Source organism: Heptranchias perlo, chromosome 5, assembly GCF_035084215.1.
Source record: "Heptranchias perlo isolate sHepPer1 chromosome 5, sHepPer1.hap1, whole genome shotgun sequence".
NCBI lineage: Eukaryota > Metazoa > Chordata > Chondrichthyes > Hexanchiformes > Hexanchidae > Heptranchias > Heptranchias perlo.
The window spans coordinates 125,274,165-125,346,253 of record NC_090329.1 but is presented as its reverse complement, the minus strand read 5'-3'; the positions used below and the strand labels follow the sequence as shown (position 1 = coordinate 125,346,253).

Below are 72,089 nucleotides of genomic sequence, written 5' to 3'. Positions count from 1 at the left end.
GCATCTCCACATCAGGTTATTGGTGAGTAAGGGCCGCTTGACAGCACTGTTGATGACACCTTCCATCACTTTGCTGATGATTGAGAGCAGACTGATGGGGCGGTAATTGATCGGATTGGATTTGTCCTGCTTTTTGTGGACAGGACATATCTGGGCTAATTTCCAAATTGTCGGGTAGATGCCAGTGCTGTAGCTGTACTGGAACAGCTTGGCTGGAGGCGCGGCTAATTCTGGAGCACAAGTCTTCAGCACTACAGCTGGGATGTTGTCGGGGCCCATCGCCTTTGCTGTATCCAGTGCACTCAGCCGTTTCTTGATATCACGTGGAGTGAATCAAAGTGGCTGAAGACTAGCTTCTGTGATGGTGGAGATCATGGGAGGAGGCCGAGATGGATCATCCACTCGGCACTTCTGGCTGAAGATACTTCAGTTCCTCCTTTAGTATCAGTTGGTTGGAGGCCTGGGAATATATCGCCTGTCTGAGCAATCAGATGGAAATTGGTGAATTGCACAGAGAGACCTGAGGCTGAAAAGACAAAGTAAATAAGATAATGATGGACAATATTATATTTTATAAATAAAAAGAGAGACTTGTGTGCACCTGACCATAAATGATCTGATTTCAGTAAATTCCCAGCTATTTGGTGAATTGAGAAGAACTGGCCCACTGAGGTCACTTTCTGACCTCTGACACACACTGCTCTTCGTTGCTGACAACCAGTTTGGCTTCAAGCTGAAAACAAGATGTAAAGCAACTTGTAAATGTTCCAGGGAATAAAGAGTCAGAGAGATTTGCTGGTACATTTTGTGCCTCAATTATAATATCTCCCATTAGTAAAATTCAGGTATTCGGTTTGTCCAAAGGAACAGGTCCAGATGAGGTCACTTTACGACTTGTGACAATGTTTTTCTTCATCTCTCATGAGCTCAACATAAAAAGATGTAAATCACCTTGTAAATGTTACTGTGGAGAGGGGCCAAGGGATGACTTGTGACTCTTAATGCAAAGTAATAAAATCAGCTCGATACCTCGCTCAAAAACAGGGTCATTGTAAATGTGGTTGCGATCTGGACCACTCAAAGTTCACTGAAGTGAAGCCGACCTCCAAAGGAGGATCTGGAACCAAATTCCAAATGTCCATCCCGACATTGACAGGGTCTCCATTTCAGAGCAATACGTGGAGGTGATTTTTATATTTGTAAATTGTTCAAGTGCTCTTCAGTCACGGAGCTCAATCCTTTTCCCTTATGTGGGTTTGTTCAAAGAAAAGGACATTGTGGAGTGAGGAAAATAATCCGCCAAAAATGCAGCTGACCCCAACATTGAAATATTGATGAGAAGCCCTGATGGGAGTAAGCTGCTGAGGTGCATAGATATTAAAGTGCAGTGTTTAAACAGTCAGTGCTGGCTGAAGATTGCAGCAGCAGGCTGGGGTGTAGCAGGTTAGTAAGAAATAGTGAAATAAAACCAGAAAATGCTGAAAGCACTCAGCAGGTCAGGCAGCATCTGTAGAGAGAGAGAAACAGAGTTAATGACCTTTCATCAGAACTGGAAGAAGTTAGAGATTTAACAGTTTTGAGAACAACATCTCCTCCCTTGTCAGCAGGTTTAATGACAATGAGAGGGTTGGACCTGAGAGAACGGAGTGCTGCAAGTTCAGAGGCAGATAGATTCGAGTGAGTGAGGGGAGTAGAGAAATTGAGACGGCCGATGTCACGCCAGCAGTACCCAATGAAAAGATCAAGAGAGGGTAAAAGGCCAGAGGGAGGGGTCCAGGTCCAGCATCACGTCGAGCTCGAAATTCATTGAGGTGGGGGCGTAAGGAAATGAAGCTGAGGCCGTTGCTGAGGACTGATCGTTCGGGGTCACAGGGGGAAAGGTCAGAGGGGATGGTAAAAACAGGACAAGGCATGAGATTGGAAGGAGGGATGGGGTCAGAAGAAAGTGAAGGGAATGTAGGATCAGGAGATTTGTTGCACTTTATGGTTCTTGAAGTAACGGAAAGGGTTAATGACGGTCGTGCGGTTGACGTTGTTTACATGGATTTTTAAAAGGAGTTTGATAAAGTACCACACAATAAATTTGTTACCAAGTTTGAAGCTCATGGGATTAAATGGGCAATGGCAGCATGGATTTGATATTGGTGAAGAGACAGAAAGCCGAGAGTCGTGGTAATCAGTCGTTTTGTTGACTGGAGGGAAGTATACATTGATGTTCCCCAGGGGTCGGTATTAGGACCACTGCTCTATTTGATATGTATTAATGACTTGGACTTGGGTATACAGGGTATAATTTCAAAGTTTGCAGATGACATGAAAATTGGAAATGTTGTAAACATTGAGGAGGATAGTAATAGACTTCAGGAGGACATAGACGGGCAAAATGGGCAGACACATGGCAGATGCAAAAAATGATGCCTTTTGGTAGGAAGGATGAGGAGAGGCAAAAAAACTAAATGGTAGAAAAGCTCAGCAAGTGAGGCAGCATCTGTGGAGAAAGAAACAGAGTTAATGTTTCAGGTCGAAGACCTTTCGTCAGAACTGGAAGAAGTTAAAGAGTTGATTCTATTAAAAAGCATTTGGACAGTTACATGGGTAAGATGGGTATAGAAGGATATGGGCCAAGTGCAGGCAATTGGGACTAGCTTAGTGGTATAAACTGGGCGACATGGACATGTTGGGCCGAAGGGCCTGTTTCCATGTTGTAAACTTCTATGATTCTCTGAGTTAAAGTTTTTAAGCAAGTACAGAGCCAGGGAAAGGGGGGTGAGAGGTGGGTGGAAGGGGAGGGGAGTAAAGAATAAAAGGAAAGGTCTGTGATTGGGTAGCGGGCAGGAGAGATTAAATGACAAAAGGGATGATGGTGAAAGGCAAGGAGGATAGTAATGGAGCAAATAAAATGGAGTATTTGCGAGTGCTGTTGGGGAGGTTTTAAACTAATGTGGCAGGGGGATGGGAACCGATGCAGGAAGTCAGTGGGAAATAAAGTGGTGACAGAAACAAAAGGCAGTAAGGGAGAGTGTACAGAACATGACCGGACAGATGGTCTGAGAAAGCAGGGCAAAGACCAAGGGAAGTCTAGATTAAATTGCATTTATTTCAATGCAAGAAGTCTGATGGGCAAGGCAGATGAACTCAGGGCATGGATGGGTACATGGGACTGGGATGTTATAGCTATCACTGAAACATGGCTAAGGGAGGGGCAGGACTGGCAGCTCAATGTTCCAGGGTACAGATGCTATTGGAAAGATAGAGCAGGAGGTAAGAGAGGAGGGGGAGTTGCGTTCTTGATTCGGGAGAACATCACGGCAGTAGTGAGAGGGGATATATCCGAGGGTTCGCCCACGGGAAATTGAGGAGCAAATATGTAAGGGGATTACAGACAGCTGCAAGAAAAATAGGGTGGTAATAGTAGGGGACTTTAACTTTCCCAACATTGACTGGGACAGCCATCGCATTAGGGGCTTGGAAGGAGAGAAATTTGTTGAGTGTATTCAGGAGGAATTTTTCATTCAGTATGTGGATGGCCCGACTAGAGAGGGGGCAAAACTTGACCTCCTCTTGGGAAATAAGGAAGGGCAGGTGACAGAAGTGTTAGTGAGGGATCACTTTGGGACCAGTGATTATAATTCCATTAGTTTTAAGATAGCTATGGAGAAGGATAGGTCTGGCCCAAAAGTTAAAATTCTAAATTGGGGAAAGGCCAATTTTGATGGTATTAGACAGGAACTTTCAGAAGTTGATTGGGAGAGTCTGTTGGCAGGCAAAGGGACGTCTGGTAAGTGGGAGGCTTTCAAAAGTGTGTTAACCAGGGTTCAGGGTAAACACATTCCTTATAAAGTGAAGGGCAAGGCTGGTAGAAGGAGGGAACCTTGGATGACTCGGGAGATTGAGGCCCGAGTCAAAAAGAAGAAGGAGGCAAATGACATGCACAGGCAGCTGGGATCAAGTGGATCCCTTGAAGAGTATAGAGATTGCCGGAGTAGAGTTAAGAGAGAAATCAGGAGGGCAAAAAGGGGACATGAGATTGCTTTGGCAGATAAGGCAAAGGAGAATCCAAAGAGCTTCTACAAATACATAAAGGGCAAAAGAGTAACTAGGGAGAGAGTAGGGCCTCTTAAGGATCAACAAGGTCATCTATGTGCAGAACCACAAGAGATGGGTGAGATCCTGAATGAATATTTCACATCGGTATTTACGGTTGAGAAAGGCATGGATGTTAGGGAACTTGGGGAAATAAATAGTGATGTCTTGAGGAGTGTACATATTACAGAGAGGGAGGTGCTGGAAGTCTTAACGCGCATCAAGGTCGATAAATCTCCGGGACCTGATGTCATGTATCCCAGGACGTTATGGGAGGTTAGGGAGGAAATTGCGGGTCCCCTAGCAGAGATATTTGAATCATCCACCGCTACAGGCGAGGTGCCTGAAGATTGGAGGGTAGCAAATGTTGTGCCTTTGTTTAAGAAGGGCCGCAGGGAAAAGCTTGGGAACTACAGACCGGTGAGCCTGACATCTGTAGTGGGTAAGTTGTTAGAGGGTATTCTGAGAGACAGGAGCTACGGGCATTTGGAGAGGCAGGGACTAATTAGGAACAGTCAGCATGGTTTTGTGAGAGGAAAATCATGTCTCACGAATTTGATTGAGTTTTTTGAAGGGGTAACCAAGAAGATAGATGAAGGCTGTGCAGTAGACGTGGTCTACATGGACTTCAGCAAAGCCTTTGACAAGGTACCGCATGGTAGGTTGTTACATAAGGTTAAATCTCATGGGATCCAAGGTGAGGTAGCCAATTGGATACAAAATTGGCTTGACGACAGAAGACAAGGTTGTAGAGGGTTGTGTTTCAAACTGGAGGCCTGTGTCCAGCGGTGTGCCTCAGGGATCGGTGCTGGCTCCACTGTTATTTGTTATTTATATTAATGATTTGGATGAGAAATTAGGAGGCATGGTTAGTAAGTTTGCAGATGACACCAAGATTGGTGGCATTGTGGACAGTGAAGAAGGTTATCTAGGATTGCAACGGGATCTTGATAAATTGGGCCAGTGGGCCGATGAATGGCAGATGGAGTTTAATTTAGATAAATGTGAGGTGATGCATTTTGGTAGATCGAATCGGGCCAGGACCTACTCCATTAATGGTCGGGTGTTGGGGAGAGTTATAGAACAAAGAGATCAAGGAGTACAGGTTCATAGCTCCTTGAAAGTGGAGTCACAGGTGGATAGGGTGGTGAAGAAGGCATTCGGCATGCTTGGTTTCATTGGTCAGAACATTGAATGCAGGAGTTGGGATGTCTTGTTGAAGTTGTACAGGGCATTGGTGAGGCCACACTTGGAATACTGTGTACAGTTCTGGTCACCCTATTATAGAAAGGATATTATTAAACTAGAAAGAGTGCAGAAAAGATTTACTAGAATGCTATCGGGACTTGATGGTTTGACTTATAGGGAGAGGTTAGACAGACTGGGACTTTTTTCCCTGGAGAGTAGGAGGTTAAGGGGTGATCTTATAGAAGTCTATAAAATAATGAGGGGCACAGATAAGGTAGATAGTCAAAATCTTTTCCCAAAGGTAGGGGAGTCTATAACGAGGGGGCATAGATTTAAGGTGAGAGGGGAGAGATACAAAAGGGTCCAGAGGGGCAATTTTTTCACTCAAAGGGTGGTGAGTGTCTGGAACGAGCTGCCAGAGGCAGTAGGAGAGGCAGGTACAATTTTGTCTTTTAAAAAGCATTTGGACAGTTACATGGGTAAGATGGGTATAGAGGGATATGGGCCAAGTGCAGGCAATTGGGACTAGCTTAGTGGTATAAACTGGGCGACATGGACATGTTGGGCCGAAGGGCCTGTTTCTATATTGTAACTTCGATGATTCTATGATAAGATTGGATTGAGTAGCTGTGAGTGGCAACAGCAGAACCATTACCAGCACTGGCTGTATGAAAGTGAGGTGAGAGTGACTGCCCTTGACATCAAGGCAGCCTTTGACCAAGTGTGGCACCAAGGATCCCAAGTAAAATTGAAGTTAATGGGAATCAGGGGGAAAACTCTCCAGTGGCTGGAGTCATACCTAGCACAAAGGAAGATGGTAGTGATTGTTGGAGGCCAATCATCTCAGCCCCAGGACATTGATGCAGGAGTTCCTCAGGGCAGTGTCCTCGGCCCAACCATCTTCAGCTGCTTCATCAATGACCTTCCCTCAATCATAAGGTCAGAAATGGGGATGTTCGCTGATGATTGCACAGTGTTCAGTTCCATTCGCAACCCCTCAGATAATGAAGCAGTCCATGCCCGCATACAGCAAGACCTGGACAACATCCAGGCTTGGGCCAATAAGTGGCAAGTCACTTTCGCGCCAGACAAATGCCAGGCAATGACCATCTCCAACAAGAGAGAGTCCAAACAACTCCCCTTAACATTCAACGGCATTACCATCGCCGAATCCCCCACCATTAACATCCTGGGGGTCACCATTGACCAGAAACTTAACTGGACCAGCCACATAAATAATGTGGCTACGAGAGCAGGTCAGAGGCTGGTTATTCTGCGGCGAGTGACTCATCTGCTGACTCCCCAAATCCTTTCCACCATCTACAAGGCACAAGTCAGGAGTGTGATGGAATTCTCTCCACTTGCCTGGATGAGTGCAGCTCCAACAACACTCAAGAAGCTCAACACCATCCAGGACAAAGCAGCCCGCTTGATTGGCACCCCATCCACCACCCTAAACATTCACCCCCTTCACCACCAACGCACAGTGGCTGCAGTGAGTACCATCTACAGGATGCACTGCAGCAACTCGCCAAGGCTTCGTCGACTGTACCACCCAAACCCACGACCTCTACCACCTAGAAGGACAAGGACAGCAGGCACATGGGAATAACACCACCTGCACGTTCCCCTCCAAGTCACACACCATCCCGACTTGGATATATATTGCCGTTCCTTCATCATCGATGGGTCAAAATCCTGGAACTCCCGACCTAACAGCACTGTTGGGAGAACCTTCACCACACGGACTGCAGCGGTTCAAGAAGGCGGCTCACCACCACCGTCTCAAGAGCAATTAGGGATGGACAATAAATGCAGGCCTCGCCACCGACGCCCACATCCCATGAACGAATAAAAAAAATTTGGGAGCAGTGGTTCTTGAAGTTATTGAAATCAATGTTGAGTCCAGAAGGTTGTCAACATTCAAAGTATCATCCTCCTCCATTTTCATCAACTCCAACGCGATCCCACCGCCAAAAACATCTTCCCCTCCCCTCCTCATTCAGCATTCCGAAGGAACTGCTCCCTCTACGACATCCTGGTCCACTCTCCCATTACCCCGAACACCCACTCTCCTCCCCACGGCACCTTCCCGTGTGAGCGCAGGAGATGCAACACCTGCCCCTTCACCTCCTCCCACCCCACCAACCAGGGACCCAAACACTCCTTCCAGGTGAAACAGCGATTTACTTGTACTTCTTCCAATTTAGTTCATGTATTCGCTCCTCTACATTGGGGAGACCAAATGCAGATCAGGTGATTGCTTTGCTGAACACCTCCGCTCTGTCTGCATGCGTGACCCTGACCTGCCGGTCGCTTGCCATTTTAATTCCCCGTCCCACTCCTTCTCTGACCTCTCTGTCCTCTGCCTCATGCACTGTTCCAATCAAACTCAAGGTAAGCTCGAGGAACAGCATCTCATTTGTCATTTAGGTACTTTACAACCTTCTGGACTTAACACAGATTTCAATATCTTCAGATTACAATCCTCCTCACTGTTTACTGCACTCTCAAATTTGGAAATTGTGCCCTGTACACCCAAGTCCAAGTCATTAATATATATCAAAAAAAGCAGCGGTCCTGGTACCGACCTCTGGGGAACACCACTGTACACCGTCCTCTGGTCCGAAAAACAACCGTTCACCACGACCCTCTGTTTCCTGTCACTGAGCCAATTTCATATCCATGCTGTCACTGCTCCTTTTATTTCATGGGCTTCAATTTTGCTGACAAGCCTATTATGTGGGACTTTATCAAACGCCTTTTGAAAGTCCATATACACATCTACCGCATTGCCCTCATCAACCGTTTGTTACCTCATCAAAAACTCGATCAAGTTAGTTAAATCATAAGGTCAGAAATGGGGATGATCACTGATGATTGCACAGTGTTCCGTTCCATTCACAACCCCTCAAATAATGAAGCAGTCCATGCCCGCACACAGCAAGACCTGGACAACATCCAGGCTTGGGCTGATAAGTGGCAAGTAACATTCACGCCAGACAAGTGCCAGGCAATGACCATCTTTTTTTTATTTTTTTTATTCGTTCACGGGATGTGGGCGTCGCTGGCAAGGCCGGCATTTATTGCCCATCCCTAATTGCTCTTGATTCCCATGGACTTCAATTTTACTAGGGCTCCTTGGTGCCACACTCGGTCAAATACTGCCTTGATGTCAAGGGCAGTCACTCTCACCTCACCTCTGGAATTCAGCTCTTTTGTCCATGTTTGGACCAAGGCTGTAATGAGGTCTGGAGCCGAGTGGTCCTGGCGGAACCCAAACTGAGCATCGGTGAGCAGGTTATTGGTGAGTAAATGCCGCTTGATAGCACTGACGACGACACCTTCCATCACTTTGCTGATGATTGAGAGTAGACTGATGGGGCGGTAATTGGCCGGATTGGATTTGTCATGCTTTTTGTGGACAGGACATACCTGGGCAATTTTCCACATTGTCGGGTGGATGCCAGTGTTGTAGCTGTACTGGAACAGCTTGGCAAGAGGCGCAGCTAGTTCTGGAGCACAAGTCTTCAGCACTGCAGCTGGGATGTTGTCGGGGCCCATAGCCTTTGCTGTATCCAGTGCACTCAGCCGTTTCTTGATATCACGTGGAGTGAATCGAATTGGCCGAAGACTGGCTTCCGTGATGGTGGGGATGTCGGGAGGAGGCTGAGATGGATTATCCACTCGGCACTTCTGGCTGAAGATGGTTGCAAACGCTTCAGCCTTGTCTTTTGCACTCACGTGCTGGACTCCGCCATCATTGAGAATGGGGATGTTTGCAGAGCCTCCTCCTCCCGTTAGTTGTTTAATTGTCCACCACCATTCACGACTAGATGTGGCAGGACTGCAGAGCTTTGATCTGATCCGTTGGTTGTGGAATCGCTTAGCTCTGTCTATAGCATGTTGCTTCCGCTGTTTAGCATGCACGTAGTCCTGAGTTGCAGCTTCACCAGGTTGGCACCTCATTTTTAGGTACGCCTGGTGCTGCTCCTTGCATGCTCTTCTACACTCCTCATTGAACCAGGGTTGATCCCCTGGCTTGTTGGTAATGGTAGAGTGAGGAATATGCCGGGCCATGAGGTTACAGATTGTGCTGGAATACAATTCTGCTGCTGCTGATGGCCCACAGTGCCTCATGGATGCCCAGTTTTGAGCTGCTAGATCTGTTCTGAATCTATCCCATTTAGCACAGTGGTAGTGCCACACAACACGTTGGATGGTGTCCTCAGTGCGAAGACGGGACTTCATCTCCACGAGGACTGCGCGGTGGTCACTCCTACCAATACTGTCATGGACAGATGCATTTGCGACAGGTAGATTGGTGAGGACGAGGTCAAGTAAGTTTTTCCCTCGTGTTGGTTCGCTCACCACCTGCTGCAGGCCCAGTCTAGCAGCCTATGTCCTTCAGGACTCGGCCAGCTCGGTCAGTAGTGGTGCTACCGAGCCACTCTTGGTGATGGACATTGAAGTCCCCCACCCAGAGTACATTTTGTGCCCTTGCTACCCTCAGTGCTTCCTCCAAGTGGTGTTCAACATGGAGGAGGACTGATTCATCAGCTGAGGGAGGACGGTAGGTGGTAATCAGCAGGAGGTTTCCTTGCCCATGTTTGACCTGATGCCATGAGATTTCATGGGGTCCAGAGTCAATGTTGAGGACTCCCAGGGCCACTCCCTCCTGACTGTATACCACTGTACCGCCACCTCTGGTGGGTCTGTCCTGCCGGTGGGACAGGACATACCCAGGGATGGTGATGGAAGAGTCTGGGACATTGGCTGAAAGATATGATTCTGTGAGTATGGCTATGTCAGGCTGTTGCTTGACTAGTCTGTGGGACAGCTCTCCCAATTTTGGCACAAGTCCCCAGATGTTAGTCAGGAGGACCTTGCAGGGTCGACTGGGCTTGGTGTTTTGCCGTTGTCGTGTCCAGTGCCGAGTGGTCCGATGCCGGGTGGTCCGTCCGGTTTTTTTCTTATTATGACTTTTCGTAGCGAGATTTTACAACTGAGTGGCTTGCTAGGCCATTTCAGAGGGCAATTACGAATCAACCACATTGCTGTGGTTGTGGAGTCACATATCGGCCAGACCGGGTAAGGGCGGCAGGCTTCCTTCCCTAAAGGACATTAGTGAACCAGATGGGTTTTTATGACAATCCGGTAGTTTCATGGCCATCATTACTGATACTAGTATTTTAATTCCAGATTTTTTTTTAATTTAATGAATTGAATTTAATTAATTAATTGAATTCAACAAGAATTCTTCAACAAGAGAGTGTCCAACCACCTCCCCTTGACATTCAACGGCATTACCATCGCCAAATCCCCCACCATCAACATCCTGAGAGTCACCATTGACCAGAAACTTAACTGGACCAGCCATATAAATACTGTGGCTACGACAGCAGGTCAGAGGCTGGGTATTCTGCGGCGAGTGACTCATCTCCTGACTCCCCAAATCCTTTCCACCATCTACAAGGTACAAGTCAGGAGTGTGATGGAATACTTTCCACTTGCCTGGATGAGTGCAGCTCCAACAACACTCCAGAAGCTCAACACCATCCAGAACAAAGCAGCCCACTTGATTGGCACCCCATCCACCATCCTAAACATTCACCCCCTTTAAAACCGGCGCACCATGGCTGCAGTGTGTACCATCCACAGGATGCATTGCAGCAACTCGCCAAGGCTTCTTCGACAGCACCTCCCAAACCCGCGACCTCTACCACCTAGAAAGACAAGGACAGTCGGCACATGGGATCAATCCCATCTGCATGTTCCCCTCCATGTCACACAACATCCTGACTTGGAAATAAATCTTCGTTTCTTCATCCTCGCTGGGTCAAAATCCTGGAACTCCCTTCCTAACTGCACTGAGGGAGAACCTACACCACATGGACTGCAGCGGTTCAAGAAGGCGGCTCTACACCACCTTCTCAAGGGCAATTAGGGATGGGCAATAAATGCTGGCCTTGCCAGCGACGTCCACTTCCCATGAACAAATAAAAAAAAAGTTAAATTTCAGTGGGATGCAAACAGATCTGGCCTGGGTAAATTGGAATCAAAGATTGGCAGGCAAAACTGTAATTGAACAATGGGCGGTCTTTAAGGAGGAGATGTTTCGGGTTCAGTCTCGGTACATTCCCATGAGGGTGAAAGGTCGGGCAACTAAAGCCTGAGCTCCCTGGATGACAAAAGAGATAGAGAATAAGATGAAGCAGGAAAAAGTGGTGTATGACAGATGTCCGGTTGCTAACACAAGTGAGAAACTGGCTGAGTATATAAAGTTCAGAGGGGAAGCAAAAAAGGAAATAAGAGGGGCAAAGAGAGAGGATAAGAATAGACTGGCGGTCGACACAAAAGGGAATCCAAACATCTTCTACAGGCATGTAAACAGTAAACAGGTGGTAAGAGGAAGGGTGGCACCGATTAGGGACCAAAAAGGAGATCCACTCATGGAGACAGAGGGCATGGCCGAGGTACTAAATGAGTACTTTGCATCTGTCTTTACCAAGGAAGAATATGCTGCCAGAATCGTGGTAAAAGAAGATGTAGTTGAGATACTGGATGGGCTAAAAATTGATAAAGAGGAGGTACTAGAAAGGCTAGCTGTACTTAAAGTGGATAAGTCACCTGGTCCGAATGGGATGCATCCTAGTTCGCTGAGGGAAATTGCGGAAGTACCGGCCATAATCTTCCAAACATCTTTTGATCCGACGCTGGTGCCAGAGGACTGGAGAATTGCAAATGTTACACACTTGTGCAAAAATGGTGTAAGGATAAACCGAGCAACTACAGGCCAGTCAGTTTAACCTCGGTGGTGGGGAAACATTTAGAAACAATAATCCGGGACAGAATTAACAGTCACTTGGACAAGTGTGGATTGATTAGGGAAAACCAGCATAGTTTTGTTCAAGGCAAATTTTTTTTTTTATTTTTTTTTATTCGTTCACGGGATGTGGGCGTCGCTGGCAAGGCCGGCATTTATTGCCCATCCCTAATTGCCCTCGAGAAGGTGGTGGTGAGCCGCCTTCTTGAACCGCTGCAGTCCGTGTGGTGACGGTTCTCCCACAGTGCTGTTAGGAAGGGAGTTCCAGGATTTTGACCCAGCGACAATGAAGGAACGGCGATATATTTCCAAGTCGGGATGGTGTGTGACTTGGAGGGGAATGTGCAGGTGGTGTTGTTCCCATGCGCCTGCTGCCCTTGTCCTTCTAGGTGGTAGAGGTCGCGGGTTTGGGAGGTGCTGTTGAAGAAGCCTTGGCGAGTTGCTGCAGTGCATCCTGTGGATGGTGCACACTGCAGCCACAGTGCGCCGGTGGTGAAGGGAGTGAATGTTTAGGGTGGTGGATGGGGTGCCAATCAAGCGGGCTGCTTTATCTTGGATGGTGTCGAGCTTCTTGAGTGTTGTTGGAGCTGCACTCATCCAGGCAAGTGGAGAGTATTCATGTTTAACTAACTTGATCGAGTTTTTTGATGAGCTAACAGAGAGGGTCGATGAGGGCATTGCAGTTGATGTGGTGAATATGGACTTTCAAAAGGCATTTGATAAAGTGCCGCATGATAGGCTTGTCATCAAGGTTGAAGCCCGTGGAATAAAAGGGGCAGTATGCATACAGAATTGGCCATATGACAGGAAACAGAGAGTAGTGGTGAACGGTTGTTTTTCGGAATAGAAGGAGGTGTACAGTGGTGTTCCCCAGCGGTCGGTACTAGGACCACTGCTTTTCTTGATATATATTAATGACTTGGACTTGGATTAGAGGGCACAATTTCCAAATTTGCAAATGACTCAAAACTTGGAAGTGTAGTGAACAGTGAGGAGGATAGTGACAGACTTCAAGAGGATATAGACAGGTTGGTGTCATGGGCGGACACATGGCAGATGAAATTTAATGCAGTAAAATGCAAAGTGATACATTTCGGTAGGAAGAATGAGGAGAGGCAATATAAACTAGAGGGCACAATTCTAAAAGGGGTACAGGAACAGAGAGATCTGGGGGTATAAGTGTAGAAATCATTGAAGGTGGCAGGGCAGGTTGAGAAAGTGGTTAAAAAAGCAAATGGGATCCTGGGCTTTATAAATAGAGGCAAAGAGTACAAAAGCAAGGAAGTCATGATGAACCTTTATAAAACACTGGTTCGGCCACTGGAGTATTGTGTCCACTTCTGGGCACTGCACTTTGGGAAAGATGTGAAGGCCTAAGAGAGGGTGCAGCAGAGATTTACCAGAATGATTCCAGGGATGAGGGACTTTAGTTACGTGGATAGACTGGAGAAGCTGGGATTGTTCTCCTCATAATAGAGAAGGTTGAGAGGAGATTTGATAGAGGTATTCAAAATCATGAAGGGTCGAGACAGAGTAGATAGAGAGAAACTGTTCCCTTTGGCGGGAGCGTCAAGAATCAGAGGACATAGATTTAAGGTGATTGGCAAAAGAACCAAAGACGACATGAGGAAAAGCTTTTTTACACTGCGAGTGGTTAGGATCTGCCCCACCACCCCCTCAGAATGTACTGCCTGAGGGGGCGGTCGAGGCAGATTCAATCATGGCTTTCAAATGTGAATTAGATAAATACTTGAAAGGAAAAGATTTGCAGGGCTACGAGGATAGGGCAGGGGAGTGGGACTAGCTGGATTGATCTTGAATAAAGCCGGCATGGACTCGATGGACCGAATGGCCTCCTTTCACGCTGTTACCTTTCTATGATTCTATTATTCTGTGATTTTAAACGTGATTTGCCTTGAACAAATCCATGCTTGCTTTCCTTTATTAATCCACACTTGTCCAAGTGACTATTAATTTTATCCCGGATTATCCTTTCTACAAGCTTCCCCACCACCGAGGTTAAACTGATTGGCCTGTCATTGCCGGGTTTATCCTTACTCTCTTTTTTGAACAAGGATGTAACATTTGCAATTCTCCAGTCCTCTGGCATCTCCTCCAATTGCCGGGGACCCTTCCCAGCAGTCCCTGGCTGTAGCCTTCAAACACTGACTTTCCCACCTGGTAACCTGACCGGCTGAAGGCGGGAAAAGGAGTTTAAAAAGTGCTGATGAGGTCCTGGCGTTAAATTTGGGAGCACCTCCGTTTTCCCGGCATTTCCGGATTTCCCGGTCGCAAACACACTCCCCTGCTCCCTCCCCGACTCCCCGTGAATATTGGGGCCATAGTCTCTATTTATAAAGACAAGGATTCCATCTGCTTTATTAACGACTTCATCAACTTGTCCTGTCACCTTCAAAGATTTGTGTCTGTGAACCCCCAGGTCTCTCTGTTCCTGCACCCCCTTTTGAATTGCACTATTTCGTTCATACTGCCTCAGGAATTTCAGGGCCCCATTGTTTGGTCAATTGACCCAAACCTGACTTCAGTATTTCACCAGTTCATTAATTTTAAAGTGGTTTGAAAGTGTCCAGAAACTCAAATATCAGAGTGTTGGAATCTCCCTGGAGATCCAAATATCTCATTAATCTGTGACTGACATTTGCTTCCCAGCCGTGAGATTCAGAACTTTTCTCCAATCCCCAACATCTCTTCACATTCTCTACTGTCTTATTGCTCTGATTCTGACATCAAGGACAGAAATTTGACCTCGAGCTGGGAAGGGAGCGGGGAGGAAGATTTTCGGGTGTGATCCCCAGATGGTAAGTTGGCGGACTTAATGAGGTCAACAAATTCTTTGCGCCCGGCAGCCAGCCTGATTGACGGGCTAGCTGGCTGTCAGACAGGCAGGTCTGTGGTAGCAGGTCGCAGCAGGGGGTTGGAGGGAGGGATGGAGGGATCATGGGTCTGGGAGGAGATCGGATGGACCGGGGAGGAGATCGGATGGGCCGGGGAGACAATCAGATGGACTGGGGAGACAATCAGATGGACCGGGAGGAGATCGAATGTACCAGGAATGAGATCAAGTGGACCGGGAAGGAATCAGATGGACCGGGAAGATCGGATGGACCCGGGAGACAATCGGATGGACTGGGAGAGATCGGATGGACCGGGGAGGAAATCAGATGGGCCAGAAAGACAATCGGATGAACCCGGAGGAGATTTGATGGACCGGGAGGAGATCGGATGGGCCAGGGAGACAATTGGATGAACCCGGAGGAGATCGGATGGACCAGGGAGACAATTGGATGGCCCTGGGAGACAATTGGATGGACCGGGAGGAGATCGGATGGACTAGGGAGACAATCGGATTGAACGGGAGGACATCGGATGGACTGGGAGGAGATCGGATGGACTGGGGAGACAATTGGATGGACCGGGAGGAGATCGGATGGACTAGGGAGACAATCGGATTGACCGGGAGGACATCGGATGGACTGGGAGGAGATCGGATGGACTGGGGAGACAATTGGATGGACCGGGAGGAGATCGGATGGACTCGGGGGACAATCGGATGGACCGGGAGGAGATCGGATGGACTCGGGGGACAATCGGATGGACCGGGAGGAGATCGGATGGACTGGGGGGACAATCGGATGGACCGGGAGGAGATCGGATGGACTGGGGGGACAATTGGATGGACCGGGAGGAGATCGGATGGACTGGGGAGACAATTGGATGGACCGGGAGGAGATCGGATGGACTGGGGAGACAATTGGATGGACCGGGAGGAGATCGGATGGACTGGGGAGACAATTGGATGGACCGGGAGGAGATCGGATGGACTCGGGGGACAATCGGATGGACCGGGAGGAGATCGGATGGACTGGGGGGACAATCGGATGGACCGGGAGGAGATCGGATGGACTGGGGGGACAATTGGATGGACCGGGAGGAGATCGGATGGACTCGGGGGACAATCGGATGGACCGGGAGGAGATCGGATGGGCCAGGGAGACAATTGGATGGACCGGGAGGAGATCGGATGGACTGGGGGGACAATTGGATGGACCGGGAGGAGATCGGATGGACTCGCGGAGCCAATCGGATGGACCGGGAGGAGATCGGATGGACTCGGGGGACAATCGGATGGACCGGGAGGAGATCGGATGGACTCGCGGAGCCAATCGGATGGACCGGGAGGAGATCGGATGGACTGGGGGGACAATCGGATGGACCGGGAGGAGATCGGATGGACTGGGGAGACAATCGGATGGACCGGGCGGAGATCGGATGGACCAAGACTTGGAGATCGGAGGCCAGTTGACGAGTCGAGGTGGGGGCCACCATAGAGCGGTGGGGGGGTTTCCACAATAGAGGGGAGGGTCCACCATCGGCAGGGGGCGGGGACGGGGGGCGCAATTCCGGGGTTTCTGTCGGCCAGGTGAGCTCGGCCTCCTGCTCCTCCAGGCCCACAAGCAGTGCAATAAAGGCACTCACCTCATGGATCTGACCCTTCCTGCTTTCACTTGATGTGAATCGGAAGTGATGGGAAACCTGATCAGATGAGGTTAAACTTATCTAAGTTTTCCATTGCATGATGAATTAAATACCTCAAGTATTTCAATGAGATACATTGCCCCTTTAAGTAACGGCCCACTGGCTTTAAGTGGGGGTGGGACTTCCTGGTCTAAAAACAGAAAATGCTGGAAATACTCAGCAATTCAGGCAGCACCTGTGGGGATCGAGAGTTAACCTTTCAGATCGATGGCCCTTCGTCAGAACTGCCTGGTGTCTGTTGAGCTCAGGCATAAAAACCTGCAGAAGTGGGCGAGTTGAGGCCGGGATGCGATCCCATCCAAAAAACTGTTATTTTAACCTCCAACCCGCTCTCAACCCACCCGTTCTTGGGGGTTAAAATTACCCCCAAGAACATGGTAGATCCATGAATATTGGTCTCCCTCCATCCCGTGACTTCATTCGTGAAATCCCATTAACAGAGTTCTAATCACTCTTCAGAGTGAAGTTGAACAGATTCAAGTGTCAGGCTGCACGGAGATGTGACTGTCACCTGAAGAATATGGAGCCCATTCTCCAGGTGCTACGTTCCTCACTAAATTACTCTGTGGGCAAGAAATTGGACCTTGACACACCTTTTTATGGGCGTAAAATGGGAGCAATGAGCTCCAATTTCGGGGTCCAACATCCTGCGTCCCCAAGATTCCTGAAAAACATCTTTCCCAAAGGGTCGGGTCATTTTTCAGGCGTCTGGGGTGGTCGCCTGTAAAAGGTATTATTTTTTCTTATTATTCACCTGGAACCAGTACTCCTGCCAGCAATGTTCAGCCCCCCTCTCATTGTAGTTCACCCCCTCCTCTCCCGGCAATTACCTGAGGTGATGGACAAGCTGCTTCTGGAGCCACGGCAGACGCCGGCAATTGACCCAAATTATTGCAGAGTCCCGAGGCCCAATGTTGAGCTGGCTTTGGGCCTCACGGTTAGGGTGGGTGCTGTCTGCGCAGCCCCGATTCTGGGCCTGAAACCAGGACCAGACTCATTTTCACCCCTCTGTCTGTTCGTTCTTTCTCACTCTTTATTTTTACACTTCAATATTCTGATTGAATCATTGCACTGAAATCTGAAAAGTTTATCTAATATGAAACATAGAAACATAGAACATAGGAGCAGGAGTAGGCCATTCGGCCCTTCGAGCCTGCTCCACCATTCAATATGATCATGGCTGATCCCCAATCTCAATACCATATTCCCGCTCTCTCCCCATATCCCTGGATGCCTTCTGTGTCTAGAAATCTATCAATCTCCTTCTTAAATACATTCAGTGACTTGGCCTCCTCAGCCTTCTATGGTAGAGAATTCCACAGGTTCACCTCCCTCTGAGTGAAGAAATTTCACCTCATCTCAGTCCTAAATATCCTACCCAGTATAGGTATAGTCATGTGATCAGTGACCAGTTTTATTTCTGAGTAAGAATCTAACATGAGACCAAGTGTTGTGATGCATCACCCTCTTTATTTCACAGTGAGAATACATTCCCAGCAGTTTGAAAAACAAAAGACAAACAAAGGCTAGAAGACAATGGATTATTTACACCACAAGAGAAGCCTGTGAATGGGCCGCCTGTTAACAGGAGCAATATCTGAATAGATCATTTTCTCAATCACAGATTCAGTCCGTGTATATTCCAAGTGTGAGCACCCAGTATAGGTGTGAGGAGATCTGAATCTGAAATTTATACTATCATCCGTTTCTGGATTTGCGCTGATCTGACTATGGCCAAACTGGGGGTCCCCATTAGCAGGTTTCTCCAGTGAGTGTATTGCTCTTCCTACAGTTCACAGCGTCCAGTCGACACTGTCTGTTATACAGTCTATTCCCATTAATATTTCAGAGTACAGGAGACAGAACAATTTAAACACAGGAGGAAATTCTTCAAGATGATGTAATGAAAGCCTCAACATTTTACAAATATTAAACACACTGTGCTTTTACAGTTCAAATATTCTCTTAATTGTTCAGTGTTGAACTAACTCTTGCAGATAAAATGCACATCATGTTGTCTAAACCATTTAACTGAATGAATTATGTTGTTAGTTGCTGAATATTTGAGGCTGAGTGGACAATCTGCCCCAGGAAAGACATACTTTTGCTGGGCATCAAAAGGAGTGTGAGAGGGGCCTGGTGACAGCTTGCTCTGTGGAAGCACCTGGTCTCTGCCTGTGGTCAGCAACTCACAGAGTTAGAGACCCCAGGTACGATCCCACATCTGACCACTCCATGATTCCACATGGAACAACTTCAATACTCTGTGCTCTGAAACACTTTCCATTTTCTATTGGCTCTTTTCACATCACCTTTAAATGTTCTGATCAGCATGACTGGGATAAACAGAAACATAACCCATCGCTGTGTGAAGATAGAACATCCTGGAACTATATCTGCCACCAGATCCATCTCAATCTCAGTCTGTGCACGATTCATTTAAATTACGATTACAGAAAAGGGAAATTAATGCGGAGATTAATCCCTCTTACCCAAAGATAGGCCCACTATAAAAAGTGTGATAACCAGGTAGTGTCGGATAGAAGACTAGAGCCCGAAACTTGCTGGTCTTCCAGTGCAAGTCCTCGACCGAGTGTTGCTGACTGGCACATTCCAAGGTCCAGGACTCCGTGCTGAGGGACACACTGAAGCTGGGTGCAGCCGCCACAAAGTCTCTGTGGGGAAAGGCAACCGTTTAGGGCCTTCCCGCCATTGTATACCGAAGGGCTACAATCAGGGAAAACCCACTCGGCCCCAGAATGTAAAATACAAATTTATGTCATGAAATGTAATGTACCTGTAATGAATCTGTAATCAACGAGCTGTATTGATTATAATGCATTGAGGAACCCGAGAGTGTCATGAACTGTCATCATGTACGATGTGTAACTGTATTGTTGGAATCATATTTGAATTGTACTTTATGTATCTTGCAAATTGTATAATCTGTATTGTGTACATTTGAAATATGATATGACAACTGTATTGTATGTATTTTTGCAAGTTTTATGAATAAAGTATATTTTTTGAAAGAAAAACTCGAGCCTTGTCTTCAGTGCAGCAGTGTGGGTGGGAGAGAAAACCTGCCAACTGCCAGGAAAGGGCAGTATTTATAAACAGGGTCACCATGCACAGGGCTCTTGGGATGGGACATGGGGAGAATCGATCAAAATCCCAATACTGTCTCATGCACAGGGTTAAATCCAATGTGTAGTTGGCAGGAGGCCCACCTGAAGATTAAGGATAGAGTTAAGCACATCTCACTGTTTGATATCTGTAAAGGTAATAGAACCTTTCAGAAAAATTCTACTGTTCCTTCTTCAGAAAGACTATTTGCATTAGCCCATGTCTCTTATACCAAGCAATAAAAAAGGAACTCTTATAAAAGGATCGTTGACCATCTTCCAAGTCCTTCATGAATTCCTTGACCAGTGAGCCATGGTTTTGGACGTCAGTCTTGTCATGGAAAGTCCTGCAAAATAATTAGGAATGAAAAGACTTTTAATTTCTCCAATCAAAGCCTGTATGAAAACCAAGCAGGTTGACAGAAAGATGGTCTCATCACTCCCACCGGCCTTGGTAAATGGGATCACAGAATTACCCCCTGGGAATTTAAAACTAGGAATGTTCGCCATTTGGAGGCCTCTGAATTCACCATCCCCCAGTCCCTCTGTTGCCCCAATCCCGTAATCCTGATGGCTATCTCCTTATAAGGAGTCAAGGGTCAAAGGTTTGGTGACCACCCTTCTGTTGCCGAGTGCTGCCCTCTGTTATTTGTGGCCTTCTCCTCCCAGCAGATATGAAAAGGACCAATGCAAGAAATAAGAACATAAGAACATAAGAAATAGGAGCAGGAGTAGGCCAATCGGCCCCTCGAGCCTGCTCCGCCATTCAATAAGATCATGGCTGATCTGATCCTAACCTCAAATCTAAATTCATGTCCAATTTCCTGCCCGCTCCCCGTAACCCCTAATTCCCTTTACTTCGAGGAAACTGTCGATTTCTGTTTTAAATTTATTTAATGATGTAGCTTCCACAGCTTCCTGGGGCAGCAAATTCCACAGACCTACTACCCTCTGAGTGAAGAAGTTTCTCCTCAACTCAGTTTTGAAAGAGCAGCCCCTTATTCTAAGATTATGCCCCCTAGTTCGAGTTTCACCCATCCTTGGGAACATCCTTACCGCATCCACCCGATCAAGCCCCTTCACAATCTTATATGTTTCAATAAGATCGCCTCTCATTCTTCTGAACTCCAATGAGTAGAGTCCCAATCTACTCAACCTCTCCTCATATGTCCACCCCCTCATCCCCGGGATTAACCGAGTGAACCTTCTTTGTACTGCCTCGAGAGCAAGTATGTCTCTTCTGAAGTATGGACACCAAAACTGTATGCAGTATTCCAGGTGCGGTCTCACCAATACCTTATATAACTGCAGCAATACCTCCCTGTTTTTATATTCTATCCCCCGAGCAATAAAAGCCAACATTCCATTGGCCTTCTTGATCACCTGCTGCACCTGCATACTAACCTTTTGAATTTCTTGCACTAGGACACCCAGATCCCTTTGTACTGCAGTACTTTCCAGTTTCTCGCCATTAAGATAATAACTTGCTCTCTGATTTTTCCTGCCAAAGTGCATAACCTCACATTTTCCAATATTGTATTGCATCTGCCAAATCTCCGCCCACTCACCCAGCCTGTCTATAATTCCCTGTAGGTTTTTTATGTCCTCCTCACTCTCCACTTTCCCTCCCATCTTTGTATCATCTGCAAACTTTGATATGTTACACTCGGTCCCCTCCTCCAAATCGTTAATATAGATTGTAAAGAGTTGGGGACCCAGCACCGACCCCTGAGGAACACCAATGGCTACTGGTTGCCAGTCCGAGAATGAACCATTTATCCCAACTCTGCTTCCTGTTAGATAACCAATCCTCCACACATGCCAGAATATTACCCCCAATCCAGTGATTCTTTATCTTGAGCAATAATCTTTTATGTGGCACCTTGTTGAACGCCTTCTGGAAGTCTAAATACACTACGTCCACTGGTTCCCCTTTATCCACCCTTCATTGTGAGAGAAGATCAGTTCTACCAATGTTACCAGGACAACAGCCACCTGATGTGAGTGTGCGAACATGGAGCTGTGAGACCCTTGTACTGGTGTCACATCCCTGGTGCTTCATATTTAACCCATTAATAAACAACATGGACGGCACAGTGGTTTGGTAACATGGCCCAGAGAAACAGATGAGAATGAGCATGTCTGGGATCAGCAGTTGGTAAAGTGCCCTGCGTTCCCCCTCTGTGATGCTGCTCCAAGTGAGGAGCAATAAAGAAGCTTGGAAAGATAATCTCTGAAAGTGATGTCACTAGTTCACACACTTACATTCACAGAAATCAAAGATTTTCTTTCTCACCAACTCCCAGGTTGGGGCCTCAAGTGAGACTGCATTGATGCACTGTGTCATCTCCAACCATGGTGCTCTGACAGTTCTCTTTATTGCTGGGTGGTCTCTCCTCCAATTAAGGTCTCCCTTAGCTGGAGGACCTCCCGCCCCAGACCCACCATTGCCTGATCGCTGTGTGGGGTTATTCTGCACCCAGTTATTTATTAGATAAAATCTAAGATGCAACTTCAAGGGCAGCTAGCAGCCCTGTGAGTGCTGTTGTGATTGTTTTATTAATTATAATCTGGAGTAAGTAGTCTTCATACAACAACTCTACCACATACTGCCAACCCATATAAAGAGTGATCACATCCAGCCTTCATTTCTATCTCAGAAACTCCTCCTACACCACATTCTGTACATTTAGAGGAAATAATCCCACTTTCTCTGAGCTTTCCAGATATGAGGGCTAATTCCCTGATTGGGGGGTTCCTGGATCGATGCTCACAGGGAGCAGTTAGTCAATCACAGGCCCAAAACCCCTGATTTTCTGTTAACAATTTCAACTGACTGAAAATCAGACCCCAATGGCCGTGATCTCCCAACCTGCGATCCCTCCGATCACCACTCCTCGGTGGGAACACCCAGTCCTGGAATATCCACAGATGATAAAATAATACTACAGCTGCTAACAAAAGGTGCACTGACAGAGAGGAGGACACTGTCCACATCGGGGATCATGCTGTGTAGTGACCCTCATTGACAGTGTGAGTTGGTGAATGTGGAGTGAGGAAATGACTGGGCCCAGCTCTGAGTCTCTCTCTGATCAGTAAATCACACTGACGTTCATCGCCCAGACACATATGTGGAAAATATCCCCTCCACAGGGCACTGGAGGGTGGGCGGTAACACTGGAACCGTGTAATTCATGACTCTGATCAGAAGAGAGCAGATAAAGGGATATTTAAAATAATTACAGTAGAACAGAACATACAACATCTCAATGAAATTATGTTATATTTTGGGTGCGGAACTGATCAAAGAAAGTGAAAGTGTTTCCCAAAGATACAGAATGTGGTGCGTGTGAGAATATCTGAAATACAGGAGCCGGCCCCATTATTGTTACAATAGAGGAGCCTAATACTAATGGGACAATCCAGCAGAGAAAAGCCCAACGACTTTAGTTACAGTGTATGGATTTCACATCCTGGGATCGTGTCCCGAGGAATTGTGGGTCCGCCATGTCCAGTGCTCCAGATGAACCTGAGTAATGTGAGTGTGGAGGTCCAGCCGTGTCCTCAGAAGAAGGAACTGAAGGATGTGAGACATGAACAACCTCATTACATGATCAATATTGGCCAACGTCCCCACCTGACTGGACCAGCCCAGTGATCACAGTCTAACTACAGGCTGAGTGGTGTTACCATGGCAACCGTTGTTGAGAAATATCAATCACAACAAACTACCAACTAAGCTCACCTGATAAAATAATGAAGAGAAGATTCCTTTATAATTTTAACTGTTGGATCAGTTGGTTCGGGTGGACTGATGATCAAAGGAGGTAAATTAAGGGACACATTGAATTTCTGCTGCACTGTCCCATCTACCAAGTGTCCTTGAATCACCCAAGGTGCACTGACAGGAACAATTGTCGCTGCAGACAAAGAAAAACAGTTACAGCATTTTACTAGCAGATCACCGTGGAGTTGCTCAGAGTGAATCAGAAGTTACAGGTGGGGGCAGGGGGAACGGCACTGGGGTGGACCTTATTAAAAGCTTTTTCAAATCTGTATGAACCACATCCACTGCATTTCCTTCATCCCTCGTCTCGATTATTTCGTCAAAGAATTCTATCAGTTTGGTCAGGTGTGACCTGCCGTTTAGAAATCTGTGTTGATTCGCTCTGATTAAATCTGGATTCTCCAAATACTGAGTAATTCCATCCTGTATTCTAGACTCTGGGACCCCTGAAATTCTGGAGGCCCTGCTCCACCTCCAGAAATACCTTTGGGGTTGACCCTCATCTGAAATGACAGGGCCGGGGTCATTTCCACAGTGTGGGTGGGCAGCCCGTGTCTGTAGAGGTGCAACAGAGGGCACTCGCTCTGCTGTGTTGGTGACAGGTGGAGCGGCATCTTATATGGGAAGGGCCGAAGAGAAAAGACAAGCAAATTTCTTTCAATTCTCCACAGGGAGCAAAAGGGCATCACCGTAAAGAAGATCGACACTCTGGGATCGGGTCCCCAGTCTTGAGACCGTCCGATGGTCCAGTTCTCAGGTTGGGTACTGAGTGCAATTCCCAGTTCGTCGGGGAATTTCCACAGTCTCACCTCCAAGGTTTACTGCATAAACAGGGGGTATGTTGGGGGAGAATGGGGGGAGAGTGGGGCGGAGAGTGGGGGGGAGAGTGGGGGGGAGAGTGGGTGGGCGGGGGCACGGAGGACCCACCTGCCCACCCCCCAATTAGAATTTATGAAGCTTCTTACAGGAGCTGTAAACCCGGTTGATCAGGATACCGCTCAAAACTCACCATTCCTGCCCTTCCCCAACCCTGGATTTTCAGGTGCCAGGTACTGATCAATAACTGAAGTGAGTTCTAGTGGGCGAGATGTTCCTCACTTATCTCTGTCACCTGTTCTGAGGAGAGTTTTCCCATTTGTCACACCCCAGTTCTCTGGCACAATTTAACCATAGTTAGAGCCTCTGATATTTCTTCTCCAGCTTTCCTCAGGTATAAACCATCAGGTCCCAGTGATTGGTCTACCATCATGGGGAGAAATTTAACTCAATACTGCCTGTTTTTCCAGCATAAAATCAGCGTTCGACCCCTGAGTTTCATGTTGTGATCTGTCGTGCCTAAACTGCACTGGAAGTGCAACAGATGCCAACCTTTCTCGGACGATTATTATTCTGCCAGGGCACCCACCTGAAACAGGCATGCGGTTCCTTAAATATGCAAATTGGGGTCTTAAGGGTTGTAGAACCCCAAATGTGAAATTCAGGTAGAAATGGCCGAGTTTGTCCATTTCGCTCATGCAGCTCGACGGCATTTAATTCGGGCCGATGCCGATTTGTACCCCTTCCAAATCCTCTTCAAATATGTTCCATTGCTGATCTATGGTTCTATTTGCCCATTTAAACTGGAAAAGGTCCCATTTTACACTGTTATAATTTGGCTTTTTCCCAGTCAAGTGCCCTTATCCTGGACTTTTCTTTTTGCTTTTCTATTCTTACACTGAACCCAAATAGTCGTCACTGTTTCCCAATGTTCCATACTGTTAGTTCACCTATTTGACCATTTCATTACCCAGAACCAGGTCTAGTCGTTCCTCCTCTCTCAGGTAGAATGAAGGAACATACTGAAAACAGTCCTGAACACACTGCAGCACCACCTCCCCTTCTCACCACAAACATTTTCCCTGTCCCAGTATATTTTTTGACAATTAATTGATGACTAACTGGATAGCCCTTTCAAAGAGCTGGCACAGGCATGATGGGCTGAATGGCCTCCTGCTGTGCTGTATGAATCGATAATTCCAATTAAATTCTCCCACAATTATTCCATTTTTATTTAGACATGATTCTCTAATTTGTCTCCAAATTTTATCCTCAATTTCTTTCCACTGTTTGTCAGTCTGCAACAGACCCCCAGTAATGTCACTGATCCCTTCCTATTCCTCAGCTGAATGAAAAGGAAATTTGTTTGTCCCACTTCTCTATTTAAATCCTAGTGCTCTCTGATATTGTTTCCAATTAATACTGCTGCTCCTCCTCCCTTTATTCCGTCCCTCCTGAAAGTTTTATACCCAGGATTATTGAATCACCAATGCTGACCCGGCTGTAGCCCTGCTTCACTTACAGATATTAGGTCATGAATTTCTGTTTTAATCAATGACCATTCTATAATTTTGTTTCTTATCTCTGTGAATTAAAACACATCGATTTTTGTTTGGATTCAGTTGTTTACTAAATTTTTACCATTTTGTCTTATATATAAAAAAACTGTAAACTGTCGATTTTTATCCTGAGTCTGGGTCAACTCAAAAAACAAACTCTGGAAATGTTGTGTGATACCAAAAATGGCCCAGAAATTCCAGGATGGTTCTACGGTCTCCATGGTAACTTGAGCAGGAGACCAGTGGAAACCCTGATAAAAAGGGGAAGACCTGGTTACATTGGTTGTCCATCATTTCTGCCAGTTTCCACAATGCGTTGTTAGGGAAAGAGCTACTTTCTGCCTCTTACAGGGTGAATGGTGGGCTGATGTAGGGGCCAGAGTGTGGACTCCCCAAGCCAGGAGTTCCTTCCATGGGGCCCAGTGTTTCAATGGCACCAGGCACACCGAGAAAGATGATGTGTATTGGGCTCCACAGGGGCACATGTGGGCTCCACTGGTGGGATCTAAGCCTGGCAAGGTGTATGGACTCTGGAGAGGACAACTTAATTTTGAGAAACTTATCTCCTGGATCAGCCTCCACACTCAGGGGCCAATTAGACCCATGACTGGGGTTTGGGGGGGCCTTGACATTTCACCCTCCCTTGAGGTGGCGACCACACCAGATTCATGGTGCATGGGGCAGGTCGCTGCCAAAGTAGCACCCTAAATGTGGAACCCTCCCAGTGACCCCACAAACTCTGGCAGGGGGTGTGCTGGAGGGCATCAGTGGGCACAATCCCAGAACAAGCTCCAGGATGGCCAACTGTGGAATTGTGGGACCCGTGTATCTCTCTGTACAGGTAGTTTCAAATAAGACAGGTCAAACAGTGAAAGTTTGCTTTACATTCCGTCTTGTTACACTAATTAAGATCTGATATACCTGCAGCATTGGAAAAATATGAATATTTCAAAAGTTTGTCCATGCCAGTAATTACTGCATTCTTCATATCCATTCCACTAACTTCTGTTACAACCCATTGCAGGGTTGGAAATTCATTCTCTTCGTAAGTCGAAGACAACAAGTACAAAAATATTAGCTCATGGCATCACTGTACAGTTACTGAAAAAACACCTGTGTTGAGGGGACTGTCCTCGGTACCGAGGTCTGGGAGCAGTATTCAAGTCCTGGATGGACTGGGCTTTAAAGAGAGTTCGGAGTTTTTGATGGGAGTCTGAGCATCAGCACTTCATGATTCACCTTGTTTTCTCTTTTATTCATTTACCCTCAAATAATGAAGCAGTCCAAGCCTGCATGCAGCAAGATCTGGACAACATCCAGGCTTGGGCTCATAAGTGGCAACTAACATTCGCACCAGACAAGTGCCAGGTAATGACCATCTCCAACAGAAGAGAGTCTAATCACCTCCCCTTGACATTCAACGGCATTGCCATCGCCGAATCCCCCACCATCAACATCCTGGGGGTCACCATTGACCAGAAACTTAACTGGACCAGCCATATTAAAATTGTGGCTCCAAGAGCAGGTCAGAGGCTGGGTATTCTGCGGCGAGTGATTCACCTCCTGACTCCCCAAAGCCTTTCCACCATCAACAAGGCACAAGTGTGTTAAAGGGTGTAAAAGAAATGACAGCCATCCGTGGCCAAGTAAAGAAATTAAGGATAGGATCTGACTAAAAACAAGGACATATAAGGTAGCCAAACTTAGTGGGAGGATAGAAGATTGGGACGTCTTCAAAAGACAGCAAAAAGTAACTAAAGGATTGATTAAGAAAGGGAAGATAGATTAAGAAAATAAATTAGCAAAAAATATAAAAACAGATAGCAAGAGTTTCTACAGTTATATAAAAAGAAAAAGGGTGGCTAAGGCAAACGTAGGTCCCTTAGAGGATGAGACCGGGAAATTAATGGTGGGAAACATGGAGATGGCAAAAATGCTGAACAAATATTTTGTTTCAGTCTTTACGGTAGAGAACACGAAGAATAACCCAACACTGGACAAACAGGGGGCTCTAGCGGGGGACGAGCTAAATACAATTAAAATCACTCAGGAATTGGTACTCAGTAAATGAATGGGTCTCAAGGCGGATAAATCCCCTGGACCTGATGGCTTACATCCGAGGGTCTTGAGGGAAGTGGCAGCAGGGATTGTGGATGCTTTGGTAATAATTTTCCAAAATTCTCTGGACTCGGCAAAGGTCCCGGCAGATTGGAAAACTGCTAATGTAACACCCTTATTTAAAAAGGGTAGTGGGCAGAAAGCTGGAAATTATAGACCAGTTAGCCTAACATCTGTGGTGGGTAAAATTTTGGAGTCTATTATTAAGGAGACAGTAGCAGAACATTTGGATAAACATAATTTAATAGGACAAAGTCAGCATGGCTTTACGAAGGGGAAGTCATGTCTGACAAATTTGCTTGAGATCTTTGAGGACATAACGTACAGGGTGGATAAAGGGGAACCAGTGGACGTAGTGTATTTGGACTTCCAGAAGGCATTCGACAAGGTGCCCATAAAAGATTATTGCTCAAGATAAAGAATCACTGGATTGGGGGTAATATTCTGACATGGGTGGAGGATTGGTTATCTAACAGGAAGCAGAGAGTTGGGATAAATGGTTCATTCTTGGACTGGCAACCAGTAGCCAGTGGTGTTCCGCAGGGGTCGGTGCTGGGTCCCCAACTCTTTACAATCTATATTAACGATTTGGAGGAGGGGACCGAGTGTAACATATCAAAGTTTGCAGATGATACAAAGATGGGAGGGAAAGTAGAGAGTGAGGAGGACATAAAAAACCTACAGGGGGATATAGACAGGCTGGGTGAGTGGGCGGAGATTTGGCAGATGCAATACAATATTGGAAAATGTGAGGTTATGCACTTTGGCAGGAAAAATCAGAGAGCAAGTTATTATCTTAATGGCGAGCAACTGGAAAGTACTGCAGTACAAAGGGATCTGGGGGTCCTAGTGCAAGAAAATCAAAAAGTTAGCATGCAGGTGCAGCAGGTGATCAAGAAGGCCAATGGAATGTTGGTTTTTATTGCTAGGGGGATAGAATATAAAAACAGAGAGGTATTGCTGCAGTCATATAAGGTATTGATGAGACCGCACCTGGAATACTGCACACAGTTTTGGTGTCCATACTTAAGAAAAGACATACTTGCTCTCGAGGCAGTACAAAGAAGGTTCACTCGGTTAATCCCGGGGATGAGGGGGTGGAAATATGAGGAGAGGTTGAGTAGATTGGGACTCTACCCATTGGAGTTCAGAAGAATGAGAGGCGATCTTATTGAAACATATGAGATTGTGAAGGGGCTTGATCGGGTGGATGCGGTAAGGATGTTCCCAAGGATGGGTGAAACTAGAACTAGGGGGTATAATCTTAAAATAAGGGGCTGCTCTTTCAAAACCGAGATGAGGAGAAACTTCTTCACTCAGAGGGTAGTAGGTCTGTGGAATTTGCTGCCCCAGGAAGCTGTGGAAGCTACATCATTAAATAAATTTAAAACAGAAATCGACAGTTTCCTCGAAGTAAAGGGAATTAGGGGTTACGGGGAGCGGGCAGGAAATTGGACATGAATTTAGATTTGAGGTTAGGATCAGATCAGCCATGATCTTATTGAATGGCGGAGCAGGCTCGAGGGGCCGATTGGCCTGCTCCTGCTCCTATTTCTTATGTTCTTATGTAAGTCAGGAGTGTGATGGAATACTCTCCACTTGCCTGGATGAGTGCAGCTCCAACAACACTCAAGAAACTCGACATCATCCAGGACAAAGCAGCCCACTTGATTGGCACCCCATCCACCACCCTAAATATTCACTCCCTTCACCACCGGCGCACTGTGCCTGTTGTGTGTACCATCCACATGATGCACTGCAGCAACTCGCCAAGGCTTCTTCGACAGCACCTCCCAAACCCACGACCTCTACCACCTAGAAGGACAAGAGCAGCAGGTACATGGGAACAACACCACCTGCATGTTCCCCTCCAAGTCACATACCATCCCGACTTGGAAATATATCGTCGTTCCTTCATCGTCGCTGGGTCAAAATCCTGGAATTCCCTTCCGAACAGCACTGTGGGAGAACCTTCACCACACGGACTGCAGCGGTTCAAGAAGGCGGCTCATCACTACCTTCTCAAGGGCAATTAGGGATGGGCAATAAATGCTGGCCTTGCCAGCGACGCCCACATCCCATGAACGAATAAAAATAAAACCCTTAGTTGCGTCCTGCACTATTAGCCTCGGTCCTTCACGTTAGATTTTCGATTAAAACCATAGAGAATGTTATGAAAAGTAAAATGAACTGGCACAAACATGACAGCAAAGAGTGGACTCCTAACTATACTTACTCCGTGTGAGGTGAACGACAGGGGCTCAAGGCAGTAAACTTCATGGCAGAAATCGATCACCTCTTGATCTGCTCCTGTTGCTGTAATTTGAAGCCCGAGTAGGACAGACAGAGTTAAGCAGAGTCTCAGCATCTTGGTGTCCATTCTGATCACTGTTGAACGCACTGATTGACTCTCAGGCCCTTCAGGTGGATCTGGTGTTTGAGCAGCGAGTTCAGATCTTTTTATACTGTTTTATAAAGATGATTTTGAATACAACTATCTGCAGGCAGGAACATTAGATGCTGGAGAGAAAAGCAGGTGATATATTATGGAAATGTTGCTTTGTTCCAACCTTGTGATGGATTTAGAAATCATTAACTCTCTGAGTGCCGGATCCAGGGAAGTCTGAACACCCGGGGCAGCTCCCATTTTTTAAATGATACCAGCTCACACACTGTAAGGCTGAAAAACTCCCCAATAATACAGTAATAACATTGATGAAGTGTCAGGAGTGGCTTGTTCTGTGTGTTACAATTCAGCCTCTCCCAAAACTCTCTCCTTGTTCTCTGTAAAAGGCAGATTCCATTATCAGGCCCATTCCTCGAGGGAGATATCCGTGTTGGACGATAGTGAATCATCACCCGTTTTACACTCTGCTCGATTTATTTTTCCATTGGAGTCAATCGAAAGAAAGAAAGAACCTGCATTTACATAGCGCCTTTCACAACCTCAGGACGTCCTAAAGTGCATTACAGCCTATGAAGTACTTTTGAAGTGTAATCACTGTTGCAACGTAGGAGACACAGCAGCCAATTTGCACACAGCAAGCTCCCATATACAGCAATGAGATAATGACCAGATCATCTGTTTTAGGTGTTGGTTGAGGGATAAATATTGGCCAGTACACTGGGAGAACTCTACTGCTCTTCTTCAAATAGTGCTGTTGGATCTTTTACATCAACCTGAAAGGGCCTTGGTTTAACATTTCATGTGAAAGACGGATGAGATGTTAAATTGAATAGAAAAGAAAAACGGGCCGGGTATAAATTGGGTAAGATATAAAACAGGCGGAGTGTAAAACGGGCGGGGTGTAAAACAGGCAGGGTGTAAAACGGGTGGGGAGTAAAACGGGCGGGGTTAATGATTCAGGTATAAGACTGAAAGCTGAGAGGCTGGGATATCTTTCAGTTTTCAGTTCTGAGGAAGGTCTTACAGCTACTCTTATTGTTGTAAGATTCTCAAAATTCACAGATCCCCCAAAACTCGGAGAAAAACCCGAAAGAAAGTCACCTTTTCCCTGAGTATGGAAAAACTTTGGACCTTGACTGTAATCCTAAGATGGAAGGATAGGTGAGAGGTCACCAGACGAATCCACCACAACACACAGTGGAATGCGGGAGAATTACTGCTTCAGACATGTCTCTGTTTTAATGCAAAGCCTACATCAGGTGGTCAACATTCAGCACGAATTCGAAAGGCAGTCGGCCATTGAAAGAGGGAACTGCTCCAGACTTGGTGGGGCCATGTCTTTGTTTTAAAGCAAAACCGATCAACACCTAGGACGTTGGATACAAAAGGAAGCCTTGTGTGACAAGCTCTAAAAATCGTAATTAACAATGACCCATCGCGAGAAGCAATTGCAACATGATGAGGGACCATCAAAAAGCCATCAAAGATTCTTAAGGACTTTGTCTGTTTCAACAGACATGAAATTTTTTTTAAAAGTGACGAAAACCATTGTAAGAGAGGGATATAGAAGTAGAAACTCGATAACTCTCTCTCTTTGTCTGATTCTTGCTGGCGCTTGTGAGCTGCTTGTCTTGTTCTGCCTGTCTCTGGAAGGAAGAGCAGCTTCCAGCGAACAACAAGGCGAGGGGGCAACAGAGAGAAGGTCAGCAGCTCTAGAAGCAGGCCGACACACAAGAAGAAATCAGAGCAACAGCCCCAGTGACTATCGGACACCTCACGGCAACAAGGGCCTTTCGAAACAACCAACCGAATATTACCACCAACCAACCGGGTAATATTGGGCCACCGCGACCAAAGAAAACCAACTCGGGAGAAAACCGAAGATCCGCAAAGTTTCCACTCCACAATCTATTTCTGACTTACCTCTGGGTGAATTACTGTCAAGGATTCATTTGGGGAGCATTATCTCTGGTCCTTGAGAGTCCAACTTAGCTAGTTAGTGGGATTGGGAGGGGTGAGGTATCTTTCGACTGTAATTTCCCTCGTGTGTATCGAAGTGTTCCCCATTTTATTAGAGTGTTAAGATTGTTGTGTTGTATTTTCTCTCTTGAATAAAGGTCAAAGTTTCTTGCACCAAAACCAGTTGTCTGCTGCACTTTGTCACAATCCCCAAATAAGACCAAGATCTAGAACCCAGGGAGTGGGAGCGATTTGAACCACTCAGAAGTCAGAGGTGAAGCTGACACACACCACCACCCCCGACACAGTAAAGAATTCCCTCCATCCCACAAACACAGTTCCATCTCCTTATTGAACTCCATGGCAACAAAGAAAGTTTAAAGTGGGACAGGGAACCAGACCTCGGCCACCAGACAATGGGGAGAGGTGTGGAGACAGATCACCACAAAGTCCACATTGGGCAGAATGGAAGAATCAATTTACAATCATTCCCCAACCATTGAAAACCAGAACCCCTCTCCCCCACACAACATAAAGATAAATGTAAGGGCATGAGGTGATTTAGGTTGGAGATGCTCCTCCAGTTGCTCTGCCTGTTGCCGGCATTGAGCGCAATTTTACCTGAAGAAGATTGAGTAAATTAGGCGAAGGCTTGCAGTTGAAGATTGTGTGAACCATCATGAGGTGATAGGTAGCCACATGGGGAAATCCCGAGTTTGTACTCCCCCTAACCAGAGTGTATTGTGGAGGGTTAGATGTTAGATGAAGGAATAGAGACTCACTCTATTTCAGAGCTGTCCTGGACCACAGTTCCATTTCATCCTTCGCCTCATCCGGCACTTGAACAAAAAACTTTTTCACTTCCTTTCAGGTGTCAATCATAGAATCATAGAATGCTACAGCACAGAAGGAGGCCATTCGGCCCATCGTACCTCTGCCAGTTCTTTGAACGAGCTATCCAATTAGTTCCCTTCCCTACCCTTTCCTCTGAGTCCTCTGGTTACCGATACTTCTACCACTGGAAAGAGTTTCTCCTTATTTACTCTTTCAAAACCCGTCATGATTTTGAACACCTCTATCAAATCTCCCCTTAACCTTCTCTGCTCTAAGGAGAACAACCCCAGCCTCTCCAGCCTCTCCACATAACTGAAGTCACTCGTCACAGGTACCATTCTAGTAAATCTCCTCAGCATCCTCTCTAAGACCTTGACATCCTTCCTAAAGTGTGGTGCCCAGAATCAGACAGGATATTCCAGCTGGGGCCTAACCAGTGAATTATAAAGGTTGAGCATAACTTCCTTGCTTTTGTAATCTATGGGGGTAATTTTAACCCCAGCGACGGGTGGGTTGGGGGCGGATGAGAAGGTAAAAATTGTAAAAATGTAAACCCCGACCCCAACTCGCTCCAACCCGCCCACTTCCGGTTTTAACAGAGGCCGGTCAGGGGGGTGGGCGACTAACTCACTCTCAGGAGGCGGGTCGATCAGTAAAATCTTTTAAGGAGGGCGTGGGCCTCCATTTTAATAGGTTTTTTATTTTTAACTCCTGGAGGCTGGGATTCCCGGGCCTTCTGATTCATGACACATGAGAGGAGGCGAGAAGGCCCTCACTTACCTGCCATGATCTCACACAACCGATCGGCCGAACCCCCACTCCATGTCCAAACACCCGCATCCGACGATCTCTGACCCCCACCACGGTCTCCAAACCTCATCCTACAACCGGCCGGCCCACACCCCCGCCCCCACCATGTCCAAAACCCCCCGATGATACCAAACTCCCATGATCTCTGAACCTGCCACCCCACAATCGCCCGACCCTACCCCCTCCACTGTGTCCGAACACCCCACCCGATGATATCCAACCACCCCCATGATCTCTGAACCCCCCCACCGACATGATAGGCCAAACCCCCACCATGTCCAACAATTCACATGATCTACGACAACCACCCACTATTGATCCCATCCGTAATCTCTGACCCCCAACCTACGATCTCCGACCCCCCCGCTGTGATGACCGAACCCCGACGATTTCTGACAACCCCCACGATCTCCGACCCCCCCGCCCATCACCGATGACCTACCCCCATTCTGATACCCCACTTATTTGGCATCTGCTCCCCAACTTCCTTCCCATCCCAATAAGCAGCCAGCCTATCAATCTGGCGGCCTGTTTAGCGGGAAACGCGCTGAGAAAATTTAAAAGATGTCCTGAGGACAAAATCGTCTGGGCGTCCGGGAAACTCGAACTTCCAGGTTTCCCGTCCGGAAATCTTCCTTCCCCCTCTCCCACTCTCTTCATGGCCCCTATGCTGCTGTTTATAAAGCCAAGGATCCCATATGCTTTTTTAACAGGATTCTCAACTTGTCCTGCCACCTTCATAGATTTGTGTCAGTACAGCCCCAGGTCTGTCTGTTCCTGCACACCCTTTAAAATTATACCATTTAGTTTATATTGCCTCTCCTCATTCATCCTACCAAAATGCATCACTTCACACATCTAAGTGTGTAATTGCATCTGCCACATGTCTGCCCATTTCAACAGACTGCCTATGTCCTCCTGAAGTCTATTACTGTCCTCCTCACTGTTCACTACATTTCCGAGTTTTGTGTCATCTGCAAATTTTGAAATTATGCCCTGTATACCTAAGTCGAGGTCATTAATATATATCAAAAAGAGCAGTGATCCTAATATCGACCCCTGGGGGACACCTCTGTATACTTCCCTCCAGTCAAAAAAAGACCCATCACCACTATTCTCAGCTTTCTGTCTCTCAGTCAATTTCGAATCCATGCTGTCACTGCCCCTTTAATTCCCATGGCCTTCAATTTTGTAAACAAATCTATTATGTGGTACCTTATCCAATGCCTTTTGAAAGTCCATGTACATAAAATCTACCGCACTACCGTCATCAACTCTCTCCGTTACTTCAAGGACCACAATCTTCAACAACTCTTCGATGCCAACACCCCTCCTGATCCGACTTTCTTGTCACTTTCTTCTGACCCCAACCCTCCTTCCAATCTCAAGCCTTGTCGTGTTTTTACCATCCCCTCTGACCTTTCCCCCTGTGACCCCGAACGATCAGTCCTCAGCAATGGCCTCAGCTTCATTTCCTTAAGCCCCCACCTCAATGAATTTCGAGCTCGACGTGATGCTGGACCTGGACCCCTCCCTCTGGCCTTTTACCCTCTCTTGATCATTTCATTGGGTACTGCCGGCGTGACATCGGTCGTCTCAATTTCTCTACTCCCCTCACTCACTCGAATCTATCTGCCTCTGAACTTGCAGCACTCCGTTCTCTCAGGTCCAACCCTCTCATTGTCATTAAACCTCCTGACAAGGGAGGAGATGTTGTTCTCAAAACTGTTAAATCTCTAACTTCTTCCAGTTCTGATGAAAGGTCATTAACTCTGTTTCTCTCTCTCTACAGATGCTGCCTGACCTGCTGAGTGCTTTCAGCATTTTCTGGTTTTATTTAACTATTTCTTACCAACCTGCTACACCCCAGCCTGCTGCTGCAATCTTCAGCCAGCACTGACTGTTTAAATACTGCACTTTAATATCTATGCACCTCAGCAGCTTACTCCCATCAGGGCTTCTCATCAATATTTCAATGTTGGGGTCAGCTGCATTTTTGGGGGATTATTTTCCTCACTCCACAATGTCCTTTTCTTTGAACAAACCCACATAAGGGAAAAGGATTGAGCTCCGTGACTGAAGAGCACTTGAACAATTTACAAATATAAAAATCACCTCCACGTATTGTTCTGAAATGGAGATCCTGTCAATGTCGGGATGGACAATTGGAATTTGGCTCCAGATCCTCCTTTGGAGGTCGGCTTCACCTCAGTGAACTTTGGGTGGTCCAGATCGCAACCACATTTACAATGACCCTGTTTTTGAGCGAGGTATCGAGCTGATTTTATTACTTTGCATTAAGAGTCACAAGTCATCCCTTGGCCCCTCTCCACAGTAACATTTACAAGGTGATTTACATCTTTTTATGTTGAGCTCATGAGAGATGAAGAAAAACATTGTCACAAGTCGGAAAGTGACCTCATCTGGACCTGTTCCTTTGGACAAACCGAATACCTGAATTTTACTAATGGGAGATATTATAATTGAGGCATGAAATGTACCAGCAATTCTCTCTGGCTCTTTAATCCCTGGAACATTTACAAGGTGCTTTACATCTTGTTTTCAGCTTGAAGCCAAACTGGTTGTCAGCAACGAAGAGCAGTGTGTGTCAGAGGTCAGAAAGTGACCTCAGTGGGCCAGTTCTTCTCAATTCACCAAATAGCTGGGAATTTACTGAAATCAGATCATTTATGGTCAGGTGCACACAAGTCTCTCTTTTTATTTATAAAATATAATATTTTCCATCATTATCTTATTTATTTTGTCTTTTAGGCCTCAGGTCTCTCTGTGCCATTCACCAATTTCCATCTGATTGCTCGGACAGGCGATATAATCCCAGGCCTCTAACCAACTGATACTAACGGTGGAACTGAAGTATCTTCAGCCAGAAGTGCCAAGTGGATGATACATCTCGGCCTCCTCCCATAATCTCCACCATCACAGAAGCCAGTCTTCAGCCAATTTGATTCACTCCACGTGATATCAACAAACGGCTGACTGCACTGGATACAGCAAAGGCTATGGGCCCCGACAACATCCCGGCTCTAGTGCTGAAGACTTGTGCTCCAGAACTAGCCGTGCCTCTAGCCAAGCTGTTCCAGTACAGCTACAGCACTGGCATCTACCCGACAATGTGGAAATTATCCCAGGTATGTCCTGTCCACAAAAAGCAGGACAAATCCAATCCGGCCAATTACCGCCCCATCAGTCTACTCTCAATCATCAGCAAAGTGATGGAAGGTGTCGTCAACAGTGCTATCAAGCGGCACTTACTCACCAATAACCTGCTCACCGATGCTCAGTTTGGGTTCTGCCAGGACCACTCGGCCCCAGAGCTCATTGAGAGTATGAGAGCAAAGTAGCAGGGAACATAAAAACTGACTGTAAAAGCTTCTATAAAGATGTCTAGAGAAAAAGATTAGTGAAGACAAATGTAGGTCCCTTACAGTCAGAAATGGGGGAAATTATAATGGAGAACAAAGAAATGGCAGAACAATTAAACACATACTTTGGTTCTGTCTTTACAAAGGAGGACACAAATAATCTGCCGGATATGTTAGGGAACCAAGGGTCTCGTGAGAGGGAGGAACTGAAGGAAATCAGTATTAGTAAAAAAAATAGTGCTCGGGAAATTAATGGGGCTAAAGGCTGACAAATCCCCAGGGCCTGATAATCTACATCCCAGAGTACTAAAGGAAGTGGCCCTGGAAATAGTGGATGCATTGGTGGTCATCTTCCAAAATTCTATAGACTCTGGAACAGTTCCTACAGATTGGAGGGTGGCAAATGTAACCCCACTATTTAAAAAAGGAGGGAGAGAACAAACAGGGAATTACAGACCAGTTAGCCTAACATCAGTAGTGGGGAAAATGCTCGAGTCTGTTATAAAGGATGTGATAACAGAACACTTGGAAGGCATTAATGGGATTTGACAAAGTCAGCATGGGTTTATGAAAGGGAAATCATGCTTAACAAGTCTACTGGAGTTTTTTGAGGATGTAACTAGTAGAATAGATAGGGGAGAAGCAGTGGATGTGGTGTACTTGGATTTTCAGAATGCTTTCGATAAGGCCCACACAAAAGGTTAGTGTGCAAAATTAAAGCACATGGGATTGGGGTGAATATGCTGGCATGGATTGAGAATTGTTTGACAGACAGGAAACAGAGAGTAGGAATAAACGGGTCTTTTTCCGGGTGGCAGGCAGTGACTAGTGGGGTACCGCAGGGATCAGTGCTTGGGCCCCAGCTATTCACAATATATATCAATGATTTGGATGAGGGAACGGAATGTAACATTTCCAAGTTTGCAGACGACACAAAGCTGGGGTGGAATGTGAGTTGTGAGGAGGATGCAAAGAGGCTTCAATGTGATTTAGACAAATTGGGTGAGTGGGCAAGAACATGGCAGATGCAATATAATGTGGATAAATGTGAGGTTATCCACTTTGGTTGTAAAAACAGAAAGACAGATTATTATCTGAATGGTGATCGATTGGGAAAATGGGAGGTGCAGCGAGACCTGGTTGTCTTTGTACACCAGTTGCTGAAAGCGAGCATTCAGGTGCAGCAAGCAGTTAGGAAGGTGAATGGTATGTTGGCCTTCATTGCAAAAGGATTTGAGTACAGGAACAGTGATGTCTTACTGCAGTTGTACAGGGCCTTGATTAGACCACATCTAGAGTATTGTGTGCAGTTTTGGTCTCCTTATCTGAGGAAGGATGTCCTTGCCGTGGAGGGAGTGCAACAAAGGTTTACCAGACTGATTCCTGAGATGGCAGGACTGCGTATGAGGAGAGATTGGGTCGACTTGGCCTATATTCACTAGAGTCTCGAAGAATGAGAGGTGATCTCATCGAAACATATAATATTCTAACAGGATTAGAGAGACTAGATGCAGGGAGGATGTTCCCGATGGCTGGAGAGTCCAGAACTAGGGGACACAGTCTCAGGATATGGGGTATGCCATTTAGAACTGAGATGAGGAGAAATTTCTTCACTCAGAAGGTGGTGAACCTGTGGAATTCTCTACCACAGAAGGCAGTGGAGGCCAAGTCATTAGATGTATTCAAGAAGGAGATAGATAAATTTCTTTATGCTAAAGGGATCAAGGGATATGGGGAAAACGTGGGAACAGGGTACTAAGTTAGACGATCAGCCATGATCGAAGGACAAGAGCAGCAGATGCATGAGAACACCACCAACTGCACGTTCCCCTCCAAGTCACACACCATCCCGACTTGGAAATATATCGCTGTTCATTCATTGTCACTGGGTCAAAATCCTGGAACTCCCTTCCTAACAGCACTGTGGGGGAACCTTCACCACACAGACTGCAGCGGTTCAAGAAGGCGGCTCACCATCACCTTCTCAAGCGCAATTAGGGATGGGCAATAAATGCCGGCCTTGCCAGCGACGCCCACATCCCATGAATGCATTAAAAAAAACACCTCCTGCTTTCACTAATATCTTTGCTCCTCCTTTCGACCCACTGGTGGAATGTGGAAACCTATTACACTGAGATCGGTTTGGATGAGCTTGTTATATTCTGTGGTTGAATGTGCTGGGACATTAATAGCACCTCATCACACGCAAGTACAACTGAATGAAGGGGCTTGCTGGGCCATGTCAGAGCATATTAAGAGTGAGCCATGTTGTTTGAATTACAGTCTCATGTAGGCCTGACCAGGTTGGGATGACTTGCACTCTGGACATGAACTTTTGAAGAGGAAGTGCAGTTGGAAGAAGTTAAGTTGGAGGCTCCTGGAGTGAGGTATCACAGAAGGTGTAAGCTCACTATGTGCAGATGTGCACTCACCAGGGTTCACAGGTAAGACAGGCTTATATTTCTCTGCAGTTCACTGCCTCAGAAAGCCTCACTACTTCCTGGAGGCGAATGGGGAGATATGTCAACTAATGGTTGAAGACCTGGAGCCCACTTCCACCATCTTTTCCACTCAAAGCAACCACCGTCTTGAATTTCTTTGTAACTGGACCTTCCAGACACCATTATTCATATTTTTCCATATTATTCAGGCAGCAACTCATGATTACATTAAGATTCCGACTGATGCTCTCCTCTGATGGGCTGCACACTTCATTTATTCCCAATGGAACCAGGGAACGAGACAGCAGCACAGCTGAGCCCAATCCTGTCCTCTCCTCACACCCACACACGTACATTTTTCAGCAGGGATCAGTGGATAGTCGCCAGTAACAGGAACCCTGCTGCTCTTTTCCCATTTCCCAGACTCGGGATATTAGACTGACTGTTGTGTCACTACAGCCACCTGACTGAGATCAGATGACTGAGCACAGACTGGAGATTAAACCTCAGTCCTTGCTGGTCTTTATGGTTCTGTTCCACACTGCAGGCCAACTTATCAACTGAGAAAAAAATAGATTTTCAGAGACCCATTTTTAAACATGGCGGCCTACAAATTCGATTGGGCCCAAAAACAGGCAAACAGGGGACGTGTCACGAGTCTGTTCATGTGGTTGAAGGGACCTGGTTAAATTGGTGCTTCCAGTATTAAGTCAGGTGAACAGCCAGCTCCCCCTGATATTCATTGGTTGCACACCTGTTTCAGAGGGCCGCGAAATCAGGCTTCTCTGGCATCACTTCAAGGCAGCCAGCACCTCTTGAAGGGAAATTACATTCAGGCTGCAGGCAGCAGGGAATGCTTCTGAAGAAATAAATGGCTGCAAGGCCTGCTTATCGGGCTCTGATTATGATTTAGAAGTTCTGGTCCAGGTGGAGGACAGAAGGAGGAAGATCCTATTCCCCTCCAGGAGGCTGAACTCCTTTTAGGCAATTTGATCCGAAGACAGTGGGAAGACGTTACAAAGCAAGTCAATGCCAGGAGCATAGCTTTCAGAACATGGCTGTGATGCAACAAAAAGTTCAATGACCTCACTAGAGTTGTCAAGGTAAGAATCTTATCTCTCACCTCAATTACTCTCTCTTCACACCTCCACCACCTACAGCTGCACGACTCACAACACTCCCTCCCCTGCTTGCCTTCACTCTCCTGCAATCACTGCTCCGCACAACATATGACCTCTTCCATCATGACAGTCACGTTCTCAAAACACCTCCGAAGGCTGTCACCAGCACATTACATTCTTACAGGAGAAGGTGGTGCACAACTTGCGACAGCAGGCCATGACGGGAGGAGGCAGAGACCGCCTGCACGCCCTGTCCCCTCTGGAAGAAAATGTGCTGGCCATCACGGGCAGAGGGAGGGTCATGTCCGTGACGAGTGGTAACTCTGGAGAGACATCGCGTAGGGTTTCTTCACACCTTCTCCCCTTTTCCCCTTCGACTTGTATCTCATCCTACACACTCTGCATGACAAACTGCAGCTGCATTCACCAACCACTCATCTCTCCCTGCTCTCTCTTCACACTAAAAGCTAACTCTTGTCCCTCTCTTTTATTTCAGGTGCTGAAAATCTCAATGCCCCTGTATCTCTTCTGGAATAGGAGGCCAGCTTTCCTGCAGATGCATCGTCACTCAATTTGGAATCTGTCTTTTGCAGTGAGAACAAGGAGAGAGTTTTGGGAGAGGCTGAATTGTAACACACAGAACAAGCCACTCCTGACACTTCATCAATGTTATTACTGTATTACTGGGGAGTTTTTCAGCCTTACAGTGTGTGAGCTGGAAACATTTTTTAAAATGGGAGCTGCCCCGGATGTTTAGACTTCCCTGGATCCGGCACTCAGAGAGTTAATGATTTCTAAATCCATCACAAGGTTGGAACAAAGCAACATTTCCATAATATATCACCTGCTTTTCTCTCCAGCGTCTAATGTTCCTGCCTGCAGATAGTTGTATTCAAAATCATCTTTATAAAACAGTATAAAAAGATCTGAACTCGCTGCTCAAACACCAGATCCACCTGAAGGGCCTGAGAGTCAATCAGTGCGTTCAACAGTGATCAGAATGGACACCAAGATGCTGAGACTCTGCTTAACTCTGTCTGTCCTACTCGGGCTTCAAATTACAGCAACAGGAGCAGATCAAGCGGTGATCGATTTCTGCCAGCAGATTATCTGTCACCAGCCCACACAAATAATTCAACACAATGTAAGTAAAGTTTAACATCGACCGTTTGCTGGCACATTTCTACCAGTTCATTTTTCTCTCTTCAGTAAGAAACAATAAAACATCGGACAGGATGAAGGATAGATAGTTTGATATCGGGAGAACCAGTAAGTGGCATAAATAGGAGAAGGAAGCTGAAAAGGAATAGACAGAAAAAGTGAATGGGCAAAACTATCGTAGATGGAGTTCAATGTGGGCAAGTGTGAGGTTATTCACTTTGGATCTGAGAAAGACAAATGAGAATATTTTCTTCATGGTGAGAGTCCAGGAGCTGAGGAGGAGCAAAGAAATTTAAAAGCTAGTGTACAGGTAAAAATGAAATCAAAAGGGCTAAAGGAATGTTGGTCTTTATCTCAAGAGGGTTTGAATTCAAAAGTGAGGATGATGCTTCAGCTGTCCAGAGTCTTGGTCAGACCCCATCTGGAATATTGTGTTCAGTTTTGGGCACCGAACCTCAGGAAGGATCTATTGGCCCTGAAGGGTTGAATTATGAGGACAGGTTTTATAAACGTGCCTTATATTCCCTTGAGTTTAGAATGTTGAATGGTGATCTATTCGAGGATTTTCAATTGATAAAGTGCTGCGATAGGGTAGATACAGAGAAACTATTTCCTCTGATTGGGGAATCCTGAACAAGGGGGAATAATCTTAAAATTAGATCCAGGCCATTTTGCTGTGAAATCAGGAAGGATTTTTTCACACAAAGTGCAGTGGAAATCTGGCACTCTCTCCCGCAAAGTGCTGTCAATGCTGGGACAACTTAAATTGACTGAGACTGATCGATTTTTGTTCGGTGAGGGAATCAAGGGATATGGAGCAAAGGTGGGTAAATGGAGTTGAGGTACAGATCAGCCAAGATCAAATTGAATGGCAGGACAGGCTTGTGGAGCTGAATGGCCCACTCCTGTTCCTATATTCCTGCTCTCATTGTATACTTGACAGAAACCCCAGAGAAACGGCATAAATAGCAGTTTACACAATTTCTCCAGATAGACACTAATCACCAAATTTACAGAGGTGGAAGCGTCAGGGGAAGAGATGTCAGTGTGGGGACTGGAATGTTCTCCACAATTCAGATGGTCCCAGTCAGCATCAAGTACTCCTGGACCGGCTGTAACACAGACAGCTGCAGAGTAAAGTCCCAACTGGAACCTCAGCCCAAAGTTCACAAGAGCAACCACTCCTCCATCAGTTGGACACTTCCATTTCCCACAACACTTGATCCTTTCCCCACTCTGAGTCAGATTATCAATGAGTGGATAGTTCGAGCCATTCTATCTTCTGGATCCACCCCCTCTAGGAACTGGGTCTAAACTCCACAAACTCCTTTCACATTGGATCCTTACAGCTGACAGAGAGAGGAGACCTTCATCCTGTCAGCCTGAGCTGGGTTCAAACCCATTCCCTTGAGATGAAAGGATCGTTTGCTGTCCACTTTACAACTGAGCTCACTCGTCTCAGGCAAGTCAAAGTTTCAACACTGTTCCCCAGTGGTTGATGCTCAGATATTGAAACATGTCTGTTAAAAGATAATGTGGTAAAAGACTCAGGGGGAAACTCTGCACCTGGAGACATGGGGCAGGATTTTAAATATGAAAATGGGTGGGTTGGGGTCGGAGGGGGGATTGAAAATTGGAACAATTTCAGACCGGAACGGTTTTCACCGGGGTGGGACGAGGGGCGGGCAACCAACCCCCTCTCAGGAGGCTGGCTGGACATGAAAACCTTTCAAGGAGGCTGCGGGATTTCAACCTCTGTGAGCCGGGATTCCCAGGTGTTCTCCTTCATGCCGCTTGAGAGGCACTGCTTGTGGGCCCAGAGCAGCAGAACTACCTGCACGACTACCTGCAGCGACCTCCTCCCAATGATCGCAAGACCCCCACAATGATTATGACCCCCGTGATGACCCCTGTTCCCGACCCCAGCCCTCCGTGACAGACCCCACCCCAGTGACTGACAAACAATCACCCCCCCATGACTCCCAATCCCCCCCGATGACTGACACCCGATGATTGACCCCCCAATGGCTGACCCCCTGTGACTGACCCCCCTAATTACTGATCCCCACATGACCCCCGATCTCCCCACTGATAACTGACTGCCCCCCTGATGACTGACCTCTGATGCCTGACCCCCCCCGATGACTGACGACCCCCCCCAGTTGACCCCTATGCCTGCCGATACCCTCATCCCCACCCATGGCCCCAAACCCCTGATGCCCCCATGCCCATCGATGCCCCCATGCCCATCAATGATTCCATGTCCCCACATCCATACGATCTATGACTTACCTGAACACTTATCTGATGAGGTCCTCTTCTTTGCTCTGCTCCCGTCCCACTGAGACCAGCCTGTCAATCAGTCGGGCCAGTCGGACAGCAAAAAAAAATTAAAGGCGTCCGTCCTTATGTCAAAATCGAAAGCGCGCCAGGGAAATCCCGTACTTCTGGATTTCCCATCCTCAATTCGAACCCCACCCCCTTCCCGTCTTCGGGCTAAAGTCATGAGCACCCATTCAGTGTGGAAAGCTTTTAATAATGTTCTCGATGTTTACTGAAAACCTAAAGGGAAGGACAAAGGCCCATAGTGCAGGACAGCACCAGGGGTGAAAGAGTGAGAGAGAAAGGAAAGTAAATCAGGAAGTGTTGATGCCAGGAGTCCCATCAAAAGCTCTTAACTCTCCTTAAACCCAGTCCATCCAGAACATGAATACTGCTGCCACACCTGGGCCCCTGGGATAGTCCTCTCAACATAGATGTGTTTCAGTAACTGTACAGTTGTGCCATGTGGTGATATCTTTCCTCTTGTTACCTTAGAATTATGAAGAGATGGAATTTCCAAGCCTCCAATGGGTTGAAACAGATGTTAGTGGGACGGATATGAAGACTGCATTAAAGACCGGCCTGGAAAAACTTTTCAAATATTCAAATTTATCGAATGCTGCAGGTACTTTCGATGTTCCTTCAATGTAACAGCACAGTATGTAAAGCAAGGCTTCACTGTTTGACCTGTTTATTTGAAACTCCTGGAAAGAGAGACACATTGGCCCCAGAATTCCATGTTTGGCATTCCAGGTGGTTGGGCTGGGATTCTGCACCCTGGAGCCCTCCAACTCTCACCCCTGCTAGAGCTTGGAGGGGTCAATGGGAGGGTTCCTCATTTGTGTGGGACCATTGGGCGGATGTGCCAATTGAAGTGCTTCATTGGTGCCCATCTAGCCCTGTGCGACCAGAATCTGGGCAGCCGCCCCACATGGAGGGGTGGGATGCCAAGCCCTTGTGCTCAACTCCAGTCATGGCTTCAATCAGGCCCCAATTGTGGGGGGCCACCCATGGTGTAATTCTTTTCAAAAGGTGGGAAGTGGTGTTCCACAAGGATCGGTGCTGGGACCACTGTTGTTCACCATTTACATAAATGATTTGGATTGGGGAAGTGGATGTACAATTTCAAAATTTGGGGACGACATCAAATTGCGGGGTACGGTTAATACCAAAGAGGAGTGCGAAAAAATACAGGAAGACATTAATAAACTTGCAGAATGGGCATGTAATTGGCAAATGAATATTGGTAGGTGTGAGGTATTACATTTGGTAGGAAGAATAAGGGAGCTACACACTTCTTGGATAATAAGATTCTAAATCATAGAATCATAGAAGTTACAACATGGAAACAGGCCCTTCGGCCCAACATGTCCATGTCGCCCAGTTTATACCACTAAGCTAGTCCCAATTGCCTGCACTTGGCCCATATCCCTCGATACCCATCTTCCCCATGTAACTGTCCAAATGCTTTTTAAAAGACAAAATTGTACCCGCCTCTACTACTGCCTCTGGCAGCTCGTTCCAGACACTCACCACCCTTTGAGTGAAAAAATTGCCCCTCTGGATCCTTTTGTATCTCTCCCCTCTCACCTTAAATCTGTGCCCCTCGTTATAGACTCCCCTACCTTTGGGAAAAGATTTTGACTATCTACCTTATCTATGCCCCTCATTATTTTATAGACTTCTATAAGATCACCCCTTAACCTCCTACTCTCCAGGGAATAAAGTCCCAGTCTGTCTAACCTCTCCCTGTAAGTCAAACCATCAAGTCCCGGTAGCATCCTAGTAAATCTTTTCTGCACTCTTTCTAGTTTAATAATATCCTTTCTATAATAGGGTGACCAGAACTGTACACAGTACTCCAAGTGTGGCCTCACCAATGCCCTGTACAACTTCAACAAGACATCCCAACTCCTGCATTCAATGTTCTGACCAATGAAACCAAGCATGCTGAATGCCTTCTTCACCACCCTATCCACCTGTGACTCCACTTTCAAGGAGCTATGAATCTGTACTCCTAGATCTCTTTGTTCTATAACTCTCCCCAACGCCCTACCATTAACGGATTAGGTCCTGGCCCGATTCGATCTACCAAAATGCATCACCTCACATTTATCTAAATTAAACTCCATCTGCCATTCATCGGCCCACTGGCCCAATTTATCAAGATCCCGTTGCAATCCTAGATAACCTTCTTCACTGTCCACAATGCCACCAATCTTGGTGTCATCTGCAAACTTACTAACCATGCCTCCTAAATTCTCATCCAAATCATTAATATAAATAACAAATAACAGCGGACCCAGCACCGATCCCTGAGGCACACCGCTGGACACAGGCATCCAGTTTGAAAAACAACCCTCGACAACCACCCTCTGTCTTCTGTCGTCAAGCCAATTTTGTATCCAATTGGCTACCTCACCTTGGATCCCATGAGATTTAACCTTATGTAACAACCTACCATGCGGTACCTTGTCAAATGCTTTGCTGAAGTCCATGTAGACCACGTCTACTGCACAGCCCTCATCTATCTTCTTGGTTACAAATGGGGTAGAGGAGCAGAGGAATCTGAGGGTACAGTTACTAAAATTGTTGACGCAGCTTAATACGGTGATAAAAAAAGCAAACCAAACACTGGGGTTCATTTCTGGAGTGATAGAACTGAAAAGCAGAGAAGTTATGTTAAATTCGTATAGAACCTTAGTTAGACCACACTTGAAGTACTGTGAACAGTTCTGGTCTCCATTTTATAAAAAGGATAGAGAGGCACTGAAGAAGGTGCAGAAAAGATTTACTAGGATGATACCAGATCTGAGAGGTCAAGAAAGATTGAGCAGTCATGGGCTTTTTTCTCTCGGAAAGAGAAGACTGAGGGGTGACCAGATAGAGATCTTTATGATGATGAAAGGGTTAGGGTGGACCGTGAGAAGGTGTTTCGTCTTGCGGGAGAGACCAGAACCAGGGGCCATAAATATAAGATAGTTACCAATAAATCCAATAGGGAATTCAAGAGAAACCTCTTTACCCAGAGAGTGGTTGGAATGTGGAACTCGCTACCACAAGGAGTAGTTGAGGTGACGAGCATAGATGCATTTAAGGGGAAGCGAGATAAACACATGAGGGAGGAAGAAATAGAAGGATTTGCTGATAGGATTAGATGAAGTGGGGAGGGAGGAGGCTCGTGTGGATCATAAACACCTGCATGGACCTGTTGGGCCGACGAGCCTGTCCTTGTGCTGTACATTCTATGTATTTCTACGTATAAAGAAATTGTTGTGTTTGGGAGTGCTGGCCCCTTTTTTATTGTTAGTTCTCGGGCATCATGGGTAAGGCTGGTATTTCTTGCCCATCCCCAGTTTCTTTAAACTGTGTGGCTTTCGACACAAATTCAAAGGGCAGTTAAGAGTCAACCACATTGGTGTGGGACTGGAGTCACAGATATCTGAGACAGGGTAAGGACAGCAGATTTCTTTCCCTAACGGATATTAGCAAACCAGTTGGATTTTTACAACAATTCATGGTCACTTCTTCTGATACCAGCTTTTTGATTTCCAAATTTTAAACAATGAATTCAAATTCTCAAACTTCAGTAGTGGGATATGAGGCCACGTCCTCCCGATTATTAGCCCAATGCTCTGGATCACTAGTCTACTAACAGCCCCACTACACCACTGTATCCGTCCCAGGAATGGACTCCTCTGGTGGAGCCCACATGGACCTTGTGGAGGCCGATACATCTCATCTCTCTCAATGCACAGGATACCACTGAAACACCATGTCCTGTTTGAGACTCGGTGGGAATTCTTGGCTCAGGGAGTCCACAGCAACTTTCCACCTGTCATGTTGAAGCCACTGGAAGCACATCTCGTAGGAGTAGTAGAATAGGTCAGGTGACACTTAAGAAAGGCAGTATAGGCTCACACCTGGGTGATAATTAGTTTGTCTAAGACAGTCAAATGCTAAACCTTTTTGAAATCTTTGTGTGCAGTGTGTTCCTGTAGGAGCTGGTGACCCTGCAATGTCAGGTGACATGAAGATCAATGTTGGTGTTTGGGCAGATGTAGTTTATTGGAGGGTGGAAGGACTGGGATTGTTGGTCATGACTGTTAATGCAGGATTTGTTCAGCTGAAACACACTTCAATGAGCTGCTGCTCAATGACTCTGGCTATGAGCTGGTGTTGGAGCCCTCCCTCTTCCTCACTATCCTCAATGTCAACAGTATCGTCTCACTCATCTCACTCAATGTCCTCGTTCAACGGTGGCTCTGGGACCTGGAGTCTATAATACAGGAAGAAATGACTCCATATTTGGAGATTCCTAATTTAATCAGGGCCAGTCAGCACAGGTTTCTAAATGGCAGGTCAAACCTGACCAACCGTCTTTGAAATAATAACAGAGAAGACGGATGAAGGAAATGCAGTGGATGTGGTTGATATGGATTTTAAAATGCATTTGATAAGGTACCATGTGAGTGTCTTCACCCTGCCCTGTCCTGTAACTTCTGACTCACCATGAGCAATGCCACAGGTGATCTGCTAGTAGAATGCTATAACAGTGTTTTTCTTTGTCTGCAGAAACAATTGTTCCTGTCTCTGCTCCTTGGGGGATAAAAGCATCATTGCTGAACGACACAATACAACGGGAATTCCAGGTCTATCTTTATTTACCATTTTCGGTCCACAGTCCACCTGAACCAAAAGATCCAACAGTTCAAATAATGACTTTTAATTCTGCTCTTTCTAGTTACGTCAGGTCAGTTCAGTTGATGGTTTGTTGTGATTGATATTTCTTTACATTGCCTGTCTTCCAACATCACTCAACCTGTAGTAAGACTGTGATTAACGGGCTGGTCCAGTCAGGTGGGGACGTTGGCCAACATTGATCATGTAATGAGGTTGTTCATGTCTCACATCCTTCAGTTCCTTCTTCTGAGGACACGGCTGGACCTCCACACTCACATTACTCAGGTTCATCTGGAGCACTGGACATGGCGGACCCACAATTCCTCGGGACACGATCCCAGGATGTGAAATCCATACCTTGTAACTAAAGTAGTTGGGCTTTTCTCTGCTGGATTGTCCCATTAGTATTAGACTCCTCTATTGTAACAATAATGGGGCCGGCTCCTGTATTTCAGATATTCTCACACGCACCACATTCTGTATTTTTGGGAAACACTTTCACTTTCTCTGATCAGTTCCGCACCCAAAATCTAACATCATTTCATTGAGATGTTAGATGTTCTATTCCACAGTAATTATTTTAAATATCCCTTTATCTGCTCTCTTCTGATCAGAGTCATGAGTTACACGGTTCCAGTGTTACCGCCCACCCTCCAGTGCCCTGTGGAGGGGATATTTTCCATATACGTGTCTGGACGATGAACATTGCGCCCGTTGTTTCGGCGCTACGCGGCCTCTCGAAGTGCCAAAATGGCGTCTTGGCTGCGCACGCGCACGGTTTACAGGTTAATTGCTGGATTATTGCTTCTAGTTGCTGATGCATTTGTAACTGTTTTTGGAGGTTTCCTACACTTGAATACTAGGACTAGGTGACATAGCCTAACATTTAGAGCCAGGAAGTGCAGGAGTGAAGTTCGGAAGCGCTTCTTCACGCAAAGTGTGGGAGAAGTTTGGAGCGCTCTTCTACAATCTGCTGATCTGAGTTTGTACCAGGCCTGCGAGAGTGCATGCAAAAAGGTTCTCTGCTGATGCACTTGGTGCAAGATGTGGACAGAAGGAGGGACATCCTATATCCTCAGGCGGGGCAAGAGGCCCTCCAGACATATTCTCAAAGGTCAGTGGGAGGCAGCTGGGGACGAAATCAATGCCAGGTGGATAGCACCACGAATATAGATGCAGTGCAGGAAGAAGTTCATGCAGTTGATGCGAGCTCAATTGTGAATTTTAAATCTGAGATTGATAGATTTCTGTGAACCAAGGGTACTATGGGATTTGGGGCTAAGGCGGGTATATGGAGTTAGGTCACAGGTCCACCATGATAGCATTGAAAGGCGGTACAGGCTTGAGGGCCTAAATGTCACTGCCACTTGCTGCCTCCTGTTATGTGCCACCTTCTCCTGCAAGAAAGAGGGACGTGTGTCTGGGTGATATGCCAGTCATGGTTGAATAGCTGTCGGTGCAGTAGGGTTAGGGTTAGGGTGTGAGTGGCTTGGGAGTTGTGGGGAGGCGGCTTGCAACAGTGGTAATGTGTAAGGATGAGAGGAAGCATCTGATTGGAAGAGTTGAGTACTGATTGAAAGAGTATTTTTTTATTTGTTCACGGGATGTGGGCGTCGCTGGCAAGGCCGGCATTTATTGCCCATCCCGAATTGCCCTCGAGAAGGTGGTGGTGAGCCGCCTTCTTGAACCGCTGCAGTCCGTGTGGTGACGGTTCTCCCACAGTGCTGTTAGGAATAGAGTTCCAGGATTTTGACCCAGCGACAATGAAGGAACGGCGATATATTTCCAAGTCGGGATGTGGTGTGACTTGGAGGGGAACGTGCAGGTGGTGTTGTTCCCATGCGCCTGCTGCTCTTGTCCTTCTAGGTGGTAGAGGTCGCGGGTTTGGGAGGTGCTGTCGAAGAAGCCTTGGCGAGTTGCTGCAGTGCATCCTGTGGATGGTGCACACTGCAGCCACAGTGCGCCGGTGGTGAAGGGAGTGAATGTTTAGGGTGGTGGATGGGGTGCCAATCAAGCGGGCTGCTTTATCTTGGATGGTGTCGAGCTTCTTGAGTGTTGTTGGAGCTGCACTCATCCAGGCAAGTGGAGAGTATTCCATCACACTCCTGACTTGTGCCTTGTAGATGGTGGAAAGGCTTTGGGGAGTCAGGAGGTGAGTCACTCGCCGCAGAATACCCAGCCTCTGACCTGCTCTCGTAGCCGCAGTATTTATATGGCTGGTCCAGTTAAGTTTCTGGTCAATGGTGACCCCCAGGATGTTGATGGTGGGGGATTCGGCGATGGTAATGCTGTTGAATGTCAAGGGGAGGTGGTTAGACTCTTTCTTGTTGGAGATGGTCATTGCCTGGCACTTATCCTGCGTGAATGTTACTTGCCACATATGAGCCCAAGCCTGGATGTTGTCCAGGTCTTGCTGCATGCAAGCTCGGACTGCTTCATTATCTGAGGGGTTGCGAATGGAACTGAACACTGTGCAGTCATCAGCGAACATCCCCATTTCTGACCTTATGATGGAGGGAAGGTCATTGATGAAGCAGCTGAAGATGGTTGGGCCTTGGACACTGCCCTGAGGTACTCCTGCAGAAATGCCTTGGGGCTGAGATGATTGGCCTCCAACAACCTCTGCCATCTTCCTTTGTGCTAGGTATGATTCCAGCCACTGGAGAGTTTTCCCCCTGATTCCCATTGACTTCAATTTTACTAGGGCTCCTTGGTGCCACACTCGGTCAAATGCTGCCTTGATGTCAAGGGCAGTCACTCTCATCTCACCTCTGGAATTCAGGTCTTTTGTCCATGTTTGGACCAAGGCTGTAATGAGGTCTGGAGCCGAGTGGTCCTGGCGGAACCCAAACTGAGCATCGGTGAGCAGGTTATTGGTGAGTAAGTGCCGCTTGATAGCACTGTCGACGACACCTTCCATCACTTTGCTGATGATTGAGAGTAGACTGATGGGGCGGTAATTGGCCGGATTGGATTTGTCCTGCTTTTTGTGGACAGGACATACCTGGGCAATTTTCCACATTGTCGGGTAGATGCCAGTGTTGTAGCTGCACTGGAATAGCTTGGCTTGAGGCGCAGCTAGTTCTGGAGCACAAGTCTTCAGCACTACAGCTGGGATGTTGTCGGGGCCCATCGCCTTTGCTGTATCCAGTGCACTTAGCCGTTTCTTGATATCACGCAGAGTGAATCGAATTGGCTGAAGACTGGCTTCCGTGATGGTGGAGATATCGGGAGGAGGCTGAGATGGATCATCCACTCGGCACTTCTGGCTGAAGATGGTTGCAAACGCTTCAGCCTTGTCTTTTGCACTCACGTGCTGGACTCCGCCATCATTGAGAATGGGGATGTTTGCAGAGCCTCCTCCTCCCATTAGTTGTTTAATTGTCCACCACCATTCACGACTGGATGTGGCAGGACTGCAGAGCTTTGATCTGATCCGTTGGTTGTGGAATCGCTTAGCTCTGTCTATAGCATGTTGCTTCCGCTGTTTAGCATGCATGTAGTCCTGAGTTGTAGCTTCACCAGGTTGGCACCTCATTTTTAGCTACGCCTGGTGCTGCTCCTGGCACGCTCTTCTACACTCCTCATTGAACCAGGGTTGATCCCCTGACTTTTGGTCATGGTAGAGTGAGTAATATGCCGGGCCAAGAGGTTACAGATTGTGCTGGAATACAATTCTGCTGCTGCTGATGGCCCACAGCACCTCATGGATGCCCAGTTTTGAGCTGCTAGATCTGTTCTGAATCTATCCCATTTAGCACGGTGGTAGTGCCACACAACACGTTGGATGGTGTCCTCAGTGCGAAGACGGGACTTCATCTCCACGAGGACTGTGCGGTGGTCACTCCTACCAATACTGTCATGGACAGATGCATTTGCGACAGGCAGATTGGTGAGGACGAGGTCAAGTAAGTTTTTCCCTCGTGTTGGTTCGCTCACCACCTGCCGCAGGCCCAGTCTAGCAGCTATGTCCTTCAGGACTCGGCCAGCTCGGTCAATAGTGGTGCTACCGAGCCACTCTTGGTGATGGACATTGAAGTCCCCCACCCAGAGTACATTTTGTGCCCTTGCTACCCTCAGTGCTTCCTCCAAGTGGTGCTCAACATGGAGGAGGACTGATTCATCAGCTGAGGGAGGACGGTAGGTGGTAATCAGCAGGAGGTTTCCTTGCCCATGTTTGACCTGATGCCATGAGATTTCATGGGGTCCAGAGTCAATGTTGAGGACTCCCAGGGCCACTCCCTCCTGACTGTATATCACTGTAGCGCCACCTCTGGTGGGTGATGGGGGGTGTAGTGAGTGGAGCAGTCGATGCGGCTTGTGGTGCAGTTGGTCGGAGAGGCCACTTGACAACTGAACTCACTCACTTTCACCACTCATGTCAAAGCATTGAACTTCTTCCTGCACTGCATCCATGTTCGTGGTGCTCTGCGCCTGGCATTGACTTCGTCCACCACTGCCTCCCACTGCCGTTTGAGCATTTGTCCAGAAGGGCTCTTGCCCTCCTGCGGATATAGGATGTCCCTCCTTCTGTCCACCTCTTGCACCAAGGCCTCTAGTGCATCAGCAGAGAACCTTGGTCACGCACTCTCACAGGCCTGGTATAAACTCAGGTCGGCAGATTGGTGAGGTCTGGTGTGCAGATTGGAGGATGTGGGATTTAGTAGTACGTACCATTTATTCAATGTTTTAACATAACTCATCAGTTTGTAAACATAAGGATGGGACCTGCATCTGTGCTTTACGTGTGCGATATCCGATCTCCGTTCAGACTCCGTGCAGAGAGCAGACTGTTATTCTCAGCAAATAACAAGTATCAGCTTCCTTCAAGAGATTTTCAGAGACATCCTCCATTAGACATTCAGGCTCCCCCTGCTGGTGGAAAGTGCACATTTCCTTGAATCCTCATATCAGGCCTGGTTTTTAACGCTGCTGTCAGGTAAGTACTCAGGCCTGACGAATGTCTCGTCCTGCCTGCGCAGGAATCACCGGGCGTGGGTTAGTCGTGGATCGCACTACTCAGACCCAATTATTGGCCTTGTCCAATTTAACCCCCGTTATGTCTTAACAAAAATCGGGAAACTTTCATGGTCATTTTTTCCCCTGTGCCTTGTATCAGATTTACGACATTCAGTTCCACAATTTGCCAAACTGGGATTTGAACTCATTACAGCTAGGACTACTAGTCTAGTACTATAACCACACCATCACACCCTCTCAGCATCTATTTCTTGTTTTCATGGATCCTTTTCGTGTCGGCTTGGAGGAGAAGGCTGCAAATAACAGAGGGCAGAAGTTGCAGACAGGAGGGAGGTCACCAAAGCTGTGACCCTTGAGTCCTCCTGAGGGAAGGGTCATCAGGTTTATGAGGGTGGGGGAATAAAGGGACTGAGGGAGGGGGATTTCAGAGGCCTCCAAATGGTGAGCATCCTTTGATTTTCATTACTTGGGGGTATTTCTGTGTCCCTGTGTACCAAGTCCAGAGGGAGTGATGAGACCATCTCCCTTTCAATATCTTTTGAAATAAAAATATAAAGTATCTTTATTCTTATCTGTTTTGCAGGACTTTCCAGCATGACAACCAAGAGTATGGCAGCCGTGTCAGGGAATTCATGAAGGACTTGAACCAAGACAATCGTCCCTTTTACAGGAAGTTCTTTTACATCGGATGGTTTAACACAAGTGGGTTAATGCAAATTCTTGTTTTTAAGAAATGAAACAGAGCTCATTTCTGAAAGGTTCTGTTACCTTTACAGACATCAAACAGTGAGATGTGCTTAACTCTATTTTTAACTTTAATTTGAGCGTTCCATGAAGGAACACTGGATTTAACCATGTGCGTGTGCCAGTATTGGGATTTTGATAGACTCCCCCCAATGCCCCACACGAGTTCTCCCACCCACACTGCTGCATTGTGAGGTGGAGCTTCTTTATTCAGAATTATTCAGCTACGTTAATTCCAACAGTGAGGTTTGCTTTGGCATTTTCTGTTTCGTATTTTACATTCACTGTTCACATTATTTGTTTTTGTCCGATGAGTCTAACCAATGGCTCTTTCCAGGTGCCCAGTTCAATGTATCACCACTTGTCATCCTGTGACAGATGGTCCCTGGTTTTCACCGGGGGATGGACCTCCTTGACATTCCCCAAATATGTTGGGGAGCCACCTGATCGTCCACCCACACATTAACCAGACATTTAGCTCCGACCCTGGCAGATCTGACTGCCCCCGGTAGAGGAATCCTGGCTGCTGTTGTTCCTTTTAATATTGTTTATAATTTGGTGCCCTCTTCAATTCCAAGTTATTTGTCAAACTCCCAGATTCATTGCTGACCGACCACCTCCGAGGGGCAGCTTTGGTCATCAACCAGGTGTGTAAATGCAGAGAAATCACACTGAAGGACAAAGGAGAATCAATCAGCCAGTAACAGAAACCACCCCCCCACCACATATTGAACCATTTCCCATTAGAAAAAGCAGGACAATAGCAATCAGGCCAATTATTGCCCCATCAGCCTATTCCCAATCATCAGCAAAGTGATGGAAGGAGTGGTCCATTAACCACCTGCTCAGTTTGGGTGCTGCCAGGACCACTCAGCTCCAGACCTTACTGCACCCATGGTCCAAGCATGGACACAAGCTGAATTTGCGAGGTGAGGGGTGAGTAACTGCCATTAACTTCAAGGCAGCATTTGATGAGTGTGGCACCAAGGAGCTCTAGTAAACCTGAGGATAGTCGACATTAGGGGAAAGCTCTCCAGTGGCTGGAGTCATACCTGGCACAAAGGAAAATAGTTGTGTTGTTGGAGGCAAATCATCTCAGTCTCAGGAAAACGCTGCAGGAGTTCTTCAGGGCAGCATCCTAGATCCAACTATATTCAGGTGCTTCATTCATGAACTTCCCTGCTTGATTGGAACCCCATCCACAACCCTAAACATTCAGTCCCTTCACCACCGGCGCACTGTGGCTGCAGTGTGTACCATCCACAGGATGCACTGCAGCAACTCGCCAAGGCTTCTTCGACAGCACCTCCCAAACCCGCGACCTCTACCACCTAGAAAGACAAGAGCAGCAGGTGTATGGGAGCAACACCACCTGCACGGTCCCCTTCAAGTCACACACCATCCCGACTTAGAAATATATCGCCGTTCCTTCATCGTCGCTGGGCCAAAATCCTGGAACTCCCTTCCTAACAGCACTGTGGGAGAACCTTCACCACACGGACTGCAGCGGCTCAAGAAGGCGGCTCACCACCACCTTCTCAAGGGCAATTAGGAATGGGCAATAAATGCCGGCCTCGCCAGCGACGCCCACATCCCATGAACGAATAATAAAAAAAATAAGGTCAGAAGTGGGGCTGTTCACTGATGAATGCAGTGTTCAGCTCCACTCATAGTTCCTCAGATAATGAAGCAGTCCATATCCGCATGTAGCAAGACTTGGATAACATCCAAGCTTGAGCTGAAAAGTGGCAAGTAACATTCGGGCCACACAAGTACCAGGCAATGGCCATCTCTAGCAAGAGGGAATCTAACCACCTCTCCTTGAGATTCAATAGGATAACCAGCTCTGTGACCCCCACAATCCACATCCTGGGGGTCACCATGACCGGAAACTCAAGTGAACCAGTCACATAAATGGCGTGGTTCCTAGGACAGGTCAGAGGCTGGGTGTTCTGCGGTAAGTGGCTCATCTTTTGACTCCCATAGCATTTCCTTCATCATTACGAGATAAAAATCCATCACCTTCTCACGGCAACTAGGGATGGGTAATATAGAATCGCAGAATCATAGAAAATTTACGGCACAGAAGGAGGCCATTCGGCCCATCGTGTCCACGCTGGCTGAGAAACGAGCCACCCAGCCGAATCCCACTTTCCCGCATTTGGTCCGTAGCCCTGCAGGTCACGGCTCTTCAGGTGCACATCCAGGTATTTTTTTAATGAGTTGAGGGTTTCTGCCTCTACCACCCTCTCAGGCAGTGAGTTCCAGATCCCCACCACCCTCTGGGTGAAAACATTTTTCCTCAGCTCCCCTCTAATCCTTCTACCAATCACTTTAAATCTATGCTCCCTGGTTATTGACCCCTCCGCTAAGGGAAATAGATCCTTCCTATCCCCTGTATCGAGGCCTCTCATAATTTTGTACACCTCAATCAAATCCCCCTTCAGCCTCCTCTGCTCCAAGGAAAACAACCCCAGCTTATCAAATCTGTCATCACAGCTAAAATTCTCCAGTCCTGGCAACCTCCTCATATATCTCCTCTGCACCCTCCCTAGTGCAATCACATCCTTCCTGTAATGAGGTGACCAGAACTGCGTGCAGTATTCAAGCTGTGGCCTAACTAGTGTTTTATACAGTTCCAGCATAACATCCCTGCTTTTATATTCTATGCCTCGGCTAATAAAGGAGAGCATTCCATATGCCTTCTTAACCACCTTATCCACCTGTTCTGCTACCTTCAGGGATCTGTGGATATGCACTCCAAAGTCCCTCACTTCCTCTATACCTCTCAGTATCCTCCCATTTATTGTTTATTCCCTTGCCTTGTTTGCTCTCCCCAAATGCATTACCTCACACTTCTCTGGATTGAACTCCATTTGCCACTTTTCTGCCCATCTGACCAGTCCATTGATATCTTCCTGCAGTCTACAGCTTTCCTCCTCATTATCAACCACATGGCCTATCTTTGTGGCATCCTCAAATTTCCTAATCATGCCCCCTACGTTTAAGTCCAAATTGTTAATGTATACCACAAAAAGCAAAGGACCTAGTACCGAGCCCTGCGGCACTCCACTGGAAACAGCCTTCCAGTCGCAAAAACACCCGTCGACCATTACCTTTTGCTTCCTGCCACTGAGCCAATTTTGGATCCAATTTGCCACTTTCCCTTGGATCCCATGGGCCTTTACTTTTCTGACCAAGCTACCATGTGGGACCTTGTCAAAAGTCTTGCTAAAATCCATGTAGACGACATCAATTGTGCTACCCTCATCGATCCTCCTTGTCACCTCCTTGAAAAATTCAATCAAGTTAGTCAGACACGACCTCCCCTCAACAAATCTGTGCTGACTGTCCTTGATTAACCCGTGCCTTTCTAAGTGACAGTTTATCCTGTCCCTCAGAATTGATTCCATTAATTTGCCCACCACCGAGGTTAGGCTGAATGGTGGCCTGTAATTACTCGGTCTATCCTTCGTTCCCTGTTTAAACAACTGCATATGCTGGCAATGCCAGCGACACCCACATCCTGAGAAAGAATAATAATAAAAATAGAAATCTACGAATATTGAAAAAGAACCACAAAGATATTTGTTTGATGTCTCCACACTGCACATACACAGGGCGAAATCCAGTTGTACATGGGTGGTGGGCACTCCTTTGGGCAACAGGGATTAATCACTACAGTAATTTCTCTTTTCTATAATTTTGCTTTAAATGAATCGTGCACAGACTAAGATTGAGATGGATCTGGTGGCAGATATAGTTCCAGGATGTTCTATCTTCACACAGCGATGGATTATGTTTCTGTTTATCCCAGTCATGCTGATCAGAACATTTAAAGCTGATGTGAAAAGAGCCAATAGAAAATGGAAAGTGTTTCAGAGCACAGAGTATTGAAGTTGTTCCATGTGGAATCATGGAGTGGTCAGATGTGGGATCGTACCTGGGGTCTCTCACTCTGTGAGTTGCTGACCACAGCCAGAGACCAGGTGCTTCCACAGAGCAAGTTGTCACCAGGCCCCTCTCACACTCCTTTTTCTGCCCAGCACAAGTATGTCTTTCCTGGGGCAGATTGTCCACTCAGCCTCAAATATTCAGCAACTAACAACATAATTCATTCAGTTAAATGGTTTAGACAGCATGATGTGCATTTAAACTGCAAGAGTTAGTTCAACACTGAATCATTTAATTACAATCGTATGTTTAAACTGTAAAGACGCAGTGTGTTTAACATTTGTAAAATGTTGAGGCTTTCATCGAGGAATCTTGAAAAATTTCCTCCTGTGTTTAAATTGTTCTGTCTCCTGTACTCTGAGATATTAATGGGAATAGACTGTATAACAGACAGTGTCGACTGGACGCTGTGAACTGTAGGAAGAGCAATACATTCACTGGAGAAACCTGCTAATGGGGACCCCCAGTGTGAGGAGTAAAATATTCCCTTTTCCGACCATTCCTAATGTGCAATCCAGAGACTGAAGATGTTATAAATTTCAGATTCAGATCTCCTCACACCTATACTGGGTGCTCACACTTGGAATATACATGGACTGAATCTGTGATTGAGAAAATGATCGATTCAGATATTGCTCCTGTTAACAGGCGGCCCAATCACAGGCTTCTCTTGTGGTGTAAATAATCCATTGTCTTCTAGCTTTTGTTTGTCTTTTGTTTTTCAAACTGCTGGGAATGTATTCTCACTGTGAAATAAAGAGGGTGATGCATCACAACACTTGGTCTCATGGTCTCTTACTCAGAAATTAAACTGGTCACTGTTATATAGGAAGTAACATAATAGGCAGGAGAAGACCTTTGGTCCATCAAACCCTCCAATCCACACTATTCCCCTGGTGCATTTCTATAAGAGTTAAACCGTTCAGATCTGAGGTTTATAACCCTTTTTAAAATTTAGTCCATAATTTAGGCTTGAGGCTCTACAATGAGACACTCCACCCCCAAAAGCCTCTTTGCAAAGGTTTACTCGATAGACATAAACAGATGATAGATTGCCAATCTGGGAGACACTAGTAATTTCACCAGCCTGGGCTAATTCTAGTTTGTGTGCTCCCGGGGGTGAACTCACAGAGCTGCTCAAAGTTTTCCATTTTCAACCATCAATGCCTCAGGTATACGTGCCCACTGACACATCTACCCATTACATGATTGGGCCAAAAGAGTTAAACACAATTCCACACAAGGAGATACTATTAAGTGAGTATATACCTTATCTATAACTCAGTTAACAGGCTGAATTCCTAGCAAACGTATAATTATCTACAGTTCAGGTAATGGCATCGGTACAATTCCTTATTCTGGTTATCTTATCACATAGCACTTTCTGGAATTAATTGCTGCTCAACCATGTGAATCTGAGAATTACAGCTCTGCTTTTAATACTTTGGGCGCTAAATTGGGCCACGTAGTGCCCGTTGTTTCAGCGCTACGCCTCTCAAACATCTAAGATGGCGTGTTTCCAGCATGACGTATGGCAGACGCCATCTTGGTATAGGAGTTAGTGCATGCGCAAATACCAAATGCCGGAAGTATGTAAAGTAAGGAGAAAATGTGTGCAATCAGTGTGCAACGCGGATTTAAAGTGATAGACACCATTTTGGACCTTAACGCTCAACTCAAAGCACAGTCTTCATCACACACACCTGAACATATCTTAGAGTGCCTGGTGCAACCTCCACCAGCGCTATTTTAAAAAAAAATTTGTTCACGGGATGTGGGCGTCGCTGGCGAGGCCAGCATTTATTGCCCATCCCTAATTGCACTCGAGAAAGGTGATTTTTATTTGTGTGATGAGCTGAGTTGGAAACCAATGTGCAATCAGATGGAGGGCGATTTGATTGTCTTGTGGGAGAGGAAAGGTGGGAAGTGTAGGACTGTTGGTGAGTTGGGAGATGTCGTGACATTATTGATAGCAGGCACGGATCAGGTGAGCATGCAGAGCCCTTGCAGACAAGACGTATGGTTTAAAGGGACCATGCAGGATTTACAGGTTAGTTGCTGGATTATTGCTTCTGGCTGCTGGGGGAGTAGGAAGAGTTTTTTGAAGCTCCCTATACTTACTGAGAGTTCCTAGAGTACATTTGAGATGGTTTGGCAGGTACTGCCTTACAGTTCGGAAAGTTACAACCTGGCAATCTGCTCGGGCTCCTGCTGGGCATTGAGCACGACTGGGAGCATGCAGAGAGACCACGCACAGTGGGTCAACCTGTGAGGAGAGGGAGGACGAGGAGCTGCAGGGCACTGAGCGGGAGGCCGTATCCAATGAGAGCCTTCCGGGACTAATTCTCTTTCCTAAACATGATCGAGGAGGATTGCATCCGGTGGCTGAGGTTCACCAAGGAAGCCGTGACCGAGATCTGGTGCGGCCACAACTGCAACTTCAGAGCAGGGCGAGGACAGCATTGCCTGTGTCTGTGAAGATCACCGTGGCACTGAATTTTTACGGCTCAGGATCATTTCAGGCCTCTGCTGGCGACATGTGCAACATCTCACAGTATGCAGTGCACTGCTGTATAAGGGAGGTCACAGACGCACTGTACCAGATGAGGAAAAGGTTCATCACCTTCCCTCTGCACAGAGACAAGCAGAACGAGCAAGCACAGGGGTTCACCCGCATTGCTGGCTTCCCCATGGTGCAGGGTGCCATGGACTGCACGCACATTGCCCTGCGTGCCCCACATATCAACTCAGACATCTTCGTCAACTGAAAGGGTCTCACTCCCTGAACGTGCAGCTGATGTGCGACCACACGTATCGAATCATGGAGGTCGATGCCCGCCACCCTGGGAGTAGTCACGATGCCTTTGACATGCAGCAGTCCAACGTGCCAGCTATCTTTCACCCGACTCGGCAAGTCAAAGGCTGGCTACGGGGCGACAAGGGCTATCCCCTCACGCCGTGGCTCATGACACCGGTCAGGAATTCACGCACACGTGCACAGCAGGCCTATAATGAGAGCCATGCTGCCACATGGAACATCATGGAGCAGACCATAGACCCCCTCGAACAATGCTTCCGCTGCCTGGATCGGTCTGGAGGAGCCCTGCAGTGCTCCCCCGAACGGGTGGGCAGATTTGTGGTGGTCTGCTGCATGCTGCATAACCTCACCATCATGAGGGACCAGCCTTTGCCACCAATGATCGGAGAAGACCCTGAGCCAGAGGTGGAGAAGTAGGAGGCTGAGGAGGAGGAAGAGGAAGAGGCTGAGGCGGAGGAAGGGGAGGAGCCGGAAGAGGAAGTGGAGGAAGACGCAAGGTGCAACAGGAACCACACGTCTTGTCTGTAAGGGCTCTGCATGCTCACCTGATCCGTGCCCGCTATCAATAATGTCACTACATCTCCCAACTCACCAACAGTCCTACACTCCCCACCTTTCCTCTCCCACAAGACAATCAAATCGCCCTCCATCTGATTACACCTTGGTTTCCCCCTCAGCTCATCACACAAATAAAAATCACCACCAAATGCAAATTCAAAGTTACATTTATCAATGAATAAATGAAACTATGGAAACAGAACAGAACTATTCACCCTTGTGCATTCCCTTAGTGCCTGTTGTCCGTGTGCCTTTGATAAACTGGATTCTTTTCCCCTCAGTCTGGTTCAGCAATCCCTGAGTCGAATACACCTTCAGAGTTAAACAGAATCTTTATTCTGCGCGCAGGACTTGGTCTTATTGCCTTGACAGTGACTCCCACCAGAGTCTGTCAAGTCCAACAGAACAAGCAGTTAACATTCAGTGCGTTACATTCTTATACATTTTTAGCAAGAACATTAGCATGACTCATAAGCGGTACACATTCTGGTAGTCACGCCCTGGTATCTTTCCATTGGTTCGAGTGGTTAGTCAATCAAGCAGGGAACCCACCCTCCAGTTTCTCATGTCTGTCAGGATGGCCCCTCAACAATATCTGGGAACACGTTGCCTTAGCAACACTGCTCCTCATCAGAAGACACTGTTCCTAGTCTCAAGGCTATATGGTCATTAATTACTGTTAGTTAGACAGTTATCTCATAAGCAGACAATAGCCCTTCTGTGTGTCTTTGCTGGGAACATGAACACTTTAAGCTTCCCAATATATATTCAGCTGGTCAGCTAACATGGTCAACTTATTCCATCATGCTTTTCTCTTTTTTATGGTCAAGTAACTGTTCACGTATTTCTTACATTAATGTGGTCTTTATGGTTTTCCACATTCCCTCCTTTTATCATTCCATGATAACCAATTATTACGGTGCTCACTGGTTCTGCAGCGCAGCAACATTTAAGTAAGCAATAACCTATAAGAATTATAACAACAAATATGACTAGCCCTTGAACTAGCGAAGTCCCAATAGAACTCAGACATGTTTCATCAATACGCCTTTGTACTCTTATCTCTTCTCAGGAACAGACTCCTTCTAAACATTTCTCAAGTAAGCTGCGAATGTCCTTGGTCAGCTAAACCTATGTTAGCGTGGATTTTGGACTGTTGAATTAAAGGCAACGATGAAGTGACTGATGGGTACATGACAGTGGTATTTACCCTAAAACCACATTGAAATGCGCTTTGTGTAGATTAGACTAACCTTAATTAAAGGCTTAAATATAACGCTTGACTATTAATAAAATGGACACTATTAAACAAAATGGATTCTATTAACAAAGGGACACTATTAAATAAAATAGATTCTGTGACTGTGGGAAAGACAGTTAAAAGTGTTGAGTTTGTACATTCCAGAACTGGCTTACAGTCTGGGAATACAAAGGACATTTCATAACGAACTGATAAAACTATAGAACCAGACTGCATAAAACAAAGGCATGCTGTCTTAAGGTGATAATAGTTGTTCGGACTTAATTGGTTAATGTGTAAACTGTCCGTTGTTGCTGTGCGGACTTAATTGGTTAATGTGTGTAATCAAGATTTATGATGTAAAAGCTACTGAAATCTGTATTTCAAAGGTATAAAAAAGCATGACAACCATTTTAAAGTTGAGAAGGTATATGCGTACATTGCGGAATGTCCAGCCTTCTCCCAGAGTACTTTGTCCAATAAACTGCATGTTGAATCTTTAAGTCTGACTCCGAGTGGTGATTTTTTCCCACAACACCTATCTATGTTAGTTTGAAAAGGGCTAACATAGTCAAATATCCCATGGTGCTTTATATTTTGTTTCCAACCTCACTGGACTGAATGGTACCTTTCAGACCATTTTATACCTGTGAATTGGGGCCCTCCCCTTTATATCCCTTAATCCAAATTTTATCCCTACAATATCCTCTTAGATGCTGTACCTCATTTTAACCAGGTTCCCTTCGTGTTGGCCACCAGGCCGGGTGGAAGAGAGGCAGAGCATCTGATAATCCTATCAAACTATGATTGTCTTCCCTTTTACATGCGCCTTACCCCAGCGGGTGCTACTCCCGGTACCATTAAGATGTTTAATTAGTTGAAACCACAGAGACAATGGGGACATTCTCACCCAGGCTCTGTTTTACTATCTTTGCCAAACCCTTCATCCTCTGCTTACATTTATTACATGCAATGAAAATCAAGAAGCACATTACAACAACTGCACTACGACTAATACATATGAAATTAACCTAATCCAAGGATGGATCTGTATATTCAGTCCCAAATTCCAGAGGTCATCTCACCAAGTGGTCAATGTCATGCTTAATATTTTTTATTGTCCTGTTGTAGGTTATAATAAACCTTCTGGGAGAGGCGTATCTCCATTCGCAATGCTTTCAAGTATTTAGGCAACAGGGGTGTCAGATACCCAAATGTGTCCTGATATTCTTTTAAGTCCTTTCTGACATTCTCAGAAACTTGTAAGGTGGTGAGGTTATGCCGGTGTATCTCTACCAGTTCCTCAGGTCCAATCCGAACCGGGACTTCAGGAATGGAGTAGAATTCTGGACTTAAAATATCACAAGTTAGATTGGCATATTTAAATGTTTTCAAATTAGTTGTAACACAGTATTCGCCCTCTCCGGCATATGCCACTTGAATGGGTTTTAGATCCGCCTCTAGGGCCTCCATGGTACAGTTAATATCCCGATTGGTACCGGTATTGTTAAACCCACACTGTGCTTCTGGGCTGTGTCCAACACTATGTGGACATACAGTGACAGCATGTCCAGTAACACATCCCTTTAATTTTGTTCCAGCCAATCAGCTTAAATCTATGTCCTCTAGTTCTTGAACCCTCTGCTAGGGGAAACAGGTACTTCCTGTCTACTTTATCTGGGCCCCTCATAATTTTGTAATTTTGTATCCATCGTGCGGATATCTTCTAAGTATTGTTTCTTTCAATTTCATTGTTAACTGATGGGAACCTAACCCTGAATTTTGGAAATCCAAATTACTATGTCCCTCTTTACTTTAATTTCAGTCCTTCTGTTTGGTACCAGTGTTTCCTGACTGTTTCATTAATTAGTCGGTTTCTCTATGGACCATGTGTCAGTGCCTTGTTTAAAAGGATTTCTCACTCGCCTGGACCACATTAACCATTTCATGTTGTGCTGTCGTCAAGTAACTGAGCCTGTCTGAGACTCATTCTTCAGTGTATCTTCTTCATGTATTTCCGGATACTAGCAACATATCATAGGTAGTGTTCTTGGATATTAACTTTCTGCTGGCCAGTCTCTTTTTCCCTCATGGTATTTCCGAACGCATTTTCCATGGCACACATCATATGTCCTGTAGGATTCAGTCCTGTAAAAGCAACTGGTTTGTTTGAAGAGTGGTTGCACGAGCTCACCAGGCCATAGGCCTTTGTAATCATGTTCTTCATCCTGGTCTCCGTTTCAGATGATGGCAACATACATTTGAATCTTTTATGTCCACTGTAGCCATTCTTAGGTTTTCAGGTTATCTTATCAAAAAGATCAGGGGTGTCTGGAGTGCTTATCTCCCCCTGCATGGTCCCAATGTCAGGGTAGTGGCCAGGCTATTGAGTGTAGCTTTCTCATTGTTCATTATAGGCAAAGACACAAATATCTCCATGAGAAAGCTATCAATTTACTATTCTCAACTACACTTTCCTGACTTTCACTAGATTGTATATTTATGCCAGATTGATTTTTTTTTAATCATGCGCAGTTCAATGACTTTAGAGAAATTCCCATTTGGTGTAATTTCTCTGTTTCTTTACTTTAATTCTCAATCACTTCCTCTCATCCAATTTTACATAACCCATTATATTACCTATCATGAGCCCTGGAGGAACGTTACTGTCCGATACAATATTTACAGTCCGGACCAACATCCCCAAATTTATTCATTTTAAGTAATTTCTTCTTGAACCGCTTTTCATTTCCCAAAATATCCCACTACGTTGTGCCCGAGTCCCTTCTATCATTTCACAATTATCCCAACTTGAGAGCAGTATTGTTGGACTGACAGGATTTGTCAATGTAAAATTTTCTTCCCTCTTGAAAAGAATTCTTCCTTGATACACAGCATTCAATAGGAACCATTTAGACTGGACTTCTTTTATTTTAAAATATAATTTGATTATCCCCTTAAAATTTTCTTTCTCGAGTGCTTGAATAGCAACTCATATAAACTTTTCTTATCAATTCCAATTTCAGAAACAAATTATGTCCAGGCTTTGTGGTTTTTTAGTAGAGATGAAGTGCTCGTAATTACTTTTGGATGTAACTCCCATATCTTCCCACCTCGAGCACTCTGTCTCAGAAGACAATAAATGGGTTAAAACAAAACAAATCAAAATGTTTTCAAAAGAAGAGAATCAGGTTGATATCACCACGCTGTGACATTTGATATCTGCTGATGTCTGCAGCTAAAGTCTTAAATTTTTAACACCACTGGATCATTTCCTGCACCAAATTTCTCCAGCAAAGGTTGCACCGTAACTTTGTAAAGCCATTTTATGTCAAAGAACTACTCTTGGTAATCCTGCACCATCAACACTCACGTGGTCCCAAAAACCAGGGTCACCTGTTTTAAAAGAAACACAGAAAATCCATTGCGGCTCTTCTTGAGAGCCCAAGGGGTTAATTTGTCAAATCATGATTTATTATTTATTTTGTCCAAAGGAATAATCCTTTTACCCGAAACAAAATCAGAAAACAAAACAGGAGAGAGAAATTGCCTAGTCCCTCTCTCTCTCTCTCTGGAGCACGCAACCTGTCTGAAATAAACACTGTCTCTCCCACATACAGATGTACGCAGGACTGCAGACTGGAATTTCCAACTCCAAATCCTAATCTCTGTGCTTTCAAGATGTAACCACATTAAGCAGATATCATTAGCAGCCGCCTGCTAAGATACGTTATATTCCTATTTTATTAATTTATTAATGGTTTGGGCATGTGTTTCTAGCACTGTAGCTATCCTTTGCAAATGTATGGTCAGCATTTGATCCTCAGACAATTTCTTATCTGTATTTTCATTTATTTTTAATATATCTTTAATGCGAGACCCTAAATCTCTGACCTTTTGATCTAATGTTGTCAAATCAATGGTGTTAACAACTGAGGCAAAGGCAGTTGCTATATCACTTATCACAGATCTTTACGTCTCCATATTTGTCTATCCCTTTTACGATGTCCACCTCCATTCCATGTCGTGCTTTGTTTTAACACTTGAGTTAGGAGGTGTTGATATAATTGTTGAGTTTTCTTAGCAGTCTCAATGCGAGTTATATAATTTGTCAGGGAAGGTCTTCCCTCTTTGGTCAGATCTTGTATTGGAGCTACTATTAGTTTCAAAGAGAATTGAATAGCCCCAGAACTTGTCGAACTGTGGCGGGGTAAAACTGATAGGCGTTTAGTACCCTGTGTCAGTACATAGCTCAAGTAATGGACTTCCAATTGTCTAACCTATGCTTTCTTTTCATACGATTTGTTTTACATTCACCTTTCTTATCAATTTTTTCTCACTGTAGCATTGTCTGTGTGGAAACTTATATCTCAGTCAATTGTAGCCTTTGGCATTTCCGAGTAATTGCGTCAATTTTAATAATATACCCTATACCAATTATTACCTCATGTTCACCTGTGTTCTGGGCAAGCCTCAGACAGTTCTCAACCGACTGGGTCATTTCTTTCTGTTTGAACTGCTCTTGGCATGACAGTCTGGCGTCTTGGGATGAAAGGGGTTAACATTAACTGGCTCTCTCGTGTAACAGAAAATCGATACTACTGCCTCTGAGATCAAGTCTCCACATCCCACCTTCAAATTTTCTCTTCACACAGGTTTGACTGATTTTTTCTCACTTCTCACATTTGTGGATTGCTTTACACTATATTTTTTGCACACTATTTTTGAGATTTATTTTAATCATAGTGTTTAATCAATCACAACAGCACAAAATGCATCGAAGATCAGTTTAATTTATAACTAGAGATCATCCTGCAACTGTAACTTGTAATTCTTTAAATCTGCAGTTTATCTTTTCTTTTACAATTAAACCTCATTTTGTCTTGGTGAATTGAAAACAGATGTCGGTGTCCTTGGAAGGGTTAACTTTTTTAACAAACCGACGGAGTCAGATATCAGATTCACGCAGCGTTCTCAGCATACGTCAATGTAATTTTCACATAAATTCTTTTTTTTAAAATTCATACCGGGAAATAACATCTCCCATCGTACATTTTAGTTTATAGTTAGTCTAGTATTTCCAGATTGTTGTGATCAACTTTTGTTTAGGTACTGATCAACCTTTACTTTGCTTCGTAAGTTTTATAATTTGCTGTCCAATTCACTTTTTTTCCCACATACTTTTAGTGGGTGTGATTATAATCAACGCTCCGAGCTGTTCCAGATTTCCGACTTTTCCTATCACGGTGATACCAGATAGTTTTTTTTTATCTGTCCCGTTAATAATTTTTTAACCTCTTTTTTTTTAACCACAGCCAATCACAAGATAAAAATTCAAAATGCCAATTTTTTAGAAGATCCCCTGTCTGGAATTTGACATGCTCACATTTTATAAGAACCAGAATTTAATAGGTCACTTAACCTCAATAACTCCAATTTTAATTCAACAATATCAGAATTAAACACAGGACAAAACAGATACATTACACAAAAGAAGAAAACACGTAAGACGCAGTAAGAAGGGGGCGTGGCCCACAACACCGACAAAAAAAACACTGATCAGGACAGGCTTTTTAAAGGGACAGTACACTGAAACAACAGAACCTTTCTTTTTCGGGTCTCTGTCTTTTAAACATTTTTCTAGTCACTTAATTCTATCCATATTAAATGTACCGTCTTCTGGAAAGGGATATTTCTTAGTCCTGGTCCATTTGGACCAAACTATCAACTCGTCAGTTGTTTCTTTCCCAAGGTTTCTGTACATGTAAGCAGCAGGTGTTCCCTTTGGAGGGATTTTGCTAGCTTTGGCGCCCATGGCTTATAGTTTATACAATAGTTTATACAATCCTCCACACTATAATTACACAACAATCAAGGCCTATCTTAACCATCACAATTCTATACTTGATAATTCAGCTGATTGGACAAGACGTCATGTGTTCTCTACACCTACTTTAACCAGCTCAGGCGTCTGCACTTAGTTGAATCAGCTGACTTATGCAAGATTTTTTTCTTGACAGTACTGTCTCCATAAAGCAATTAGTTCTTTGGCTGTGGTACCTCTGTTATTTTTCCAAATTAATTCCTGAGCCTTTTTGGTGGCATCTAAGTTTTTAGTTCCTGCCAATGGCCATTGACCATTCCCCAGTCTTTCATTCGGTCCCCCTGACAATTGTCTAAATAGTTTTGCCTTGTCCGGATATTTTTCACACAAAGTCTGTAAGGCACTATCCGGTTCCGCAGTGGTATCCAGACAATTACCCATTTTATTTCCCGTTTTCCTTTACTCTTAGTCAACTAGTTAACACAACCGTATTATCACCACCCAGTCGCTTACTGGATTTAATGATGGTCCTGACTTCTTGTGCTTCACAATCCTAAGTGCCTTGGGGCCTCTACGCCCACTTCAGGGTCCTGACCTTCGCGCGGGGGATCTCCCCTCTTAACAACCGGTCTAAGGCTGCACGTTTGAGACAGGCACTTCCTTATATAGTCGATCAGCACAAGCAATCAGTTCCTGTTTATACCCACTCCCCAGGGATTCGAAGTTCTGGTTTATACCCAATCACCAGGGACTTGAACCTTGACCCTCAGTGATATTTTGATCACTGACTCGAAGTTCCGGTTTATATTCAATCACCAGGGACTCGAACCCTGACTCTCAGTGATATTTTGATCACTGACTCGAAGTTCCGGTTTATATTCAATCACCAGGGACTCGAACCCTGACTCTCAGTGATATTTTGATCACTGACCTATTTCTGTGTATTCGCCAGACTGACCTGGATCTCATATGGACGCCACACGAGTGTTAGCGATTGGACGATTCGTCGTCAGACTAAACAGATTTAGGAAAGCCGAGTGTAGTAAAAAGATTTTACTCACACCGGGCGCGCTCTCTCCTTCCTCCGTGTCCAAGACAATCCGCCTCTTACTCCGCAAACTCTCGGTGACTGACCGTTGAGATCCCACTTCTAACACCAAATGATAAACTGGATTCTTTTACCCTCAGTCTGGTTCAGCAAACACTGAGTCGAATACACCTTTAAAGTGTCTGTACACCAACGTTCTCTGCTGATGCACCAGAGGCCTTGGTGCAAGAGGTAGACAGAAGGAGGGACATCCTCTATCCGCGGGGGGCGGGGGGGCGGTTGGAGGGAGAAAGAGGCCCTCCAGACAGACACCCAAAAGGCAGTGGGAGGCAGTAAGGGATGAAGTCAATGCCAGGCACTCAGCATCACGAACATGAATGCAGTGCAGGAAGAAGTTCAATGCTTTGACATGAGTGGTCAAGGTGAGTGAGGTCAACTGTCAAATGGCATTTCCTACCAACTGCACCACGAGCCACATCCACTGCTCCACGCACTTCACCCCCCATCACCCACATACCAACAAGCTCTTTCCATCAGAACTCAACTCTTCCAATCAGATGCTTCCTCTCACCCTCACACATCGCCACTGTTGCAAGCCGCCGAACCACAACTCACAGGCCACACACACTGGCAGCTGTTCATAAATGACAGGCACATTGCCCAGACCCACGTCCTGCTTTCTTGTAGGAGAAGGTAGCGCATATCAGTAGGCAGCAAGTGGCAGTGGCATTCAGCCCCTTGAGCCTGCTCCGCCATTCAATGAGATCATGGTGGACCTGTGACCTAACTCCATATTTCCGCCTTAGCCCCATATCCCTTAATATCCTTGGTTCACAGAAATCTATCAATCTCAGATTTAGAATTCACAATTGAACGAGCATCAACTGCCGTTTGCAGAACAGCTTCCCAAACTTCTCCCAACCTTTTCAAGTAAAAGCATTTCCTAACTTCACTCCTGCATGTCCTGGCTCTAAATATTAGGCTATGTCCCTGTGTCCTTGTATTCAAGAATAGGAGACCTCCAAAAACTGTTGTAAATGTGTGGGCAGTCAGAAGTAATAATCCAGCCACTAACCTGTAAATTCTGCATGGTCCCTTTAAATAGTGCTGGTAGGGGGTCCTCCAGGCACTCTCAGACACGTTCAGATGGTCGGGGTTAAGACTGTGCATTGAGTTAAGTGTTAAGTTGCAAAATGGTGGTCCATCACTTTAAATCAGCGTTGTAGATTGATTGTAGCCATTTTCGCCCTACTTTACATGATTCCAGTATTCATTATCTGCACCTGCGCGAACTCCTTTTCCAAGATAGCGTCTGCCGTACGTCACGCAGAATACCTGCGTGCGCATCCAAGACGCCATCTTGGATGTCGAAGAGGCCGTGTAGCGCAGAAACAATGGGCGTTACACAGGCCAATTTAGCACCCACGATGGGGTAGAGGTGCAGAGAGATCTGGGAGTACAGATACTGGGAGCAAGTCACTAAAATTGGCGACACAGGTTAATAAGGTCATAAAAAAAGCAAACCAAGCACTGGGGTTCATTTCTAAAGAGATAGACTTGAAAAGCAGAAAAGTTATATTAAACTTGTATAGAACCGTGGTTCGACCACACTTGAAGTATTGTGAACAGTTCCGGTCTCCATATTATAAAAAGGATATAGAGGCATTGGAGAAGGTGCAGAAAAGATTTACTGGGATGATCCCAGAACTGAGAGGTTACACCATCAAGAAAGATTGAGCAGGC

The 72,089-nt window shown here is 46.0% G+C and overlaps 1 long non-coding RNA gene across 1 annotated transcript; it reads right to left on the bottom strand.

Moving 5' to 3' along the window:
• Positions 1 to 20,103: 20,103 nt before the first annotated feature.
• On the bottom strand, positions 20,104 to 26,986 carry LOC137321527 (uncharacterized). The gene is made up of 3 exons (XR_010962845.1): positions 26,863 to 26,986; positions 23,525 to 23,699; positions 20,104 to 20,126 (listed from the first exon to the last, which is right to left on the bottom strand). It is a non-coding gene; the product is annotated as an uncharacterized lncRNA (long non-coding RNA).
• Between the last annotated feature and the right edge of the window lie 45,103 nt (positions 26,987 to 72,089).